The 72089-nt window shown below is 38.2% G+C and overlaps 3 protein-coding genes and 2 pseudogenes across 5 annotated transcripts; 3 read left to right on the top strand and 2 right to left on the bottom strand.

Moving 5' to 3' along the window:
* Nucleotides 1–10237: 10237 nt before the first annotated feature.
* On the bottom strand, nt 10238–11167 carry LOC308429043 (olfactory receptor 5W2-like; the record flags this gene model as incomplete). The annotated part of the gene is made up of 1 exon (XM_080927689.1): nt 10238–11167. One exon carries the CDS (start codon nt 11165–11167, stop codon nt 10238–10240), a length of 930 nt encoding a protein of 309 aa, XP_080783815.1.
* Nucleotides 11168–20706: 9539 nt separating this feature from the next.
* LOC308429237 (olfactory receptor 5W2-like) lies at nt 20707–22147 on the top strand (annotated as a pseudogene). Its single transcript has 2 exons — nt 20707–20724; nt 21327–22147. The product of its transcript is annotated as an olfactory receptor 5W2-like (transcript).
* A 5822-nt stretch (nt 22148–27969) lies between these two features.
* On the top strand, nt 27970–42118 carry LOC308429236 (E2F-associated phosphoprotein-like; annotated as a pseudogene). Its single transcript has 2 exons — nt 27970–28014; nt 41380–42118. The product of its transcript is annotated as an E2F-associated phosphoprotein-like (transcript).
* Nucleotides 42119–45286: 3168 nt separating this feature from the next.
* Nucleotides 45287–47929, bottom strand: LOC308429235 (oogenesin-2-like; the record flags this gene model as incomplete). Its single annotated transcript, XM_080927967.1, has 2 exons — nt 45287–45866; nt 47757–47929. The coding sequence occupies 2 exons, from the start codon at nt 47927–47929 to the stop codon at nt 45287–45289; spliced, it is 753 nt and encodes a 250-aa protein (XP_080784093.1).
* A 12302-nt stretch (nt 47930–60231) lies between these two features.
* Nucleotides 60232–63559, top strand: LOC308429234 (preferentially expressed antigen in melanoma-like protein 7; the record flags this gene model as incomplete). Its single annotated transcript, XM_080927966.1, has 3 exons — nt 60232–60518; nt 61055–61636; nt 62995–63559. 3 exons carry the CDS (start codon nt 60232–60234, stop codon nt 63557–63559), a joined length of 1434 nt encoding a protein of 477 aa, XP_080784092.1.
* Between the last annotated feature and the right edge of the window lie 8530 nt (nt 63560–72089).

Raw genomic sequence — 72089 nt, 5'->3', positions numbered from 1 at the left:
TCTCATCCCAATTTAAGTTTGGTACCTGGTATAATTCTCGAAAATTGTCCATTTCATCTATATTTTCTAGTTTTTTTGAGTATAGGCTTTTGCAGTAGGTACTGATGATTTCTGAAATTTCCTCAGTTCCTGTTATGTCTCCCTTTTAATTTCTGATTTTGTTAATTTGGATACTCTCTGTGTGTACCCTAGTTAATCTGGCTAGGGTTTTATCTTGTTGATATTCTCAAGGAACCAGCTATTGGTTTTGTTGATTCTTTGTATAGTTCTTTTTGTCTCTATTTGGTTGATTTCTTCTGAGTTTGAATATTTCCTGCTATTTCTCTTGGGTGTATCTGCTTCTTAATGTTTTAAAGCTTTCAGTGTGCTGTCAAGCTGTTAGTGCTCTTCCAGTTTTTGTTTTCGTTTTTGTTTTCTTTTTCTTTCTTTTTTTTTTTTTTTTTTTTTGGTTTGTTTGCTTTTTTTCTTTTTGGACATACTCAGAGCTCTAAGTTTTTCTCTTAGCACTGATTTCTTTGTATTCCATAAGTTTGGGTATGCTGTGCTTTCATTTTCATTAAATTTTCAAAAGACTTCGATTTCTTTATTTCTTCCTTGACCAAGCTATCAGTGAGTAGAGTATTACTGGGCTTCTATGTACTAGTGGGCATTTTTTGTTTTTGATGTTATTGAAGACTATCCTTAGTCCACGGTGGTCTGATAGGATGCATGGGATTACTGTTGAGGCCTGTTTTGTGACCAACTATATGGTGCTGTGAGGTGCTGAGAAGAAGATATATTCCTTAGTTTTAGGATAAAATATTCTTTCATTTATTTTTTATTAGATACTCTGTATTTACATTTGAAATGTTATTCTCTTTTTGCTTACCCTATCTCATCTTTCCTCGCTCTCTACTTATCTTCATGAAGTTTCACTTGCTCCCAATCACCCTTTCCACCTCTGTGTCTTGGCATTAATCTTCATTTGGAAAATGTGCTCTCACTGGACCAAAGGCCTCTTTTCACATTGATGACAGACACTGCTATTCTCTGTTACATATGCAATTGGAGCCATGGGCCTCTCAATGCATGCTCAATGGTTTGTGTTCCAGTCCATGGGAGCTATGGAGGATTTGGTTGGTTGACAATGTGTTTCTTCCCATGAGTCCAGAACCCCCTTCAGCTCCTTCATCCCCCCTCCCCAGAAATATTCTATTAATGTCTGTTAAATACATTTGGTCCATAACTTCTTTTAGTTTCACTGTGTATCTGTTTAGTTTTTGCTTTTATGATCTGTCCACTGATAAGAGTGTGGTGTTGGAGTCTCCCACTATTATTATGTGTGGTGCAATATATCCTGTGAGCTTTTGTAGAGTTTCTTTTTATGGATCTGGGTGTCCTTGTATTTGGAGCATAGATATTCAGGATTGAGAGTTCATCTTGATAGTTTATTTTTTCTGTGATGAGCAAAAAGTGTCCTTTTTTGTCTTTTGGGGGGTTTTTTGTTTGTTTGGTTGGTTTGGTTTGTTTTTTTTAGATGCCATGGTTGAAATTCTCTTCTCAATTTTTGTATTCTGTTTGTGATAGTTGCATCTATGACTCCTCATGTCTTTCCTAGGTTTCTCAACTTCAGGGTTGTCTCCTTTTATGATTTCTTCATTGTTTCTATTTATTTCTTAATTTGTTCCCAGGCAGCACTTATACCTGGGTCCTGAGAAATTTTTGAGACCCAGATATCATCAGTACCTACTACAAAAGCCTATACTCAAAAAAATGAATGAATAAAATTTTCTGAGATAATCAGTGGAGAGGACTTGATGAAACATTTTAAAAATTATATTTTTATTTTTAATTTAATTAAATATCTAAAGAAAACTTCAGTCTTTTGTAAAAACACAAAATCTACCTTGATATATTAATTTTATGTTTTCTGATTTTAATAATTCTCTCCTTTCATTTTTTATTAGTTAATATTTATTTTACCTTACATAAATATCTGAAAACTCTTCTTTGAATTATCCTTCAAAATATTATAAAAATAAGAGCCTTAAATTCAGTTGTCCTTTTACATGCCAGAGGCATTAGCTTTGATTGGATTCTTAAGGTACTTAACTACACCTGGGCCCCTGAAGAAATGCTTCATAAAGAGATGGCACTCTATTATGTTAGCACATTTAGAAAACATTTAAAGAGTATTTTACTCACGAATGCTGAATTTCTGTCGATATTAAATTTTACACTTTTGAACTTACCTTACTAAAAACAAAGGCAGAACCTTTCCTTTTGGGGAATAGCAGATAGATCTAGTATTTATTGTTACAGTCTTAGAGACAGGAACCCTAGAGACTAAGATAATCCCTCAACACAACTATCACTGGCTTCTTTGTCAAAATTCAAGACTACATGGTTGAGGTATATTTACTTTTTGGTCTTTGATTCTAGTCCATTTATCAACCTAACTGTTTTTATGCCAACATATTATAGTTTTTATTATTACTGCTCTGTAGTGTAGCTTAAATCATGGATGAGATATTTCTAGGAGTTCTATAATTGTTTATGATTATCTGGGAGTTTTTTGATTTTATATGAAGTTGAGTATTGATTTTTCTTTCAAGATCTGTAAAAATTGTGTTAGAATTTTGATGGAATTTCATTGAATCTCATAGCTTCCTTTTGGTAATGTGGTTTCTTTTATTAGGTTCAGCCTACCAAACTATGGAGATGGGAAATATTTCCATCTTCTGATATCTTCTTTAATCAATTTTTCTTTAAAGACTTAAACTTTTCACAGCGATCTTTTTTTTTAATGTACAGATTTTAAGCATTGTTTGCATAAAATTATACAATACATTTTTGTCAGTACTTTTTTTCAGATTTTAAAATAATTTTTACATAAAACTGTATGAATATATTTTTTAGTCAGTACTTGATTTTTTTTAAAGGTTTGATAGTATGCATTGAAAACTTAATAGTTACAATGAGCATAAAGTACATGTAAAACAAAATGTAACATGAAAATAGTCAAAGTTTTCTTGTTGTATAGAGATTTTTTTTGTTTTGTTTTGTTTAGTTTTCTTTATTTCTTGGACTTCATACAGTCTGTGAGTTGTTTCTGGGGCAGTGTGAGCCTCTGGGGTTAGCATCCCATTATCAGTGAACGCATATTATGTCTGTTCTTTTGTGACTGGGTTATCTCACTCAGAATGATATTCTCTAGATGCAGCCATTTTCTTGAGAATTTGGTTAAGTCATTGTTTCTGGTGGTTGAATAGTATTCCATTGTGTAAATGTACCACAATTTTTGTATCCATTCATCTTCTGAAGGACATCTGGGTTCTTTCCAGCTTCTAAATATTATAAATAGAGCTGCTATGAACATTGTGGTGCATATGTCTTTGTTGTGTACTAAGGTATCTCTGGGGTATATGCCCAGAAGTGGAATAGCTGGGTCTTCAGGTAGTATTATGTCCAATTTTCTGAGGTATCACCATACTGATTTCCAGAGTGGTTGTATTAGTTTGCAACCCCACCAACAGTGGAGAAGGTTTCCTCTTTCTCCGCAACCTCGCCAGCATCTGTTGTCATCTGAGTTTTGGATCTTGGCCAATTTGACTGGTGTGAGGTGGAATCTGAGGGTTATTTTAATTTGCATTTCACTGATGACTAAAGATGTTGAGCACTTCCTCAGATGTTTCTCAGCAATTCGATATTCCTCAACTGAGAAAGTTTTGTTTAGCTCTGTACCCCATTTTTTAATAGGGTTATTTGATTCTCTGGTATCTAGCTTTTTGAGTTCTTTGTATACCTTAGATATTAGGCCTCTATCTGATGTGGAGTTGGTAAAAATCTTTTCCCATTCTGTTGGCTGCAGTTTTGTTTTCTTGACAATGTCCTTAGCCCTACAGAAACATTGCAATCTCATTAAGTCTCATTTGTTAATCTTTGACCTTAGAGCTTGAGCCATTGGTGTTTTTTCAGAAAATTTTCTCCTGTTTCTATATGTTCTAAAGTTTTCCTTACTTTCTCATCTAATAGTTTCAGTGTATCTGGTTTAATGTGGATATCTTTGATCCATTTACACTTGAGCTTTGTACAAGGAGATAAGAAAGGGTCTATTTTCATTCTTTTGCATGCTGAGTGCCAGTTGGACCAGCACCATTTGTTGAATAGGCTGTCCTTTTTCCATTGAATGTTTACAGCTCCTTTGTCAAAAATCAGGTGACCATATATGTGAGGGCTCATTTCTGGATCTTCTATTCTATTCCATTGATCCACATGCCTATTTCTGTACCAGTACCATGCAGTTTTCAGCACATTTGCCTTGTAATATAGCTTGAGGTCAGGGAAAATGAATCCTGCAGATGTTTTCTTGTTGTTGAGGATGGATTTCGCTATTCTAGGTCTTTCGTTGTTCCATTTGAAATTGCACATTGATCTTTCCAATTTTATGAAGAACTGTGTTGGAATTTTAATGGGGATTGCGTTTAATCTGTAGATTGCTTTTGGTAGGATGGCCATTTTTCAAATGTTGATCTTTCCAATCCATGAGCATGGGAGATCTTTCCATTTTCTGAGATCTTCCTCAATTTCCTTCTTTAGAGGATTGAAGTTCTTGTCGTACAGGTCCTTCACTTTAACAGCAATCTTTTATTTCTTTTGTTAGAGTTACACCAGAATATTTAATATTATTTGTAGATATTGTCAAGGGTATTCTTTTCACCAGACTGTTTATCATTTGTGTATCTTAGGGCTACTGATTTGTGTGTGTGTGTGTGTGTGTGTTATTTGTATCCAGTCACCTTTTTGAAGGTGTTCATCTGCTGTGGATTTCTGTGTTTGAATTTCATGGGTTAATTATGAATGCTATATTATCAGATGCAAAAAATAAGACTTTGATTTCTTTTCGTTTAGTGTTTTTTTTTTTTTTTTTTTTTTTTTTTTTTTTTTTTTTTTTTTTTTGTCTAGCTAAAACTAGTAATGTTCTTTATTGAGTAGATATGTAAACAGTGAAAAGTTTGTATCTTCTTATTTCTAATTTTAATGCTTTGAATTTCTCTTTATTTATTTTGATGTTGTCTATAAGTTTATTGTATACTGCTTTATTATGTTTATATACATGCCTTGTATCACCAGTTGATATCTCCAAGAATTTTATCATGAAAGGGTGTAAATTTTGTCAAAGGGTGTGTTAAGCATCAAATGAGATGTTTGTGTGATTTTTTTATCTCATCTCTTTATATTTTAGATGATAGTTATAGATTACTTTTTGTATTTTTAATCATTACTGAATCACAGAGATGAAGCCTCTTTGATCATAGTCATCTGGTTTTGGGGGCTATTGCACATTTCAATTCTGATTTCTGAGTTTAACTTTAAATTTTTGCATGATTTTTCCCCTAATTTTGTATTTCTTTTCCTGGCTTCTGGCCTGAGTGGCCTGAGTTTCTGACAGTCATCAAGACTTTAGAACCAATAGGGTATCTCTCCTGTGGTTTTTGTAAACCCTATAACATATCAGGTTTTGGTTAGAAAGATTGCCTCTCAGGTTCCTAGAATCGGGATAGCATGTAGTCCCAGGTGTCAGCATGGCTTTCAGGAAGACCAAGATGAGGGCTAGAATGTAGAGCCTAGGAAATTGTGTGTGTTTTACAGTTGTTGGGTTTGCTTTACAGTAAATTGGCAGTCATAGACAAATATCTTATCTAGGCTCCCTAATTCCTTTCTGGCATCTGGGAAAGAAGGCAGGGTAATGGTCCAGAATATGGAGCTCAAGAGATGGAGTTTAGCTGAGAGATTTTGGATGTGCTTTAAAGGAATATGACAGGCATAAGTCATATGTAGGTGTCTTACATGTGCTTTCTGATGGAGGTTTGTCCTCAGGAAGTACAGACTGAGTTGGGTTTTGGACTATGGATCCCATGGGATGGGTTCTCATACTTACATTATAATAACATTTATTTTCTTTAATATAATCACTTGGAGTTGAACTTTGTGTAAGGTGAGAAATATGGATCTATTTTTATTTTTCTACATACAGACTGACACTTTGTTTAGACCATTTATTGAAGACACCTTTTTTTCCCTATTGTATATTTTCAGCTTCTTTGTCAAAGATCAAGTGTTCATGCATATGTGGTTTTATTCCTGGGTCTTCAAGTTCATTCCATTTATAAACATGTCTGTCTCTGTACCAATACCACGTAGTTTTTATTATTCTTCTTCTGTAGTATAGCTTGAAGTCAGAGACAGTGATCACCCCAGCTATTTTTTTATTGTTAAGATGTTGTTGTTGTGTTTTTTTTTTTTTTTTTGTTCCAACTATACTTGGATTTTTGACTTTTCAGATGAATTTGAGAAGTGCTTGTTTCCTGCCTTTGAAGAATTGTGTTGGGATTTTGATGGGGTTTGTGTTGAATCTGTAGATTTCCTTTGGTAGATTGTCCATTTTTACTATGTTAACTATGCCAATCAACAAGTATGGAATATCTTTCCAGATTGTGAAATCTTCTTTGATTCCTTTCTTGAGAGACTTAAAATTGTTGCCATATAGATCTTTCACTTGTTTGGTTAGAGTTACCCCAAGAAACTTTATATTATTTGTGGCTATTTTGAAGGGAGTTCTTTTTCTAATTTCTTTCTCAGCCTGTTTGTCATTGGTATAAAGAAAGACTACTGATGTATTTGAGTTAATTGTACATCCAGGCACTTTCCTAAGGTTGTTTATCAGCTCTAGAAGTTCTCTGGTATAATTTTACAGGGATTTATGTATACTATTGTATCATCTGCAAATACTGATACTTTTACTTCTTCTTTGCCAATTTGTAAATTTTTGATCTTGATTTGTCTTATTGTTCTAGTTGGAATTTAAAGTACTATATTGAATAGATATGGGGATAGTGGTCATCCTTCTCTTGTCTCTGATTTTACTGAGATTGTTTCAGGTATTTCTCCAACTAATTTAATATTGGCTATTGGTTTTATGTAAACTGTTTTCATTATGTTTTCATATGGGCTTCTAATTTCTGATCCTTCCAGTGCTTTTAAAATGAAGAGGTGTTATATTTTGTCATGTGATTTTTCAGCATCTAAGGAGATGATCATGTGATTACTTTGAGTTTGTTTATACAGTGTTTTATCTTAATTATTTTTACACATTGAACCAAAATTTCCTTCTTAGAATGAAGCCTACTTGATCATAGTGAATGGATTCAGTTTGCAAGAATTTAATTGAGTATTTCTGCTTTGATATTCATAAATTAAATTGATTTGAAGGGTTTTTTTTTTTTTTTTTTTGGTTTCTAATGTGGTTTAGGTATCACAGCAATTGTGGTTTCATAATTTTTTTTTCTTTTTTTTTTTTGGTTCAGGGGTTTTTAATGACATCTACTATTTCCTTAGGTTATACAGACCTGTTTAGAAAGTTTACCTGCTCTAGCTGTATGGAAATCCATTCATTTCATCTATATATTCCAGTTTTGTTGAATATAGGCTTTTGTAGTAGAAGCTGATGATTTTTTGAATTTCCTCCACCTCTGTTGTTCTGCCTCCTTCTTCAAATCTGATTTTGTTGGTTTGAATCCTGCCTCTGGGCCCTCTGGGTAATTTGGCTATAGGTTTATCTATCTTGTCGATTCAGTTTGTTTATGTTTGGTTGTTATTGGCCCTGAGTTGATGATTTTCTCCCATTTACTCCCCTTGGATGTATTTTCTTTCTAATTGCTTTAGATGTCTCAGGTGAGCTGTCAAGTAGCTAGTGTATGATCTCTCCAATTTCTTTACCTGGGAACATAGTGATAATATCAATTTATCAGTGAGTTCATACTATCTGTCTTGTTTTGTAACTGGGTTACTTCACTCAGGACGATATTTTCTAATTCCACCTATTCTCCTAAGAGTTCCATAAAGTCGTTGTTTGTAATAGCTGAGTAGTGCACCATTGTATAAATTTACCACATTTTCTATATTCATTCTTTTGTTTCAGGACATCTGGGTTCTTTTGTAACACTGGACAGGTAATAAAAAGCCATACATATATTTTGTACAAATTGGATAATCACTCTGTTTCTGTTCTATGAAACTTGTATATATAAAGAATCACCTGATTGCTAGTTAGTCAGAGCTGCTAACTTCTTTTTATCACATGACTCCCTTTCTCCCCTTGACTACTCCTTACCTTCTCTAAGGTCTACCATGTCAACAAGGAACCTAAGATTCTCAGCCTAGGAAGGCCTGAAGGAAAACCCCACCCCCAGCATTCATTTTTTTCTGACATGTGCTATCCAAGATGATCTTGCTAATAAAACCCTTGTGTAATGCAAAAATACTGAAATCTTCATCTTTCACTTTGCTTTATGACTATTGCTAAGCAAGTAGCATCTTAACAATGATTCCATGCAAGTTTTCATATTTATGTCTGCATTGCCACCCAAATAACATCAATAAAATATAAAAAGCAATTAAAGAACATTACTAAAACATAATTCATTATTATTATCAATTTATTTTTGTTTCACATAGTTGGATTTCAAGAGAATCTTTAAGCAGTTCAGGAGTTATAAATAAGCACTTGCAATTTAACAGCTGCAGGTATTACAAGTGTGAATCATTAGTTTGTTTATATAATTAAATAGGCATAATAATTACTTTATGATATAATTAATATTTTCTTTCCACATTCCATGTAAAATATGCAATGTACTCATTTATAATATGAATTGCACAATTGGTCTTTAAGCAATGGATATCAACTTCCTCAAGTTGAAAAAAATATCTGAAACAAATTTTGTTACAGTTAACAAAACATTTGTAAAATGATTGTTTATTACTTAACAAATGGACCATTTCACTCTGACAATGGAAGAGGCAGGAAAAGGAAGAGAAGTTACTGAGAAACTTGATATCCATTATAGTCTGGATAACCATGGATGACCTTTATAAGGACTCTTTACTTGGTTCTTAAACTACATTGAAGATCTTCACATCCAAAAAGAAATCAATAAAGAGCACATAGGACTTTTGTGATTTCCAGATACTATGCTTAAAATTGTTCCTTTCTTCTAATATTAGTGTCTGCCCTTACTTTCCTGGTCAACATCATCTGATATGGGGACAGCATTGAAAACAGGACAGTTGGGGGATCCACAGAAAAACATAAGCTGAGACAATATTGTTGAGAGCAATCAGACATTTTTTATAACTTTATCTGAAACAGTATAGTAGAAATTGACAGGATCAATATAGGTGTAGTTGCCAAGATCCAGTAATATTTGCAAGCTGTTCATAGCATTCAAGATTAGCAGCAAAGGCCAGTTTTCCTATCAAACTTTTATGCTTCCTTGATTTCCAACTACCATACAGAGAAACACAAAGTACCCTGAATGTTCCACTGCCTGAGGGAGTATGTCAATCTCTCAGGAAGGTACATTATTCCTAAGAAGTTATAGACTCTACTTGATTCTTGCCAAGTTATCTAGCCTAAGCCAGCTACATGGTTCCCTACAGACAAGCCTATCTTTATATATGTGGATCTTTGTAAATATTAGTTGTTTTATTTTGAAACTGTACTTATATATTAGCTCAAGTAATATTCTGCACAGACCTTATTTTATGACAGTTTTGAAGCTGAATAAGAGCTATTAGTTTGATCTTGTAGTTTTATCCATGACTTACAATAGATGATTACCCTTATGACAATAGGCAAAAAATGATTCATCATGAAAGAAAGACACCAAATACATTAAAGTATCTAATCTAATCTAATATAATATAATATAAAAATATAATATCATGTTCATAGTTTTTATCCAGTGTCCTGATGTGAGTCCATTGCTTTTGCTGATGAAAATTTTTTCAGTGAGACATTCAATAAAATATGTCAAAATGAGGAGACTAAAAATAAATAATTGTATAAATCTATTACATTCAATATAATAAATTAAAGATAAATAGATGCAGAAGACTGATGTAAGGATTCAGTTTCAAAGTCAGATTATAAAACAAAGTGAATAGTTACAATTTTTTTGTGAATAAAGAAATGTAGTAGGCTGGAGAGATGGCTCAGTGGTTAAGAGCACTGACTGCTCTTCCAGAGGTTCTGAGTTCAAATCCCAGCAACGACATGGTGGCTCATAACCATCTGTAACGAGATCTGATGCCCTCTTCTGGTGTGTCTGAAGAAAGCTACGGTGTATATAATAAATAAGTAAATCTTTAAAAAATAAAAGAAAAAGAAATGTGGTATGTAATCTGAATAAATATTTTAAAACCAACTTTTGTTTTTCATTCTTTCCAAGGCCTCTTTCACATCCTTGTTTCTCAAGCTGTAGATTAGGGGGTTAAGCATAGGAATCACAAGGGTGTAAAATAGAGATGTCATTTTATCTTGATCAAGGGAATAAGAAGAGCTTGGTCGAAAATATGTGAAAAGCAGAGTTCCCTGAAAAATAGCAACTGCAGTCAAGTGAGAGGTGCAAGTGGAGAAAGCTTTGAACCTCCCTTCAGCTGAATGGATTTTTAAGACTGATGAGATGATGTAACAATAAGAAACAAGCACTCCTGAGATGGTGCTCAGTTCAAGGAAACCGTAAATAGTGAATAGTGCCAGGTAATTTACTTGAGTATCTGAGCAGGAAAGATGGTAAAGTGGAGGTAGGTCACAGAAGAAGTGGTTGATCTCATTAGACCCACAGAAACATAAGCGGAATGCCAAAGTTGTATGTATCAAAGCATCTGATGTTCCAACCAGGTAAACTCCAGCCATGAGCATAGAACACACCCTGCTGGACATGTTTGCTGTGTAGAGCAAGGGGTTGCTAATGGCCTGGTATCTATCAAAAGCCATCACTGCCAGCAGCACACACTCAGAATCTGCAAAGGTACAGGAAATGAAGAACTGCAGAGCACAGCCCCAGAAGGGAATTGACTTGTTTTTGCCAAACATATCTACCAGCATCTTGGGACCAATTGCTGTGGAGTAGCAGAGATCACAGAAAGAGAGGTGGCTCAGGAAAAAGTACATGGGTGTGTGGAGCTGGGGATTCGTTCTGATCAAAATGATCATACCAATATTCCCCAGAAGATTGATGACATAGACAAGTAGAAATATGGTAAACAGTGTCCCTTTCATCTCTGGGTTATTGGTAACTCCCACAAAAATGAATTCATTCAGGGAACAGTTTCCTATATCCATTCTTTCTTCTATTCTATAAATAAAAATATTAAAAATTCATTTTTATCACTAGTTATCAACAGTGTACTTATAAGGTAACATTTAATTATTTCATCTCTAATCTGATTCATACTATAAAAGTTTCTGTGACATGTTTCTTTTATGCAACATTTTCTTAACCTATTTTTCAAAATCAAAATGACCAATTTCTGACACAAACAGTCAAAAAACTGAAACTATCCACTACTCGTGGCACAGGACTTTATATCTATTCTCTAATGTACATGAGGTCTAAGTTAGTTATTACATTAGATAAATTTCAATATACTCATTCTCATTTGCTCTTTGAGCAATATGAAATAAATATAAGTGTTAAACTCAGGCTATAGTTTTAGGGGATATTAGTTTTATTCTTTAATATATTAATTATTCAAATCACTTTAGTTATTTTATTCTTGAAAGAATACATGATGTTAAACTCATTTTATTGCCTTACAGTGATTGATAACTATTATCATTAAATTTGTTTGATTATGAAAATATAGAATACAAATATTTACTGCTAACAAATAAGATGGTTAGTCATTTTCATTTTATATTATATTTTAAAATGTCATTAACTGAAATAAACTTATAGCACTTCTCCCTCCTTTTCCTAACTAAACCTGTTCTGTTGCATCAACCAAGTTTCATGCCCTCCCTCACAAATTAACAGTAACACTTCATTGTATAGCATATGTGATATATATATATATATATATATATATATATATATATATATCATATTCATATTTTATCTGTGTATACACAAATAAACCTAAATATACTATCTTCTGCCTGTTTTGGCTGTTTGTATCTCTATGGTCACAAAAATGGCCAATTTACTTAATATATGTTTTATTGCTGTACCATTTGCTGAGCCATAAGATAAAACTTATTTGTTCTTTGATTCTAAAAAGTATTATGTCTTATACTAGTACCTTTTACCTAGCAATGGTAGTGGTTCAGTATCAGTGAAAAATGCTATTGATGAGTTAGATGTCTAAAATCGGCAGTACCTAAAGAATTTATCACATACAGTTAGATTTTAGTATTCAAATTTTCATCACAATGAAATCAAGCAATTTTAATGAAGTATAATAAATGTTTTAAACTGCATCAACTGCTTAGTACATGCAAATATGTACATTTCTATGTGTATGTGAATCAGATGCATATATTTGTGTATACATGTGTTCAGATGGATAGTAAAAAGGAAATGATAGGCCTTTGCCTCTTTAGATTATGAAAATAATATGGAATGTATTTCACAATTCACTGACATACCATTCATTATTTGTGACACATTAAGCCAACTGTTTATATTTCATATTTAAATCTATATCTAATTTTATATCTATATCTATATGGATACAAAATAAAAAGAAGTAGAGTTTTCTTATCTAAGAATACTAAATTAAAGTAATCAAAATGCTATGTTGCTGATATGAAGCTATTTGAGACTCATGAATTTGTTCAAAAATTATTTTCATAAATTAGACCTGGTAATTTTTTAAATTGAGCAAGCAGAAGGATCATCACTGAAACATCTGTTTATAAAGAAGTAAATTAATTTTTTTTTGCTTTACCCTGTTTCTAAAGATGCAGAGATATAGGAACCCACCTTAGGAGAGTAGCTCTTAGGTAACTGAACACTGTGATGGTGATATTTTATTGTTCCAATTGCCATTTGGGAATGAAGGTTATGAAATCATTTCCCTCAGGATTTGTTATGAATGTTTAGTTTATTCTATATTTTTCTCTACAAATCAATCACTATCTTTAGCAAATATATAGTATAAGGTATTTGCTTCTTTTATTAATTATTCAATTTCAATATGGATACTATAACATAACACAAAATTATGATATATTAGATAACTAAATTTTCCCCAAAGTCAAAATCCATTGACTCAAACTTTAAACCGCCATAATTAACCATTCTCAATTCTCTTGTTCATTTCTTATTCAGCATTAAACTATTTGCTTTATTATCTCACTTTGATAAAACACTGTATATACAAAACAAAATGTTTTCTTATTTTTATTTTCTGTGTCTTAGTATTTTTCCCTGAATGAGTTTATGTATCCTACATGACTGTTTAATGCCAACAGATGCCAGAAGAGAGTATTTGATCCCTTAAATCCACAGTTACAAGAGGTTGTCAGCTGTCCTATGAGAGCTAGCACACAAAGCCAGTTACCTTTTTTGCACTTGCAAGATATACAAACAACATCTATCCCACCCTATAATACCTATGCTTTAAAAATTACATTTTAAATCCACATGTCTTTTTAGAATGCCTACAAGCTCATCCATATTGCCTATATAAAAGGCAGCTAGACTATAGAAAGAGAAAAAAGAGTTTAACTCAAAGAAATGTCAACCTGCTCATATATCCTTTTATGAGCCTCATTGTTGTTATTTGTATTATTATTGTTGTTGCTGTTGTTGTAATTCATTCAACTGTAGCCTTTTCTCAGAGCCAGGGTAGATAGAGGTTAATTTGTACTGTTATGTCTAAAGTACTAAAAATAACTTGGTAAAATGCTGACTAGCCTCTCAGCCCAAGCTATTTCTGCTTAGACAGCCCATTCAGTGTCTGTTTATGATCTTGTTATGTTTTATTTACTTTATATAAATTGGCCTTGAACACTGATCATGGTCATAATTTTTAACTCCACAATATGTGAGCCGTGGTCCTGATCAATCAGTCTTGGGGTGTGTGTTCAATAAGCTATTACAGTCTGACTGAGGTTGGTGCTCTTATCGTTTTTGGAGCAACTCCTGAACACAAACACTTTATTTGCAACTTCTGTAATTTTTAATGTAACTCATTCTTATCATCCATTTGTTTAATTACTTGTGTCTTATATAAATTCAACCTAGATCAAGATGAAGCTAGCTTTAATGAACAATTTAATAACATTTGCTAATATTTAATCACAAAATTTTTGAAGCTATATTAATGGAAAACAGTAATCTATATGTTTTTTCCAAAAAAAATAATTATTGGAAATTCTCTGTTGTGGTATATTATGTACAAGTGGTTATATCCTAAGTGGCTGTAATTGCATTCAAGCTGTCAAAAATAACCATTGCATCAACACCTTTTGTCAACCTATCAGTATTGAGATAACTTTACATCACTTGTTTCTATAGTCTTGTAACAATCCCACAATGTAAAATGCATTCACACAAACATTAAAAAGCTCCACATTTATTAATTCTTCATCACATTCTGGGTTTCAATTTTTTAACTGTGAATTTCTTTTTTATTCAACCTTATTTTAAAAAAATAACAGTGATACATGTACAGATTTTAAAGCATTTTTGCATAAAACCATATAAATATATCTTTGTCAGTACTTGATTTTTTAAAAAAGTTTGATAGTATGCATAGAAATCTTACTAGTTACAGTGTGTAACTCTGAATTTCTATGTAGACCAATAATCATCAACAGCAAAATCAAGTTATATATTTTCAACTCATTGCCAAAGACTAAATATTTATAGTCCAAATTAGAGCAATTGGAGCCATATCAAACATGATTGAAAAAAGAAAAAAAGAGAAGAAAAAATAAACAAACAAACAAAAAAAACACATCAATGTCAAAATCCAATAGGCAAGCACCAAACATTGCAGCTACATGTCTAGTACATGGGACTCATCACACATTTCTCTTGATGACAAAAGCTCCTTCATCTTTCCTACTGAGTTCTTCATATATCTTTTTAGATATAAGTCTCTTGAGTTAAACAAAAGGAAGTTCAAAACTTGTGTCAGCAAATTTGTTCTATGTTGTATATATGCACTCTATCTGAAAGCAACAGGTAGAACTGGAAGGCTTTTTTTAACCTTATATTTCAAGGTCATAGTCTATATATAATCAAAGCAACTCAAAGCAGAAACCCAAATATAAACTGTAGCAGAAACCACAGAAGCATACTACTTACTAATTCAGTCAGTCTCATGATCAGCTAGCTTATTTATCCATCCTGGACCCATTCAAGAGATGGTACTTATCAATCTCATATTATTCAATACAGTTTCTCATAGACACAGTAATCCAACTAGAAAATTGTTTAATTGATGGACTAGTTTCTTCAGTGATTTGTTTTATTTTGTGACACATTTATCTCTCTCTCACACACACACACACACACAGAGAGAGAGAGAGAGAGAGAGAGAGAGAGAGAGAGAGAGAAATTGAGAGAAAGAGAGAGAGATTGAGAGAGAGAGAGAAATTGAGAGAGATTGAGAGAGAGACAGACAGAGAGAGAGATTAAGAGAGAGAGAGAGATTGAGAGAGAGATTGAGAGAGAGACAGAGAGAGAGAGAAATTGAGAGAGAGAGATAGAGATAGAGAGATTGAGAGAGATTGAGAGAGAGAGACAGACAAACAGAGAGAGAGAGAGAGAGAGAGAGAGAGAGAGAGAGAGAGAGAGAGAAAGAGAGAGATTTTGTATTCTCACCAAGCCAAAGTTTTCCTAGCCTTGGAAACATTACATGACTACCTAAATGTGTTGCTTACTATTGCTTGCCTTCTTTCAAAAACATGTTTAATATATTTTCCAAAATAAGTTTAGTTTAAATTTTTATCTCGACATACCAAGTTAATAATTACAGTAAGAAAGTATAGTTCCATCTCTAATGCAGAATGCCATGTACTCACAGGAGAGTAAAGAGCCATGAGTAAAAGTAATAATATGTTTTTATAACAATGAATCCTAAGGGGAAGGCCTGCAGGGATATAATTCCCAAGTGGTACATAATAAAATAAAATGTTGCCTTTGCATTTCTGCTAAGGAAAATCAACTCACCTCAGGTAAACTCCGGAAATTCCTAACCCAATAAAATAAGGTTAAAAATTATATTTTCAAAAAAGCTCTAAGTAATTTTAGATTTAATAAATACTTGAATTCTACTTGAGTCAGTATGTCTAAAATCTATTGAAAATATGTCGCACGCCCCATGTCCCATCGGCAGGAATAGGCGTGCAACAACAGGATTCTTCTGTGAATAACCTTTATTGTACAGCACTCTGAGCAGGGGACCTCCTGAGCAGGGGACTTCTCCATGAGGGACTCTTTCTGGGAAGGGAACTCTCATTAGCAGGGGACCTCTCTGTGCAGGGGACTCTCCTGGTGCTTGCCTGGTGGGATCTCCCTCAACAGGCGATCACTCACGTGCTTGCATATGTAAGGGTCTTTTCTTGAACAGGCGATTTCTCTGGTCAGGGCATCTCCCCTACAGGGTCTCCTGTACAGGCGATCTCCCTGGTCAGGGCATCTCCCTTACCGGGTCTCCTGTACAGGCGATCTCCCACGTGGGAGAAAAATGCACTACTTATATATACCTAAAAGACTTGTGTTGCTACCTGATTGGTGCCTCCTCCAGTAGCTCATTAGTGGCTATGATGTATGTGGTTTTTCCACTCTAAGTCTCTTGGCTGGGCAACAGCTGTTTGCTGAGTCTTGGCGGGAAGCTGGCGCCATCTATTGGCGCCAACAGCTTCCTACATTTCTCTCTTTTCTCTTAAATAAAAAACATAAAACATGGCCGATCAACCATCAGGCTCTTGTTGGACCTTTAGGGTTCAAGACCATGATCAGCAATAATTTTGGGTAAGGCACCTTCTTGCGTGCAATGGGAACAAGCCCTGCAGGGTGCAAAGGCTGCCTATGTGTAGGACACCTGTTCCTGGTGCAATGCCTCGAAGGCTCAGGGTGCAGGGGCTATCCAGACACAGACCCAACATTTTTCTTAAAGCATATTAAGCCAAACAGAGGGAGAGGTGCCCATTTTGAGTGCAGCAAGAGCTTGTGCTATGACCACTTTGTCACGTTATTGTTGAGTACGGAGTTTGCACACCATCTAGAGCAGAAACACAGTCTCTCTGCACAAAAGCATGCCAAAAATTACTTGATAAGGCAAGAGTTTTATAATTCCCATAACCCTGCTATCTCCGTGTCTAAGGGCAAGTACAGTACATCAAAGGTTTCAATGGTGTCAAACAAACAAGAAAATAGTTATGCATTAAGGCATATGGACATCGGTTTTGGGAACACCGACAGAATCTTCCAACTCAGTTCCACTTGAATCGTCATGCAGGACAGGCTCATCTGAAGCAGGTGGAACAGCTTCTTGTTCTGGTAGCACTCGACGTGTTAGACGTTCTGGGATCCAAATTCGACTTTCTTCTCCCTGTGGAAAAACACAAATAGCTCCCCTGGATCGTATTAAAATAGGATCCAGGCCTTTCCAATTACCAGTGAAGACATCTTTCCACTTCACTAGCTCTTTAGGTGGCACAGGCCATTGTCCATGGCGATCGGCAGCTGAATGGCCATGAGCATCCAAATTTAAAAAATTTAAGGTAAGAAGTATAGTAGAAATGGCCATTTTAGGCATAGGGGGTACCTCTTCAATTCCCCCTTTTTGTTTGTTTAAATAAGCCTTTAGGGTTCGATGAGCACGTTCAATGATGCCTTGACCCTGAGGATTATAAGGCAATCCTGTCAGGAGTGAAACTCCCATGTGTTGGCAAAATTGCTTGAATTTTGCTGAGGTATATGCAGGACCATTGTCCGTTTTTAACACTTTAGGAATGCCCCATGCACTCCATGCTTTAAGACAATGAGTAATAACATGAGAAGCCTTTTCTCCTGATAAAGGAGAAGCAAAAATAACTCCTGGGCAAGTGTCAATGGACATATGTACATATTTTAATTTTCCAAAGGAGGGAACATGGGTGACATCCATTTGCCATATTTGGAGAGGCTGAATGCCTCGTGGGTTTACCCCTATATGTGGGGTGGTGACAAAGACGCTGCAGATTCCACAGCGGAGAACTATGTCTCTGGCGTCTTTTCTGGTGATGGAGAAACGCCTACGTAAGGTTTCAGCTGTCACATGAAACAGAGAATGGAACCAGGTGGCGGCCTCTACAGGGGTCAGGACTACAAATGCAGTAGCTCGGGTGGCAAGATCTGCTAAATTATTACCTTGTGACATTGGGCCAGGTAGGCTTGAGTGGGCACGAATGTGCGTGATGTAGCAAGGAGAACGTCTGGATAACAGCTCTTGCTGAATTTGCATAAATATGGAAGCAACAGGGCTCCCAGTTTGAATTAGACCAGCTACCTCTAGGGAGTTAACTGCATTAACTACATAAGAGGAGTCTGAGACTATATTAAGTAGACCTGGGAAAGCACGTAAAACTTCTAGAACAATTTGACATTTAACAAGCTGAGGGGAATTTTGAGCAAATTGTTTGGTTACTACTTTGCCTTCATGCACATATGCACCTAGTCCTGTTTTAGAGCCATCAGTATATACTATGTCACCTTTTGTAAGAGGGACTGCGCTTGTCACACGAGGAAACACGAGAGGCTGACAGCGTGCAAAGGTCAAAATTGGGTTTTTAGGGTAATGATTGTCAAATGTCCCAGAAAAGGAACATACAAGTATGGCCCAATCATCATTAACAGCAGCCAAAGTCTGTAACTGTTCTGCAGTATATGGAATAACTATTTTTTCTGGATAGGTACCAGAATGAATAACAGCAGCCTTTAATCCTCGCAAGGCAAGTTTGGCTACGGCCGAGAAGTACCATTCAATAGTTTTGGCTGGAGAAGCCTGTGGATGAATCCACAGCAAAGGACCTTTCTGCCATAATACTGCAGTAGGCAGCTTCTCAGTCTGTAAGAGACATAGCTCAAAAGGTTCACCAGGGTGTATTCTGACTAGTTGAGCTTCAGTCAAGGCTTTTTCTACCTTTTGTAAGGCTGCCACAGCCTCTGGGGTCAGAGCCGGTGGGGATGTTAACTGTGGATCTCCTTCAAGAATATCAAACAAGGGTTTTAGTTCAGCAGTAGAAATCTTTTAAAAAGGCCTTAGCCAATTAATGTCTCCTAGGAGCTTATGGAAATAATTTAATGTCTGTAAATTATCTCTCCTGATTTCTATTTTTTGAGGTACAACAAATTCTGGGTGAATGACAGCACCTAAGAACGTTCCCACTTGTGATCGCTGAACTTTTTCTGAAGCTATTGTTAACCCAAAGTGTTGTAAGGACTTAACTAAATCATCAAAGGCTATTTCTAAGTCTTGAACATTAGGGCCACATAAAATGACGTCATCCATAAAATGAAAAATAGATAATGACGAGTATTGCCTTCTAATAGGGGTTAAAGCTTGTTGTACATACAGCTGGCACATAGTAGGACTGTTTGCTATTCCTTGTGGGAGAACTTTCCATTAGTATCTATTATCATGTTCTCCATGGTTTATGGCAGGCAGAGTAAAGGCAAACCTCTCTTTATCTCTGGGATGTAGCGGTATAGAGAAAAAACAGTCTTTAATATCTATAATAATTATCTCCCACAGCTTGGGTAAAGCTGACAGAAGCGGGAGACCACGTTGAACAGACCCAAACAGTTGCATTTGTGCATTAATAGCTCTGAGGTCATGTAAGAGTCTCCATTTGCCTGATTTCCTTTTTATGACAAAAATTGGAGTATTCTAAGGGGAGATAGAAGGCTCCAAATGTCTTAACTGTAATTGCTCTCTTACCAATTGATGAGCAGCCTCTAGTTTTTCAGAGGAAAGAGGCCATTGAGGAACCCACACTGCCTCCTCTGAAAGCCAATGTATGGGCATAGTCCCCTCAACGGCCCCTAAGAAAAACCCAAAGCACTTCGATCAAATTTTATGGTGGGCTGTATGGGGTCTGTAGGACCTTGATGATATTTGCCAATGCCTATTTTCAAAAAATCTCTATGTAATTTTAGATTTCATAAATACTTGAATTCTACTTGGGTCAGTATGTCTAAAATCTATTGAAAATACAATTTTATATTTAGCAATGAAGGATGACTGTCTTATTAGCACCTATTAAAATATATTTTAATAATTTTAATACATTATTTGAAACTATTCTCTATTCATTTCAATTTACATATATGTTTGAATTCAAAGACTGTGTTTTGTTTATCTGCATTTTTAATAATTTTTTCTAGAATTTTATTAAGATAAAGATCATGAAAATATATCAAAATAATAAATTGTGAATTTCAACTCTCAGAACAATACATATAAGTGAGAAAATTCTTCTATAAACATACATGTCAACATTCTAATTTTCAAATATTTTATAAATCACACACACATTTGGAAAATTATAAAAATTCACATAATTGCACGTAAACAGAAGGCCATATGTCTTGTTATTCTTCATTTTGCCTCATATTGTTTCAGTGTTTCTAATGTGAAATACACAATATCTTCAGCTGTGCATATATATGTGTGATTTGATGTTAATTACATCAAATTTTAGCCTTATACATTGAATGACTATAAGATTTGTCCTTTGGTTCCAAATGCTACCACCTTCTTCCCCAAATACTATACAAGTATGGTGGCTAGCCACAACACTTGGAAACAAAAGTATTAGCAAATTATTTGTTGCTTGTTGTAGACTAATTAACAAAAATTTTGCTGAGAAACAGTGGAAAAATGCAAGCTGTTCTTTTAGTAAGGAATTGGGGTCTTTTAAAACTCAAAAGTTTTCTATAAACTCTTGCTGTTTGGAAAATAAGTACACACACACACACATACACACACACACACACACACACACACACACACACACACACACATATATATATATATATATATATATTTGAAACATTGATATGTTGTCCCTTATTCTCACTAACTTACAAAGTGAATATATATTATTTTTAAGATTATAAGAATATATAATTATGAATATATTATCCCTCTTGAGAAAAGCAAATTTTGGAAAACTAATGAATAGAAGGTAGCATTTGAAAAGAACAATTTCTATATTATAGTTTATTAATTGTTATGTGAGAGAGGTTATAAAATTAAATGAGTCTATTACATATTAAGATTGAAATAAATTTATATCTATCTTGAGGATAAAATACAGTAAAAATAAAATAATTATTTCCATAATAAATGTATGTTGAATGTATGAGTTTTAATTTTTAAAGTTTATCCAAGACAAATGGACTAGAGAAATTGCTCTTCTCTGGATGAATTCATTTTCTTGGGAATTACCAAGAAGTAAAATGAAAGTGGCCCTCTTTACCACATTACTACTTGTATAGCTCATCAATTTATTGACCAATCTTGAGATGATAATCTTAATTAGAGTGAACACACAGCTGTACACACCCATTTACTTTTTTCTCAGCCACCCCTTTTCCTCTGACCTTTTTTATTCCACTGCAATTGGACCCAAAATGCTGGTGGATCTTTTAGTTGAGGAAAATTCAATTTCCACAGTTGGATGTGCACTGCAGTTCTTCACTCTCTGGGCCTTTGTAGATTCCAGTGTCTATTACTGGCAGTGATGGCCTATGACAGATACCAGGCCATCAGTAACCCATTGCTCTACACAGTAAACATGTCCAGCAGGCTGTGCTCCCTCCTGATGGCTGGGATTTACGTGGTAGGAATAACAGATGCTTTGATACATACAACCCTGGCCTTCAGTTTGTATTTCTGTTGGTCCATGAGATCAACCACTTTTTTTTGTGATGTTGCTCCTCTTCCATTAATTTATTGCTCAGATACAGAGGCGAATGTGTCAGCTATATTCACAATTTTTAGGATTACTGAACTAAGTACAATTTCTGGGTTTCTTGTCTCTTACTCCTACATCATCTCATCAGTCTTAAAGATCTCCTGTGATGATCAAAGGTCCAAAGCTTTCTCTACCTGTGCCCCTCACCTGACTGCATTTGCAATTTTTCAGGGAACTCTACCCTTTATGTACTTTCATCCGAGTTCTTCCTACTCTCTAGATCAAGACAAAATGACACCATTGTTTAACAGCCTGGTGATTCCAATGTTGAATCCTCTGATTTACAGTCTGAGGAACCAGGATGTGAAAAAGACACTTAAAGAGTTAAAGACAAAAAGGTGACTTTATATCAACTTCAGATGTAACTGTACAGGTTTACTTTTAATTTATTCTCCATCACAAAAAAATGCATCATGTACTAATTTATAACAATATATCGACAAGCTTATCATCTAATGTTAGAAAATATTGCTTCTATTTATACTTAGTTTTCAACAAACATCATGATATATTCCCTCATTGTAGAAATTTAACTACCAATCTCCATTATGCTCAAATTGCATGTATCTATCCTTTACTCAATGTCAAATTTAATATGATGTAGTGTATTATTCATTGATTTGGGGAGATTTAGATTTTTTAAGCTACCTATGCAGCTTACTTGCTTATGTGGCATTGATATACATATGTAAACATATATATATATATATATATATATATATATATATATATATATATATATGTGTGTGTGTGTGTGTGTGTGTGTGTGTGTGTGTGTGTGTGTGTGTGTGTTTGTGTGTGTGTGTGTGTGTGTGTGTAAATACATATATATTTAATGTATACTATCATAGTTACATACATTTGAAAGAAGTCTATATGCATAAATTTATTGACTTAGCACCACAGCAAACCCTCTAATCCAATTTTAGGATAGCTTCTTTTTAAGAGGTAGATACTCTGTCTCTTCAGAAAGAAAAAAGATACTTGTCGGGTATGGGAAATAGTCTGTGTCATGATTTTTATGGCTGATTCTCTGCTATGGTAACAGGTATGTTTTAAAATCAATTATGTTTGATTAACACAAGTATCAGTCTTGGTAATAAATCTGTGTGTGCTAGAAGTATCATCTGTCATGTCCACCACTGGCTCCTTATTTATTCTTTTGTTTTCTCCCTCAGTCCTAAGCGTTCATTGATTTGCAACCATTTCTTAAATTTCTACATAAAATGAAAAAATATGAATTTTCACTTGCTGAAACACTGAATGACCCTAATTATGAAAATATCAAAATCATAGCTACAAAACAACAGGAAAAACAAATAGCAAAATATAACTCCACATAATTTGAAATTTAGGGAATTCCCATTTCCCATTGTCATAAAAATTTTACAAAGAAGAATGGTGTATTATATGTTCATAAATATACACTTTAGGGCTTGAAGAAAGTACCAAATAAAGTTGTGGATGCAAATCTAAAATAATTCTAGATAATTATGTTGCTGAGTGATTAACCTTTTTGTAACATATTCTGGATATTTAGTACCTAGCATAAAATAAATTGAGGCTTAAAGTGATTCATTTTGTTTACATAAAGAAAAATACTTTACTATCTTGTCTTTTATTTTGAATATTCAGAAACCTATGAATTAATATATTCTCAGTAATTTATATATAATTTTTCTGGCATTTGTTTTTATCTAGAACAAGTTTCAGAAATGATTTTTTTTACTGAATAAAGGAATGTACTGGTATACCTTTCTCATAGAGTTTTGAATTAGATTTCTTGTGGTTGAAGCTCTAAAAATTCTTTGTGAAAAATTTTTGTTGTAGATGTAAGTTTAAAGTATACTGATGATTTTCTCTTTTTTCAGTCACATTACAAGTTCTAAAGTTTTCTAGTATCATTCAGTTTTACCAGTATCAGTAGCCAATGAACTTGTTTCAGAATTGAAGACCTAGTGTTGCTCTGTTTCATGATGTGGCACATTATGGTATATCAGCAAATGCAATTCATGTGATTCCATTCAGGTCCAGGTGTTTGAGCTGATGGATATTTGGATACTAAGATTGATAATCATCTGATTCTGACAGTGTTCATCAAGTGATTACAAGAAATTCTAAGGGACTCTCTAAACATGGAGTTGGGAGGAGCAAAGAGTTCATCTCAGAAAGTTAAAGATAATGGTAGAGAGAAGGCTTTAACTTTCAGGTATAAGATGGGTGTTAGGCTCAGCATCATTCTGAACACATGTCAAGACCAGCGGAAACACTTAGATCTACTCCTATACTGTGCACACTTTGAGCTCAATGAGCCCCATCTTCCTAGCACAGCCTCTGTTCTGTTCATAAGGCTTCACTGTGCTGCAGTGTGATGTCCGCCAAAAGCCTGCCCATGTGTCAGTGTCATAAGAGATGTCAGAGAACAGCTAACTAGAAACTAATTTTACCAGAAAAAAATCGGTCAATATATACTAAAAATAATCCATCATCCTTCACACATGGAAATCTGGAGAATGTAGAACTTAGTTGACCAGTCCCACATCAGAAATCAAGATGTAAATTCGAACACTGCTGAAATTGTTAAAAGGTATAAAGCATATAAAATGGCTAGCTTAGGTGCCAATGAGAAAAACCCTGATAATCAATACGGGAGTACCAAGCCTGGACACTACTAAAAAATGAACTTCATGGAGGTCAAACCAAAGAAAATTCAGATACAAATAGTTCCTAATATTTATAGATACTTTTTTCAGGATGGAGTGAAAATTTCCCACCTAAGCATGAGACTGTGCAAATGACAACAAAGAATTCTTCAGGGGTATGATTTTTTTAAATTAATGGGGTCAAAAAAAGGACCTATATTTGTGTCCCAGGTAAGAAGATAGAGATTAGCTAATATTCTTGGGACTGAGTGGAGACTTCATTGTACTTATAGACCCCATAGTACAGGATTGGTACATTAGATAAAGAGAACCCTAAAACAAACTGTAGATACTGACAGTGACTGGATGACTCTTATTTCCTTCATTCTTTATAGAGAACAAGACTCCAGAAACCAGATGAGACTTACCCCTTTTAAAGTTATGTTTGTTTGTTTTTTTAACTTTATTTTAAAAAACAAAGATAAAAGAAAAAAATTAAACATTTTTGCATAAATGTATACAAATACAATTGTGTCAGTACTTGGCTTTTTTTTTTTCTTTCTTTTTTTAAGGTATGATACTCTGCATTAAGGTCTTACTAGTTACAATGAGCAAAAAGTACATGTAAAACAGGATGTAACCCGGAATTAGTCAACGTTTTCTTGGTGTGTAAGGATTGTAAGGATTGAACATGACTATATTTTTTGTTTTGTTTTCATTATTTCTTGGACTTCACACAGTCTGTGAGTTGTTTCTGGGGCAGTGTGAGCCTCTGGGGTTAGCATCCCACTATCAGTGACTGCATATTATGTCTCTTCTTTTGTGACTGGGTTATCTCACCCAGGATGATATTCTCTAGGTGAAACCATTTTCTTAAGAATTTGGTTAAGTCATTGTTTCTGATGGCTGAGTAGTACTCCATTGTGTAAATGTACCACAATTCTTGTATTCATTCATCTACTGAAGGACATCTGGGTTCTTTACAGCTTCTGGCTATTATAAATAGAGCCGCTATGAACATTGTGTAGCATGTACCTTTGTGGTATATTGGAGTGACTATGGGGTATATGTTGGGATTCTGTAAACCCCACCCCTCAGTTACTTAGCAACAGCCAGGTATACCCCACCTCTCAATTACCCAGCAGTGGCCAGGTATGCTCCGCCCCAGTGACCTGACACTATAAAAGAGCTGCTTGACCCCTCCTCTCTCTCTTGGCCTCTCTTGCCCTTGTGCTCTCTTGCTCTTCCTTTTCCCTCCCCCCCTCAGTCCCACGTGCTCATGGCCGGCCTCTACTCCTCTACTCCTCTACTTCTCTCTCTCTCTCTGCCTCTACCACCCTCTTAACTCTCCCATGACCTAAATAAACTCTATTCTGTACTAAACTGTTGTGTGGCTGGTCCCTCAGGGAAGGGATTCCCAACATGGACCTCCCAGAGGCATCTCCCTTGCCCTCAGACCTTGCCGCACCCCCATGGGCTATATGCCCCCCACTCTCTTCATCCTTCCCCTAACATTGGTGCCGTGACTCGGATCATCATCCTTTCACAACATTGGTACCCTGTGACTTTTCCTTACATTGGTGCCCCGTGTGAGGAGGTTAGATTTCCTCACAACCAGATAATCTCTTTCCTTTCCGAGACTTTTAACAACCTTGGATTGGTGCCAGCATGACTCAAGAAAATGCAGGTTCTCATCCTGATGCTCACTAGCACAAGACCCGGTAAGCTCCCTCCCCACATCGGTCAGAGTAAGCATTCAAGAGGTCCCAGGGAAGTGTTCCTGAACTACCCCTGAGGACAGATGCTTTTACTGACCTTCATTCTAGGACTTTTTCCCTTGAGACACCCCTCCTCTTTTTACTAGACCCAGGCCAGGCCTGGATCTCCTTCTGGAGCACCGCCTCCAAGGAGCGCTGCCTCTGCTTTAACCCCACTGCAGCCTCTCACCCAGAGGCCGCCTCTGTGGAGCACAGCCTCCAAGTTTTGCGCCCCCATGGCAGCTATACCTACCCTCACCCATGGGATTGTTTTCGCCGCCTTTGTCCCTATTTCCTGGGATGCTTTAGCTTAATTTACAGTGATCAGAAACCAATAAACTGCACTCCCTTCCTAGCAATCTGTTCTGTGTGAAGGTCTGTCCCTGCTCCTAGCCTCTGCTTGAGACTGTTTGCTAGACCTAGCTGTTCCCAGACCACATGGTCTTTCTCCGTCCTTGTCTCTGTCCCAGACTCTTTGTCCGCTGGGACCCAGTGGGCAGGCATCTGGTTCTGCAGAAGGCTCAGCCTTGGTTGCTTGGGCCTGCGGCAGGAATCCAGAGCTAGTAGAGCCTGCTGAAGGTGGGCTTCCTGAAAGGAGCAGCAGCCTGGGACACACCTCCCGCAGGAGCTTCAGAGCAGGCTGATGTGCCATAGGCCTAGTGCCCCAGGCTCCGGCCGCTCCCTAGGGGCAGTGAACAGAAGGGTGGCGATTGGGTTTCTGCAGGGACCCTGGCCCTGCTGGCAGTCCCTAGGGAAACCATGAAAGCAGGCCTCCTAGTAAGCAGCCGCCTGCCTAGCAGATCACACATGTGGTCCCCTGCCATGGCAGCAGCACAGGTACTGCCTGCCTGCCGAGGGGCGGGGTGGCCCGCCCCCTTGCCGGAACACCTAGCCTTGCCCTGCTGCCACAGTACCAAATCCCCTCCCTGTATGTGAGTGCCTCCAGTGCCCCAACTGCACTTTCTCACCTGTGTGCAATAGTGCCTGTCTTGTGCATGTTTTGTTTCCCTTTATTACTTTCAATCGTATTCTGCCTGCTAGATTAAAAGTTTTATTTATTCTAAGCCAGATTTCTGACTGCATTGACAGCTAAGGTAACTGCAGTTTAACTATATATAAAAAAAAAAAAAAAAAAAAAAAAAAAAAAAAAAAAAAAAAAAAAAAAAAAAAAACAGATTTCTATTTTCTAACAAGTAGCTCAGATATATGGTTACTTTCTTATGTAAGCTCTGGTTCCATTAATGCTTCATGTTTCCTCTTGCTAAACTTCCTTTTCCACTACATACAATTCTTGCTCCTTCTGCTCCATAAAGGCTCATCTTAAAAATGTTTATGTTGTTAACTCATGTTGTTATCTCTTATAAGCTACAATCAGATCTACCTCCAATAGACCAAATAAGACTCCACCCAGATAAGTACATCTGCCTAAAGCTCACTACCTATTCTAAAAGGTGGGATTCCTCTAGATTTCAAATGTATATCTAAAATGTTTCTTTCTTTACTGAGGTAGTTAAACCAAACCTGCACAAGGACCTAGATTTTCTCGCGACCGGTCCTTGCCGGCCACCCTGGCCCACCTCATCGGGCTTGGCATAGCCTCGGCTGCATGGCTGGCGCTGCGGTTGCCTATTCCTCTTAACCGACGCCACTGCCTCGAGTTCCCGTACTGTTTCTCGTTCCGCTGACCGCCGCTGTCTCCTTGCCGCCACCGCTGCTGCTACCGCTGCCGCTGTCATGTGCCACAGCTGCCTCTCCGTCTGCCGCCATGGCTGACTTGCCAACAGCTGCCCAACTCACAGACTTCCAACACGTGAGTTGTCGCCATTACTGAAGCTCTAGACACTTGCTGGCCACTGCTCCACCATGTGTGCCAATAGCTCCCACCACATGGGCCGCTGAGATAGATCAGCCACACACCACACGGTTTCACTTTTCTTGATACCAGATTGTGGCTAAAGCTCCCGCACAAACACTGGCAAATTGGTAGAGACTGTCACTCCAGTTGGCAGAGAGAATCCCCGATTTCCCAAAAAGGCCTGGCCAGCCTTTGCGGGCAAAGAGGGTTACTTCTCTATAGCCACAGTTTTGAGACAGACATTGACCATTGAGAAGGTCCCGTCGGGAGTGCCCTTCACTCTTTATCCCTTCCCCCAGGGCTCTAAGCAGCTGGTTCACTCAGCCGAAGTTTAGTCCTGGCGAGGGCACTCTCTGCCAGATCCAGGATCTTGCGAAGCCACCAGGAGTCCGAGTGACGACTCGTGACCCCTGCGCATAGGCGAAACTTTTCTACCGAGTTTCATCCACTGGGACGCTGGATTGGATGGCTCCATAGCCCCCTCCCTGTACCTTCCCAATGGAAAACTCAATGTCTCAAAACGGGTCACCAGGCTCCCCACTGGGATGTCTCCTGGAAAATTCCAAATCTCTAACACTGATACCTCAGCTAAAGACATCTAAATTGGTACACCTCTACAACAATGTTTGGACTCAGTATCTGCTAGATAATGACTCAAAATGGCCAAAAAATGGCACCCTAGACTCATTAATTTTATGAGACCTTCACTCATACTGCCGAAGATCTGGTAAATGGAAAGAGGTTCCCTGTGTACAGGCATTTGTCTATCTCCGCTCTAGTTCTTCTCTGTGTTCTTGTAACCCCACTCACCTCCTTTTAGCAATGAGGCAATAAGGCAGATGACACCACAGCTCTCGATCCAGCCAACAACGAGCCATCGCCGCAAAATCCAAACCTCTACCTCAGCTTCTACTCATGTTATTCTAAGCTTTTCAAACTCCCCTCCACAGCCAGACTCACATGTAGATGTGGACACGCCATCCAGCCTCAAGCACCACTGCCGGTGCCCCTTTCCTCCTTTCTGTCCTCTTCTGCGCCACAATCTTATAGTCTGATGTTCCATGCTTTACTATGAGTCTCACTAATAATTTACTTCCTGGGGAAAGCCAGCGAGTTTGGGAGCAGAAAAAGTGCATGCAGACGAGATCCATCAAACAGATAGACACTAACTTAGATACTAAAAATCCAAAAGGTAAACAACTTCTAATGACCTATTTCTTTTCCCAGAGCTACCCCGACATAAGAGACTAGCCTAAAAGCTTGAGGGGGAACCCCTAACTCCACAGACAGAAGTCTTGGTGCTGGCCTTTAAAGTGTACCATGGAAAACGTAAAAAGGCTCACAAATACCATATATTGGCAAAGGCTTCCCGACCAGCCCCAGCCACTGCTACACCACCAGGCCCCTTCTACAGATGTGGTTAATAGGTCATTGGGTGAAAGCTTGCTCCAGCCCTCACAAGCCAAGAGGCCATGTCCTAAGTATGATCCAGAGGAACATTGGGCTGTTGATTGCCCTGTGTCACGCAAGACAGAGGGACATCATGCCCAAATAATCCTCCAGCCTTCTAGGCTTGGCTATGGACAACTAAAGAGGCCCAGGCTCCCTTGACCTGACCACTGCCATCACGAACAGGGAGCCACGGGTAGCTATCATGGTATGTGAGCAGCCCATCTCCTTCCCCTTGGACACTGGGGCCACTTATTTGGTTCTGACGGAGTTTTGGGGACCTACATCTCCCTCTCATTTTCCTATTGTTGGGTAAGACACCTTACCTTCCTCACCAGATTCCAGCACTCACTTACATTTTTAGGGGTGTACCTCTCAGTCATTCCTTTTGGTAGTTTAGTGCCAACATGTCCTGTCCCTTTATTGGAGAAGAGATCTAGCTAAGTTGGGAGCCTCTATTTCTTTTGCTCCCCCCCCATTTGCCTGAACCCAAGCTCGCTAGCAACCCCTCTGCTTCTTCTATCCAGTCAACCTACTAACACAAACATGTTTCCTTTACCAGTGTCTCAGGTAGATCCCCGAGTCTGTTACTAAACACTCTTCTGTTGTCATCCAATTACTAGACCCTACCAGGACCCTTTTAAGGTGATTCTTGAGACACCTGCAGCTCTTTTACCACATCCAAGACCCATGAGATCCCAGGTGGGAGACAGAAGTTGTTGGTAAGCTCTACTGTAAAAAACCAGCCAGAGTCCCCCCTGTAAGTACTATCAACATCCAGCTGCCCTTATTCTGACGTTGCCATGACTCCACACCTTTCCCCTATCCCTCTTCATGGCATGGCAAGTCGTTTTAAAATATTCAGGACACATTATAGTAATTTGCTCTGAACCTTATCAATCTTCTGTCTACTTCAACGACAAACAAAAAATTTCTAATCAAACTAATAATTAGTTCCTGTTACAGGATTACCAGCCACTGTCCATAGAGGAGCCTGATGTGAACATCTGCCAAGTGGATCCCGATGGTGAAAGCCAGCTGCACCCCCTTACGACGCTCCAAGACAGCAGGAAGTAGCCAATGAGACTCGATGCCCCATTCCCCTTTCACCATCGGCCTCTCGCTCCCTTTTGTCTCCTTTTTATAATAAGAAAAGGGGAGGATTGGCGGCATTAGGACTGCTCCTGAAAAATCTTTCTTTCTTCCAAACCAAATGCACTTAATCTCTACCTATAATGTATACACATGTGTGTGTTCCAGCATCTTGTCAAGTCCAGGTGTTTATTACATCTAGAACAGCTCCAGAGAAGCAACCTACAGATGCTTCAGCCTTCTCTCTCAGACACAGACGCTTCCACTGGACCTGTTACTTCTGACCTATCCTCAGATGGTTCCACAGACCATGGACAACAAGGAAACAGCCAACTCTTAAGACTAGACAAACATCCCTACCCCCACTTTTCTGGACTCTCAAAAAACATCGCCCCAAACAAGCATAAAGCAGTCAAGAGATCACAACGACCCTGTTCCTGGTCCACCATCGCCTCTAATTTATCTTTTTTAATTAAAAAAAATGGGGGAATGTTGGGATTCTGTAAACCCCACCCCTCAGTTACTTAGCAACAGCCAGGTATACCCCACCTCTCAATTACCCAGCAGGTATGCTCCGCCCCAGTGACCTGACACTATAAAAGAGCTGCTTGACCTCTCCTCTCTCTCTTGGCCTCTCTTGCCCTTGTGCTCTTGCAGACTTGCTCTCCCTTCTCCCTCCCCCGCCTCTGTCCCACGTGCTCATGGCCGGCCTCTACTCCTCTACTCCTCTACTTCTCTCTCTCTCTCTGCCTCTACCACCCTCTTAACTCTCCCATGACCTGAATAAACTCTATTCCGTACTAAACTGTTGTGTGGCTAGTCCCTCAGGGAAGGGATTCCCAACATGGACCTCCCAGAGGCATCTCCCTTGCCCTCAGACCTTGCCGCACCCCCATGGGCCATATGCCCCCCCACTCTCTTCATCCTTCCCCTAACATTGGTGCCGTGACTCGGATCGTCATCCTTTCACAACATTGGTGCCCTGTGACTTTTCCTTACAGTATATGCTCAGAAGTGGAATAGCTGGATCTTCAGGTAGTACTATGTCCAATTTTCTGAGGTATCGCCAGACTGATTTCCAGGGTGGTTGTATTAGTTTACAACCCCACCAACAGTGGAGAAGTGTTCCTCTTTCTCCACAACCTCGCCAGCATCTGCTGTCATCTGAGCTTTGGATCTTGGCCAATCTGACTGTTGTGAGGTGGAATCTCAGGGTTGTTTTGATTTGCATTTCCCTGATGGCTAAGGATGTCGAGCACTTCCTTAGATGTTTCTCAGCCATTCGATATTCCTCAATTGAGAACGTTTTGTTTAGCTCTGTACCCTGTTTTTTAATAGGGTTGTTTGATTCTCTGGTGTCTAGCTTTTTGAGTTTTTGTATACCTTGGATATTAGGCCTCTATCTGATGTGGAGTTGCTAAAGATCTTTTCCCATTCTGTTGGCTGCCATTTTGGTTTCTTGACCAAGTCCTTAGCCTTACAGAAACTTTGCAATCTCATTAAGTCCCATTTGTTAATCTTTGACCTTAGAGCTTGAGCCATTGTTGTTTTGTTCAGGAGATTGTCTCCTGTGCCTATGTGTTTTAATGTTTTCCCTACTTTCTCATCTAATAGTTTCAGTGTATCTGGTTTAATGTGGAGATCTTTGATCCATTTACACTTGACCTTTGTACAAGGAGATAAGAAAGGGTCTATTTTCATTCTTTTGCATGCTGAGTGCCAGTAAAGTTATGTTTGGTTCTTCTACTGGCAGAAGTTATTGCGATCTTGAGCAATCCAAGAGTGCACAAAAATGTTTGTCTTCTTGCTTTCTACAAACCAGATCCACCACTGAAACTCTACCAACTTTAACCCAAATATTGTTTTGTATGCAAAAGACACAGCCAGAGATCTCTAGAGCTTTGCTGAAAGGGTTCCTGTGCTACAGAGATACAGTATTGATTCACTGCATATCCAATTGCAGTTGAAGAATTCCCTGGTCAACAGGAGTAGTATACAGCCTCAAGACTGCCTTTGTCTGCCACATATGGGCCCCTACACATGCCCCAGGGACACTTCAAAGACATAGCCTTGTTACTATGTTCATAAAACTTTAGGAAGGCCCATAACTGGGCCTTCTAGTAACAAAAAACAAATGAGGGATGAGAGGGCAAATCTTTTAAGTTCAGGATCCATTTTAAAGGACCTGACCTGAGTTTGAACTCAGGTAAACAAGCAGGGTGGCTTCTAGCTTTAGTTTCTAAGGTACCCAACAAAACCTGAGACTAGATTCCATTTCTAGGATAATCTGCAACAAGACCAGTGTCTCAAAGTTACACCCTCAATGAGAAGAGTGTCTTCAGGTTATTCCCCCATCAAACTTTCACATCCAGATTACAAGGCCACCCTCTGACTAAAAACCACAAATACAGATAAAAGCAGAAATTATAATGACAAATGGGATTTAATGAGATTGCAAAGTTTCTGTAACTCTAAAGACACTGTAAGAAAACAAAATGGCAGCTAACAGAGTGGGAAAAGATTTTTACCAACCCCACATCGGATAGAGGCCTAATATCCAAGTTATACAAAGAACTCAAGAAGCTAGACAACCCTATTAAAAATGGGGTACAGAGCTAAACAAAAAGTTCTCAATTGAGGAATATTGAATGGCCGAGAAGCATCTAAAGAAATGCTCTACATCATTAGCTATCAGGGAAATGAAAATAAAAACAACCCTGAGATTCCACCTCACACCAGTCATAATGGCTAAGATCAAAAATTCGGATGACAGAAGATGCTGGCAAGGATGTGGAAAAAAAGGAACACTTCTCCACTTTTGGTGGGGTTGTAAACTGGTACAACCACTCTGTAAATCAGTTTGGCAATTCTTCAGAAAATTGGACATAGTCCAACCTGAAGACCCAGTTATTCCACTTCTGGGCATATACCCCAGAGAATCTCCAACATACAACAAAGACACATGCACCACACTGTTCATAGCAGCCCTATTTATAATAGCCAGAAGCTGGAAAGAACCCAGATGTCCTTCAGTAGATGAATGGATACAAAAATTGTGATACATTTACAGAGTGGAATACTACTCAGCTATCAAAAACAATGACTTTATGAAATTCTTAAGAAAATTGATGCATCTAGAGAATATCATCCTGAGTGAGATAACCCAGTCACAAAAGAACAGACATAATATGCAGTCACTGATAATTGGATACTAACCCCAGAAACCTCTGAACACCCCAGAATCAACTCACAGACTATATGAAGTTCAAGGGAAAATAAAATAAAATAAAATGAAAAACCATTATGCTTATCTTTACACACCAAGAAAACTTTGACTAATTCCAGGTTACATCTTGTTGTACATGTACTTTATGCTCATTGAAACTAGTAAGTTCTTAATGCACACTATCAAACCTTAAAAAAAAAAAAAAAAAAAAAAAAGCACTGACAAAAATGTATTCTTATACTTTTATGCAAAAATGTTTAAAATCTTCATTTATCTTTGTTCTTTAAAATAAAGTTATTCAATAAAAAAAGAAAATAAGGATAATATATGAAATTTATAAATAAACAATTTAAAATAAAAAAAAATTATGATATGACTCCTAGCACAAGGCAATTCTGTTAAAGAAAACAGTAGTTTCTCAATTACATAATTGCACACTTACCACATAACCCCACATTGTTACTTACTATAAAACTTTGCCCCAATTGATATAAATATTCAGGACTCACCCATTAGTAAAATAGTTCTCCTTGGTGATAGTATACTGGGAAGGGGAAGTGAGGGTGTCCCAAGATAGCTGGAATAAAGACAATGATATAAATTACATTATATCACCCTTTCTCTACTTTACTTTTTTTTGGGGGGAGGGGTCTGGATCACTAACATCTCCTGGCACTACAATTCCACCCACATAGAGCTGTGTGCATTATTATTTATAGGGTTTGGTTTTTGAGAAACAAACCAAAAAAAAAAAAAAAAAAAAGATAAGTTAAAAAAAAAAAAAAAAAAAAAAACAATATAATGGTCTCCCCAAGAACTTAGGGATTGCCAGCACAAACATGATAAACTTGATTCTGCAGCTGTGATCAACCTTAAGATCATCCATTCTCATGCATAATTTTTGGGTTTTGAATGCTAAATATAAGAAAGAAAATTTAAAAGGGTGCTGTCTGTTCTCTGGAACTTGAATAGCAGCTATGAAGAGCTTCCCCCTTGTGAAGTGAATTTAAAATTAGAAACACACTAAAAATATTAAGTCCTAAGCATTGGAATGAAAAGGCAAGAAAGAAATTGAAGACCTCATAAGATAGAAAGATCTCTCATGGTCATGGATTGGCAGGATTATGTAGTAAAAATGGCCATTCAGCCAAAAGCAAACTACATATTGAATGCAATCCCCATTAAAATGCTAACTCAATACTTCATAGAGTTGGAAAGAGCAATTTGCAAATTCATTTGGAATAACAAAAAGCCCAGTATAGCAAAAAACTTTTCTCAACAATAAAAGAATTTCTGGGAAAATAATCATCCCTGAACTCAAGCAGTATTACAGAGCAATAGTGATTAAAAAAAAAAATGTAGGTTATTGGTACAGAAAAAGAAAGATAAATCAGTGGAATAGAATTAAAGTTATAAAAATGAACCCACATATAGTAACTTGATCTTTGAGAAAGGAGCTAAAACCATCCACTGGGGGGGGGGGGGAGCAGGTAGTCATTTCCAACAAATGGTACTGGGTCATCAATGGTCAGCATGTAGAAGAATGCAAATAGATCCATACTTATGGCCCTGTACAAAGCTCAAGTCCAAGTGGATCAAGGACCTCCACATAAAATCAGATACAATCAACCTAATAGAAAAGAAAGTGAGGAAGAGCGTCGAACACATGGGCACTGGGGAAATGTTTTTGAACAGAATACCAGTGGCTTTCCCTCAAAGATCAAGAATAGAAAATGGGACCTCATAAAATTGCAAAGCTTCTGTAAGGCAAAGGACACTGTCATTAGGATAAAGTGGTAACCAACAGAATGGGAAAAGATCTTTGCCAATCATACATCTGGTAGAAAAATAATATCTAATATATAAAAACAACTCAAGAAGTTATACTCTAGAGAATCAAATAGCCTTATTAAAAATTGGGCACAGAAAAAAATCTCAACTTAAGAATATTGAATGGCAAGGGGCACCTAAAAAATGTTCAAGATCCTCAGACATCAGGAAAATGCCAATCAAAACCAGCCTGAGATTCTACCTCACACCGATCAGAATGGCTAATGTAAAACATTCAGGTAATAGCAGATGCTGCCAAGAATGTTAAGGGGAACATTTCGCCATTGTTGGTGGGAATACAAACTGGTACAACTACTATGGAAATCAGTATGGGAGGTCCTAAGATAATTGGACATAATTCTACCTGAGGACCCAGCTGTAATACTCCTTAGCATACATTCAAAAGGTGTTTCAGCATATAACAAAAACACATGCTCTACTATATTCATAGCAGCGTTCTTTATCATAGCCAGAATCAGGAATGAAACCAAATGACCTTCCACAGAGCATTGTATATAGAAAATGTAGTACATTTACACAATTACATACTACTCAGCTATTAAAACAATGACTACATGAAATTCTTATGAAAATCGATGGAACTAGAAAATATCATCCTGAGTGAGGTAACCCAGTCACAAAAGAATACACATTGTATGCATCACTCATTGATAAGTGGATATTAGCATCCAAGCCCAGAATTCTCATGATACAATAACAAGAACATAAGGAGCATAGAAAGAAGACCAGCAAATTGATACTTCAGTCCTTCATTGAAGAGGGAACAGGATGATTGTGGGAGGTGGAGGGAAAGGGTGACCAGTAAAGGAAAAAGGACTGGGAAAAAACAAAGGTGCCACCATCAGGATCTAGAAGAGGTGTGAGAAAGGAAATGAGGGTTAAGAAATCAAACAAAATTATGAAGCAGGGAGAATGAGGAACTAGAAATAGCCACCAGAGGGTCCCAGACTCAAGGGAAACTTGAGGCTCCCAGGAGCCGGCAGAGATGACTTTAGCAGAAATGTAGAGAAAAGGGGGATGTAGATATTACAGAGACCTCTTCCAACAGATAGGCACAGCTTTTGATTGAGGGATGGAGACACCCACCCATCTCAAAGTTATTTTTTTCTTTTGTTTTATTATTTATTCAATTTTCTAAATTTACATTTCAAATGTCAGCTTCTTTCCAGGTTTCCCCTCCAGAAATCCCTTACTTCAAAATTTTTGAGCCAGAGATGTTCCTGTCCAAAGGAAGAACAGGGACAAAAAATGGTAAAAAGACTGAAGGAAGGATCTACTAGGGATCAATCCACCACGTCTGCAGACACCAAACCCAATATTGGCATGGTCAAGAGTTGCCTGCCAACATGAATCTAGTACTTCGGTTCCTGAGGAAGTCTGACCAACATCTCTCCAATGCATATATGGATTCTTGGAGCCAACCATCAAATAGATCCTTGGAGCTGGTGGTTTTTCTGGAAGAGCAGAGAAGTGTTGTGATCCCTTTGGAAGAATATAGTCTGGTCTGACCAACCAGTTCTCCCAAATTCAAGACCAATCAAGGAGTGAGCCTGGATGGATCCATGTAGCAGAGGATGGACTTGCCTGATAGAAACAAGATGGAAGGCCCTTGGTCTTGGGGATGCTTGAGGCCCCACTGAATGGGGATGGTGGATGTGTGGGGAGGAGTGTGTGAGTGTGAGGGAGCCCTTTTATAGTTGCTTTAAAAGAGAGGGAGAAGGGCAGATGTGGGATGGGTGGGGTTGGTGATGATATAAAAAAAAAATTAGGGGCTCTGAGACTTTTCCAGAACTCATTTTTGAAAAAGTAGACAAAGACAGAATTTACTAGAATGTGAGACACTAAAGACACAGAAATGGCTGAAGTCAGACTCAGAGACTTTCCAGTCATCCCAAGGCTATGAGATCCCGCCTGTGCCGGACAAATAAAAACAATGGCCCAGAGTAAGTCTCAGAAAAACCACATAATATACTGAATGATAGCATCTGGCTCTCTAGAAAGGCCTAGATAGGATTCCTGACACATGTCATAATTAGCTTATGCTCTAATCACCCAATTCTGAGAAACAAAACGAGAACAAAACTTCTCAAAGTTTTGCAATATATAAACAAGGTTCTGAAAATGTAAAAACTAAGTTATAGTGAACAGGTCAAGCTATACTGACCAAGCTGAGTTAAGACAAAACAAAAATGACAGCTTTAGAAAAGGCTCCCCTACCCCTCTCTGTAATGAATTTCAAGGAGAATGCAAATTGTCAGCAACCTTACTGCCAAAGTTCCTCCCCCTTTTCTCCCCCTTTTCTCTACTCTTTCTAAAAATTATACTATTAACTAATGACTAATGGTAAAGTAGTAGTTCACTCCCCTCACAATAAAAGTATAAAAGATGTGTGCTTTTTGAATTTGGGGTTGAATCTCCCTGCGAGGATGAACAACCTCATGTACATGGAATAAAAACCTCTTGTTATTATAGCAGTCTATTGTCTAATTATGTTCCGTGGGTCTTGATCCTGAGCTAAGACTCCTTGGATCTTACAACAGTAGAGAGGTAATCTGGAAGTGGGATAAAATGTGATGGGAGATTGGGTGAGAGTTTAATTGGGAACTGAGATATAAGGTGTAAACAAATGGAATGATTAATAATAAGAAAATCTTACTAAAAATCCTGTTTCCAATCTACCCTGGAGAGCTGCCGGCCAGGTGCCAGGAATTTAGCCCTCAACCACACCCTGCAAAAATCACTTCTTATCTGACAAAGTTTGCATTACAAATTTAGTTTTATTCTACTATTATCAGTCCCATGAGAATTTCTGGGGACTTCAGGGTCACAAAAGATTTACTGAAGATTTTCCCTTGGAAAAGTTTGTTAAAAAGGCAGGGTGGTGGTTGGTTAAGAGCACAAATACTGCTTTCACAGAACCTGTGTTCCATCCCCAAAACCCATAGGTGGCTCACAAATGTCCATAATTCCAGCTCCTATGTCTTCTGTGCTCCACAGATTCCAGCTATATATGTGGTAAAAACAAGCAAGCAAAACTCATGTTTGATCCTTTAATCTTAGCACTCTGGAGGTAGAGGGAAGAGGATCTCTGTGGGACCATCCTGGTTTACAGTTCTAGGATAGAAAGAAAGAAAGAAAGAAAGAAAGAAAGAAAGAAAGAAAGAAAGAAAGAAAGAAAGAAAGAAAGAAAGAAAGAAAAAGAAAGAGAGAGGGAGAGAGAGAGAGAGAGAGAGAGAGAGAGAGAGAGAGAGAGAGAGAGAAGGAAAGAAAGAAAAAAAGAAAGAAAGACACAAAGAAAGAAAGAAAGAAAAACACAAAGAAACAAAGAAAGAAGCAAAGAAAGGAAGAAAGGAAGAAACAAAGATAGATAGATACCAATAGACAGTTGACAAACATAGATCATGGTGAAATAAAAACCATCACTAACTGAGGGATAACTAGTGGTACTTAAGTACACTCTGGGCATTGGTGACACACACCTTTAATACCAGTACCAGGGCAAGCAGGTCTCTGAATACAGATAGGTCTATAGAATGAGTTTCAGGAAAGCCAAAATTATACAGTGAAACCCTGTCTTGAAACACTAAAAGAAAAAAATGTAAAATTATGTTTGCATTTTTGATAATACTATCCAGAAGTTATCTTGTAGGAAATTTTGAATTTATTACCATTTTTTGTAACTCCACCTGAGCCAGATTAAGTTAATTTTAGAGTTTTTCATTTTGTTGTACAAAAATTTAAATATGTAAAACAATGGAGTTCTAGAAATGGAAGAATAAGATTCTTGTTTTGCTAATGCCATTGTCCAACTGATAATGTTAAAGTTAAATTGAATCAGGAAGCATAACCCAAGCCTCATAGTAAGCCTTTTAAACATTTTAAGTGCCACATGTAGCAGATTTCATATCTCATTTTAAAAATTCTACTTGCTTTTAGTTACTTTATTTAGAGTTAACCTTGAATATATATAAAGGAAGCAAAAGCTTGGCCTTGTAAATGAATTAAACTTTTACTTAGTACAAAAAGAATTTGGTTATTTATAAGGTGATTGACCATTAACTTGCATGTCTTAATTATCCTTGAACAGTTTTGAACAAGTTAGTGACTTGCATGTATAAAATTACTATTTTGCTGTTTTAGGCACAACACTAATTTAATTTTTGTCATGCTGAGTATACCTGTTTAACTTTAGAAAGATCATCATATGCAAATCCTTCACATTTTGATGTTTCCTGGAGGTTTGCTGCTGCCTCCTTTGTCTCAAATGAAACTATAAAAAGAAGGTTCATTGACAAAGAAATTTTATAGGTGTTCCCTTTTAGCAATAAAAGCCACAGATGTTCCTTGCTTTCCTCCCAGACATGTTTTTCCTACTAGCATTTTCTCTCCCCCCCCCCCTTTTTATTGGAAATTTTCCCCAAATTCCATTCTCCCTGCCATTGCCTCCATGAAGGTGCTCTTTGTCCCAACCACCCTCTCCCACCTCAGCACCTTGGCATTCCCTTACACTGGGAAAATGAGCTTTTGCTGGAACAAAGGCCACTGATGTCAGAAAATGCTATCATTTGCTGCATGTGTACCTCGGGCCATGGGTCTTTCCGTGCGAACTCATTGGTTGGTGTTTTATTCCCTGGAAGCTGGGGTGGGTTTGGATAGTTGATAATTTTGTTCTTCCCATGAGGTTGCAGACCCATTCAGCTCCTTCAGACCTTTCTCTAGCTACTTCATTGTGGTCCTCATGTTCCATCTGACAGCTGCAAGTATCCTGCTCTTCATTAGTATGGCTCTGATAGAGCCTCTGAGGAGTCATCCAAAAAGCACTACTTGGCATCAGCAATAGTGCTTGGGTTTATTGAGCGCATATGGGATATATCCCCAGGTGAGGAAGTCTCTGGATGATCTTTTCTCCTATCCCTGCTCCTCTATTTGTCCCTGTATTTCCTCCCATGAGGCCAGAAAGTGGATGCCTCAGCCTACTAGCATTTTCTAGACACAGACCTGCAAACAGTTTAGCATTACTGCTGTTACATTGAAATTGGATTCCTTGTTTGTTAAATAAACAGAGCTGTGGGATTATATTAAGCCTTTTTGTCTCATTTTCATCACTATCTCCAAAGGCTTCCAGTCCCTTCCATTCCAACTTTCCTTTAACTAAATTCCATTCCCACATCCCTCATTCCCAAAACTTCCTTCCACTATACTCTTTCTACATTCACAATCCATCTGCATCATTCTTTTCTCAAGTTAGGTTTCTTGCAATGCTCAGTCCATTTCTACCCTTCATATAATTTATATATGAGATCAGTTAATATTGAGCACTAATCTTCCTAAGCTATATCCATTTTTGATGAGGATGTAAAAACTGGGGCTCCAAAGTTATTCATTATGACTCTAATACTGAATCTTTTTAGTCCCTAAAGTAAACTACCATCCCAATTTAAATAAATGAGTCAGGTAAAATATTTAGTGAATAAGAACATGTAATAAAAGCTGACTGGTTGGGTTATCAGCTGAACTCTTTAGAGCAGGTACAATTGTGGAATAAATGGAATTTTTGTGTAAACATAATCTTTGTCCATTTTAAGAATCATCTATAAAATCACTAACAGCAACTTCTGTAGGACATTAAAACATAATTTTTGAGGCTCTAGGGAACATACTGATGGAGTACACAGATACCCGGACTGTGTAGGCATCCTTAGGCTGCTGTGAACCGACTTCAGGATGACTGTGATCCTTACGCGGTAGAAGAGTCGAGCGACGAGGAGCCGGCTCTGAGCAGTTCTGAAGATGAAATGGATGTGCTTTTACATGGAACCCCAGACCAAAAACAAAAACTCATCCGGGAATGTCTTACTGGAGAAAGCGAATCATCAAGTGAAGATGAGTTTGAAAAAGAAATGGAAGCTGAACTAAACTCCACAATGAAGACAATGGAGGACAAGTTATCCTCGATGGGAACACGGTCTTCCTCAGGACTTGCCAAAGCGGGAGGAGTTACAACCAAGTACTATGATGAGATTTATTTTGATTCTGATTCTGAAGATTTTGACAAAGCAGTTACCACGCTCTTGGATTTCAAAGAGCACATCAGAAACAACAGCCTGTTCCAAACAGTGATGCTGTTTTGAATTGTCCAGCCTGTATGACTACCTTGTGCCTTGATTGCCAGAGGCATGAATCCTACAAGACTCAGTACAGGGCAATGTTTGTGATGAATTGTTCTATCAACAGAGAAGAGGTTCTAAGATATAAGAATCCAGAAAACAGGAAGAATAGGAGGAATGCTAAGAAGATGAAGTCTAATCTTGAAGATTCCACAGAGAAAAGAAGTGGAGGAAATCTATCACCTTGTCATGTGCACAGTGTTCAACTGAAGTGGCAGTCTATGACAAGGATGAAGTCTTTCATTTTTTCAATGTTTTAGCAAGCCATTCTTGAAAAGTGTAACAGGTAACTGCCCTGCTCAGTGTATAAGGCAAATATAGACTCATATTTCCCTTTTCCTAGTCATATCATTCAGTGACATTGTTATTAAAGCAGTATTTCATTTATCTGAAAAGGAATGGTTATCAACCACTATCTCTTCTCCCTCTTTTCTTTTTAGTTTTCACATGAGTAATGAGAGGACTGATTACTCATTCCATTTCTGGTGCATATTTGGAGGCTTTGGGGCTTCTTATTTATTAAATGAGCTTCCTAGAATCAAACAGTTTTGGAATAAGTATTTGTTTCTTAGCATTTGGTTCATTTTTTATTGCTGTAACAAAATACTTCAGGATGGGTGTTTTACGAAGAAATGAGTTTTAGTGGTTAGGAAGATGACTCTGCACTTGACATGCAAGCCCGATAACCTGAGTTCAATCTCTGGAATCTGCAGTGGAAGGAGAGAATCAACTCTTGAAAGTTTTTTATTTCCTAAACATAGGCCCTTGCATGTACACCTGCAAGCCTTTTCTGCACTCCTCCCTTCCCCAATCCCCTGAAGGGGCCTTGAGTATGCCCTGAGAGGAACTATTTTCTGTCTCTAATTACCTTCTGGGCTTTCTTCAAGCTACAAGTCAGGAGAGCTGGGCCAGGGAATGTTGGAATGGAACTGAGACAGCAGGTGATGATTCTTTTTGTCTTCTGTGGCTGGGGTGTGGCAGTGGTGGAATACATGCTTGACTTGGATAGCCAGCACCACATACAAGCACTGTGATGGTTTGCATATGCTCTTCTCAGGGAGTGGTACTATTAGAAGGTGTAGTCTTGTTAGAGAAAGTGTGTCATCATGTGGGAGGGCTTGGAGATCTTCTTCCTAGCTGCCTGAGCATGCTCAGTCTGTTTCTGGCTTTCTTTGGATGAAGATGTAGAACTCTCAGATCCACCTGCACCATGCCTGCCTGGACGCTGCCATGCTTCCCACCTTGATGATATGGACTGAACCCCTAAACCTGTAAGCCAGACCCAATTAAATGTCATTTAAAAAAGAAAAAAAACATAATTTTAGGCAAAACTTATTAAGTATTTTTATGAAGTCTTAAAAAATAACCTTTTTCTTATAGATCCCAATAAACATGTTAGTGTGACTTGCCAACAATTAAAGGGTGGAAGAATTTATGAGCATCATATTTGGTGGAAAAATTATGTTTGAAGGTTCTTCCAGTATCAGATTATTCCTTTGAGCTACTTGTTTAGCAGTCATATTATTTAGTAAGTCAATAATTTCTCTGTCACAGATATTAAATTTTTATAGAATTTAACAGTTTTTAAAAAGCAACTTAAACAAGAGCATATCCCATTCCTCATCAGGGATAAACAGATAAAAGAGTAACCAATGGTATAGTTCAAATTTATGAATTTTGCTTTTTAGTTTATTTACTAAAAAAAAGTTAAACAACCATCTAAATGTTACTTAGACTATCAAGAGAACATCCTCCATCTAATAAATGGCAGCCAAGCTAGCTCATAATGCAGAACCCTGTCTCCCCTATCATTCCTCAGGCTTTGCTCTGCTCATTAGCCCTGAAGAGAAAGAGCTTGGAACAAGTTCAGATCCTGAGAAGAGATCTTGTGTCAATGACTCTCTCTCTCTCTCTCTCTCTCTCTCTCTCTCTCTCTCTCTCTCTCTCTCTCTCTCTCTCTCTCTCTCCTCCCCCCCCCACCTGAAACTAGCTCTGTAGACTTAGCTGCCCTTGAACTCTAGAGATCCACTTGCCTCTGCCTCAGGCATATCCTGGATTGTATTTTAGATCTTGACACATATTTGAATAATACTAAATGATTGGTCTCAAAGGACTGAGAAAAAATCCTGTATTTACTTCTACTCTCTCACTTTAAGGTATGACCCCATTTTAGTGAAAGGGCCCCCTAAATCCCTAACTTTATAAAAAAGAAAATGTTGCTTACATTCTCCTAGGTTCATAACACTCACATTTCTGTGCCTGTTGGGGGAGTGGTGTCTCTGCAAATAGATAAAAAAGCCATGCAGATTTACTTAAATTTGGATCAGCCTTCAGAGAGTAATAACGGTTTATTTTCAGGATATTTAAAATACCTTACAACTTAGAAAAAGTTTTCCAGGCAGTAGTCAGTCTAAATCCAAATGTACAATAAATCTTAAGGTATGTTGTGTACATAGAAGCAAATTATTTTACAAAGTGCATGTAGCCATGAAAGTGGGTTCTATAGCTAAAAGGTCTAGATTCTATTGTGGTCTCTAACTGAAAGCAAATAAGTCAACAGGCCATGAAGTATATGTGACATCTTTTAAAGATAGGTAGTGGTCTGTCAAGAGTCTGGAGTAACCAAACTGGGGAATTTGGGTGAGGTCTGAGTCTATAGCCAAAAGTAGGTGAGGTCCATTTCCAAAGATAACAAGGTGGGTGAGGTCTATCTCCATAGATAATAGAAAGGTAACCAGACCTTAAAAAAAAAAATCTACTCTGTTTCCTGGAATAAATTCAGGTGTGTTTTTTTTGTTTGTTTGTTTGTTTGTTTTGTTTTTCTGTTTTTTGGGGGGAGGCTGTGTTTGTTTGTTCTTGTTTCCTGCATTGAGGAAACACCCCATCCTGATAAACATTCCCCTTTCTCTTAGTGCTTCTCTGAGTTCAATGACCTCTGTGCCTTCCTACAGGTTCTCAGTATTCAAGGCTTCCAACTATACTGTTACAGCTATCATTCTAGGAAAACCCTCACTAACTGGAACTTCAGAGAACAATATTGAAAAGCTTCAAGTTGTCTCTCTCATAGTAAATATTCATTTAAAATGCAAAATTGTCTTTTTGATTCTCCCAGTCTTTGGAGCCCTCATTTCATTATTTTACATGTCAATCACAGTCCCTGTGATCTGAACACACTGCACACCAATTTCTTTCCAATGTGAAGCCATGTCTTCTCAGTCTCCCTTAGTATGCCACTTGTACAACTTTAAAATTAACCTCATTAGAGCAATAGAGAAAGAAACAGGTATTGAAAGGGTGACAAGAGGTGAGCTATGATGCCCTGATGGGGATGAAGTAGTAAACCCAAAAGCTCAGCATATTTATTGTAGGCAAACAAGGATATACACATATACAATGTTCAGATCCTCTCACTAGACCTGCATTCTTGGTACCCAAAGCAACCTTATTCAACTTGTGCACAAAGGCAATCTCTAAACACTAGGTTATGATAATAATTACAGGAATGTAAACACTCCCTGCAGGCAGTTGTAGCAAAGGATACTTTCCTGGGCTGCCTTTGGGCTCTAAGTATTTTCAGTAGCTTTGGACAAAGTTGCTTAAATTTGTCTTTATGTATCTCCATACCCTCATAGCATTCTAGAGGGGCAGGGTATATCTCCTGGGTCAGTTGGCTCAGCTTGGCTGTGCAATGTAGAAGCTTCTTTAGGACAAGCAGAGAGATATCATTATGACAGAAGTTAACTTTGAGGAGCTGGGAGCATTTGCTCAGGGCAGGCAAGAGGGCTTTGAAATGAGAGTCCCTCATTCCACACTGCTCTAGTTCCAGAATCTGCAAGGTACTTGTGCTTTTCTCAACGATGAGCCCTGGAAGCTCAGGGCCTGCATCAGATAGAAAGATAGAATTCAGCTTCAGATTCTTGAGCTTAGAAATATTCAGACAATCCAGAAGGTACTCCAAGTCGGACTGTAAGAGCCGAGGGCAGTCAGTGATTGACAAGGTCTCCAAAAAGGTCGGCAGACAGCTAGGTAGAGAATGAGAGATTATTTTTGTAAAATGGTAGCAAGGGGATTGGTGGGCTTGCAAGCATGTCAGTTAACATGAAGAATCCTAGGGGCTTTTGCCAGCCTTACACCCACTCCCCTAAGTCAAGGCTAGGCCAAGTTCCATTCTCCACCCACAGTTCTTGGGTTGAAGAACATTCTGGAAAAACTGCAGAATGTACTGAATGATAGTCACCTGACCCTCTGGTCCCATGGCCTCTCATATGCTCACTAACCAATAGGTGTTTAAAGGCCAATAAGTTTAGCCAATGAATTTAAATTATAACCTTGGTAATGTAACCTGTACCCCTAAAGAGTATAAAAACTGCTTGTGACATCCTTTCAGGATTATCTCTCCTAAGGATGTAGTTCACCCCAGTGCACTGGACTAAAATCTTTTAGCTTTTGCATTGATCCCCAATCTCTCATCTTATTTATGGGAGCCTCAAATAGATAGGACTCTATTTGTGTCTTATAAAACTTGTCCCAAATTTTATCTGTTCATAATTTGGGTTCAGCTTCATGCTAGGTTTGTTCCTAAGAGGTCCTTGACCCATTCTCTACCACAACTGTGTCTCTGTTCCATTTTCAAGTTCACTGTAATACATTTTCTATTTAGTCAACCCCTTTGTTGACTCAAAGCAACATTTCACAAGTGAGCAATTAGAGGAATTCTAGTGCCTGTTCATACATATTGAGCACATAAGTCATCTGTTCAGATATGCTGTTTCTCTTTTCTAGGTTTACACTGATCAGACTATCATGGTCTTAAAAACTGAAAAGAAAAAGGAGATGCGTTTTCTGTGGTCTGAAGAGTGCTCTCTATTCTTACTTACCTGAGCCACCCTTCAAGGGTTTCTTCTTAAAAGAAGATATCACTCAAATAGAGATGCTGGAGACAGAGAAAATTGGAGAACTGAGACAGAAATGGGCTTTCCCACTCATCTTCCTGATTTTCAGGAGCAATCAAATCAAAGGGCTTCCTAATTCCATCTAGCACAAGGGTGTGAAGATTATTCATCTCCTCCATGTAAGGAACAAGATCTATCAGAAACTCATTCCCCCAATGATTCAGCTATAGCTCCAAGATACAGTTTAAATTCACCGATTTCAAGACATTTATGACAATAGGGACTGATGTGTCCCAACTGTGCCACTTCCTACAGCATAGGTGAATGGAAGATTTTCTCTCCCTGCACCCACTGCAACAAGTATTTGGTCCATTCATCCAAACTGGCCTTGAGTTCAAAATCAGTTACCACTTTAAAAGGTTTCATTCTCCCAGGGTGAGGACAGGTCTCCACTGACTGTTTCTGTGCTATGATCTGTGGTGAGAGGTTATCTTCATGGAGTCCAGCCGGTATGCCCCAGACATCAAGGTGCACATTCTTCCTCAAATCAAGCACTCTGAGTTAGAACCTACTGTTGATGGGAAAGGTAGAATGCTCAGAAGACAAAACACATCTTATAGTCCACTTATTATCCAAACTTTACACTTAAGCTATATATCTCTTCCAAATGAATTTTTTTCCTATGCCTCTTACCAAGTGTTGGGACTCATGTTTAGTTAAAAATGAATTTTTGTAAGAAAAACATCTGCAGCCCAATCTACCATCTTCTAATTCCATGCCAACCTCATTTCACGTAAGCTTGGATCAAAAACGGACCGGCTTATTCCTCAGTAGCTGTGTCCTCTATATTTCCCAACATTTGCCCTGATAGCTAGATGAGGGCCAGCCCAAGATTCTAAAATCCTATAGGCTGTGGTTATTAGAACTTCTGATCCACCATTTGAACAAATACTCCCTGTCTCACCTGTTCATTCTCTGAACACACAGTGCCTTCCTCCACCCTAGCTTGGTCTTGCTTACCTGGAATGAACCTTCTGTGTTAGCAGGACATTCAATCCATCAAATAGTGCTTTCATAGAGTCCTGGTGAAGTTCCTCTATCAGTGCTCTTACAGGAAGGCATGGGAATGGCCAGGCAGACATCATTGCAGTCAGCACCTTTGTATGCCTGTTAGTGAAGGCTCCCTTGAACATCTTTGGGAATAGCTTTGTGGGCAGTTCCTTCAGGGTAGAAATGGCCAAAGCTTCTGTTGGGATTCTGTAAACCCCACCCCTCAGTTACCTAGCAACAGTCAGGTATACCCCACCCCTCAATTACCCAGCAGTGGCCAGGTATGCTCCGCCCCAGTGACCTGATACTATAAAAGGAGCTGCTTGACCCTCCTCTCTCTCTTAGCCTCTCCTGCCCTTATGCTCTTGCAGCCTTGCTCTCCCTCTTCCCTTCCTTTCTCCCCTCTCTCCCATGTGCTCATGGCCTGCCTCTACTCCTCTACTTCTCTCTCTCTGTCTCTACCACCCTCTTAACTCTCCCATGACCTGAATAAACTCTATTCTGTACTATACTGTTGTGTGGCTGGTCCCTCAGGGAAGGGATTCCCAACATGGGCCCCCCAGAGGCATCTCCCTTGCCCTCAGGCCTCGCCGCACCTCCATGGGCCATATGCCCCCCACTCTCTTCATCCCCTAACATTGGTGCCGTGACTCGGATCGTTATCCTTTCACAACAGCTTCTTCCTTCAGTAAAACATGCCTTGCCAAATGAAAGAGTGTGGGTGGCAAGACAAAGCTCATTGTTACTGGTTTACAGAGAAAATGTTCCTGAAAAGTATGAAAGCAAACGAGACATTCAGAAAATTTTGAAAGCCTATATTCCAAACAAAGCTGTGACTGGGCAATGTCACTTATGTGCTGATATAGAGGTTGCAGGATATACATTTTGATCACTGGATGTTAGCTTTAAAACCATAATTCTCTTGTGTGTTTGAAACTTCTCCAATGACTGATCTTTCCCAAATACCCTCATCTGATTCCATCCATAGCTCAGATCCATACACCCCACTGTGGAGTCATCTAGGTAACCCAGAGGGTCTGGAGAGATGTCTCATGGTTAAGAGCATTGACTGTTCTTCCACAGGTCCTGAGTTTAATTCCCCACAACAACATGGTTCAAAATCATCTATATTGAGATCCCTTGCCCTCCTCTGGTGTGGTTGAAGACAGCAACAGTGTACTCATGTGTCGCGTGCCCCACTTCCCGCCGGCAGGAAAAGGCGTGCAACAAAAGAATTCTTCTGCGAACAACCTTTATTGTATAATACTCTGAGCAGGGGACCCACGTGGAAGAAAAATGCACTGCTTATATATGCCCAGGAGACTCGTGTTGCTACCTGATTGGTGTGCCCTCCAGTAACTCATTAGCATGCCCCGAGAGCGGGCTGTGACATCTGTGGCACATGGCCGCTATGTCTCTTGGGCTCTGTTTGCTGAGTCATCGGCGGGAAGCTGGTGCCATGTTAGGGTGTGGCACAAACGGCTCTCTACACTCATGTACATAAAATAAATAAAAACATCTTTAAAAAAAAGAAGCCCACATTTTGATGATAAATAAACAGTTCAACACCCAAGTCTTTTAGAAATAAGTGGAAATGCAAACATTCAGTTCTCAGTCTTCCCAGAGTCCACATCCTCTCAGGTGACACTGGACTGGAATATAGGAAATCTGTGAAATAGGAATCATTAGTTATTGACTTCATTTTTTGGTTATCACATGTACTCGTATTTCAACCAAGGAGGAAAGTGGGCTGCAAGCCTGTCCTCTCCAAGCTGCAGAGAAGTACAAGATGGTAAAGAAACACTGAACAGAGTCTGCAAAACAGTATTAGCCAAGGCCAAGCTCTGTCACTTTATATAAAGCAACTGCACACAGGACTATGAGATGGAGTTGATAATTTACATGTTAAAGTCAGGAAACTTACTAGCTCAGTTTCAAGATAGTTTTCTTCTTCAGTTCTAGAACATCCTATCTGAGCTCTCTAAAAAAGTAGCGGAACACCAAAAAAAAAGTTATTTAAAAATATAAAATGATGATTCACATTTTTAATTTGAGCACTAAGACAAGGGAAGCTGACTGCATCATGCATGTTTGAGGACATCCTCTTCACAAAGAGGCTATGTATCTACAACCAGAAAGAAAGGTTTTTTTTTTTTTTTTTTTTTTTTTTTTGGTATTGTTATAGTGTCTCAGCACTTGCCAACCTGAATCTTGCTTTATAGCTCACTCTGACTCTTGACCAACCATACAAGGCTTAAATTAGCCTACATACCAGCACAGTTTGTGTGTTGTTGGCAGAAGCCTTTAATTCTATTAATCCCATACTAAGGAGGTGATATCTATGAGTTCTAGAAAAGCCTGGTTTACAGAGCCATTAACAGAACAACAAGAGGTACAAGAAACTCTGTCTCAAAACCTTCACCAAACACCTCCAGAAAAGATCAGTACAGCCTAGACACTTGACTACTCACATCGGGATCTCCCCTCAGAATTACCTGAAATTCAACGTCACCCTCATATTCAGAACGGGACTGTCTCAAAAAAAAAAAAAAAAAAAAAAAAAGAAAAAAAAAAAAAAGAAAAGACCTCAGAAACTACAGACTCAAAAAAAATTATGTTATAAGCAACATACACTGATCTGATAGTAAGCTAGCCCTAATGCTGAGGCAGCAGAACCTCTGTGAACTCTGTGCTTAGCAGGTTGTGTTGGTAATCCTTATCTTAAAAAAAAATCAATAAACTAAGCATATATACAAAGGACATATCAGGGTGAACTTAAAGCTAAGCTCTGCTGAGTGAGATCAAGTGCTCCAATGGGGCTAAGAAACTTACTTGATCTGATCGGGTTAAAAATCTGTAGATCCCAGCTGGGGTAAGCAGCGACTGCTTGTGGCTCTAGGCTCCAAAACCCTGAGGGTTTCTGTGGCTACTCTAGCTACTTATACTTTCCTTAGAACCCGGCCATTGTAGCCACACCCTTTCAGTCAAAATCCCAGGCTGATTTAATAGTGAATCACAACACATTTCCTCATTTGGGGATTTAGATGGTGTCAGGGTGGATTGGATAAGATCCCAACTCAAGAAAAGAACATAAACTAAAGCAATAAATAGTTATGAACACATTCAGTGACACAAATAGTGAACCTGAACTTTTTAGTTGCAAATTTATAGACTCAGTTTTGTTTTGTTTTGTTTTTAATTTTTTGAATTGGGGTTTCATGGTTACCCAAGGTTATCTTCAACTTAGTATGCTCCCCATACTAGGCTGCAGGTCTCAAAACCCTCCTGCCTCAGAATTCCCAATGATATGGTATGAGCTGCCTCAACTGTGTGAATATTATTTTTATGTGAATATAGTTCTGAGAGAGTCATCTTAGGGTTTATAAAGCAGAAAATGTCAGTGTTAAAACACCATTGGCATGGTATCCACCATGAGTTTCTTCTGCAGTTTTAGACCTGTGTTAGATGCTAAAGTTTGCAAAGGGCTAGGATGATGTGAGAGCATTCATTTGTGACACTGATGCTAAGGATGCATCTCAGTTGAAATGGAATCTCTAGCATGTACACATATTGATAACAGAGACAGGAAGATAGTCAAAAGCTTGAATTTGGCCTGAGCTATATAATGAAATATATAATGAAACATAGCTAAATGCAAAATACATTTAATTCAGTTTCAAAAGTCCCTATAGTTTATAGCAACATGTTAAAAATCCAAAGTTCAAAGTCTCTTGTGAGATCTATCCAATCAGTTACCTGTAAACCCCAAAACAACATAGTCAACCAACTCAGCAAACTCCATACTTGTCATCTCTTTTTCTGTTATGAATGCAGTCTTCAGATCACGAATTTCTTTTTTATCTTTGTGGACTGTAACAACCTTCTTTCTCTTTGGCTGGTTACATTCCGTGATAACAGGTTTCCTCAGCTAGCATTGTTCTAGCATTTTGAACATCTTTCGGTCTCCAAAGCAATTTTACTGTTACAGCTTCTTGTTTCAGTATCTGGTACCTGGGACGGGGTTATAGCTATGAGTGGAAATTTGGACTTGAAAAGTAGTGGAATGCTTCAAATGGGGCTTAATCAAATATCCCAGAACCTCTGAGACAAATAGTTTCAGGCTAGCCATTGAATCCATCTACAGTGATAAAGGCTGCTGTCATTTGCTTTTAGGTCCATTTGGTGCAAATATGGTCATTTAAGAACCCCCCAAACAATACACCCCATTTTTCTCCAATATCCATGAATGACAGTAGCTTAAGACAGAACATTACTTTTTTTATCTTCAGGTTAAAACTATTAACAATTTGAGTAAGATACAGAAATAAACACAAATGTTGACATTTGGAGGTGAGATTAGCATGGGAGCATGGTTCTTTAGTCTTCTAATATAAAGACCATGGGAGCTAGTATTCAATGCCAGCTAGGGCAGAATAAGGAGAATCAGGGAAGTGTGAATCACATGAAATCCTGTCTTGATGAGAATGGGGTCAAAGAGCAGTATGGCAAATTCTGAAGGAAGACTATGAGAGAATCTTGGTCTTTCAGAACCCATCTGGGAGAGGGCTTCTAAGTGTGAGGGACTGATTGGGGAACATGCACCAAAACCTGGAGGAGAATTTTTGCTTCTTCCCACAGGCAAGAAAAGAGGTTTCAATGTATATTATTATAGAATTTAAAATGCTGAGCAGTAAAAGGCAACTTTGTTGATATCTCTCTGAGGAAGTACCCATTTGTATTTTTGCTTACTTGGCTGGTTTGTTGGTTTTTTGAAAGGCAGGGACTCTGTTTATAGCTATGACTATCCTGGAATTCCTTATGTAGTCAAACAAAGCTTGAATATCTGGAGATCTACCTACTGAACCAGCTGAAAGCTGAGATAAAAGGTGTGTACTGCCACACCTGGATGAGAAGTTATGCCTAGCAAGCTAGAAGCCCTGGATAAATTCCTCAGCACTGTAAAACAGTGATCTAAGAAGGGATGAAAAGAACAATCCCAGGGAGGACTTCAAACTGGTACCTGGGGTATTAAATAGTATCACCTGCATGCTGCTGTCTCCTCTATATTCTGAGAGAACTTTAGGTATAGGACTAGCAGGAGTTGGTAGGAAAAGGTGCATGAGAATATCAAAGTTTAGCAAGCTGGGTTCCAGAAATTCTCCTGCTTCAGATTTTTCAGCAGCCACTGGAAGCTCCTGGCAAACATCTGCCTAAATTATTAACTGGGCAGAATTTCAGATCTACACAATGTGAATTCAAAAGACAAAATAAAACAAAATGATAAATGATTATTGGGTCCTGGAGAGTTTCCAGTGTTTAAGAGCAGTGTCTATTCTTCCAAATGATCCCCATCCACCATATGCATATGGTTACTTGATAACACAGAAGTTGGAATCTCCAGCCCAAGGAACTAGAGATGAAAAACCATCAAACTCATGGAGAAAATAAAAATTAAGCAGTTTTTAAAGGTAAAGCAACATCACCAGTAAAAGTGTCTTCTTTCTTATTTTGTTAAAATTGGTTTTAGTTTTACTTTATGTACTAGTGTTTACTGAATGTACGGGAGTGCATGTGAGTGTGGGTGGCAGCAGAGGCCAGACAAAAAATGATATCAGATTCCCTTGAGACAGAGCTACAGGTTGTTGTGATTTATTCACCTAGGTGTTGAGCACAAAACAGGTGAATACTCTGTAAGAGCAACGACTGTCCTTAACTCCCCTCTAGTCCCATAGTTTTCTTATTAAATGTGTGATGGCATCATATTAAAAATCATGAGTGGTATAGTAATAGTAAGCTCATCTAGTTTACCAAGGTTTAAAAAAAAAAATCCTGGTAGATGTGACAGCTCTCCCCTGTAATACCAGCATTTTGAAAGTGAAAGTTGGGATAATCAGAGTCCCAAGTCAGCTTCAGATGCACAAGGATTCTGAAGACAGCTTGAATACTTGAAATCTTATCACATGAAACAAAGCAAACAAATATTTAGAAGTGTTTGTAGCTCCCTTGTTAGACTTCTTGGGTAGCATTCAGGAAGCCCTGGGTCTGATTTACTGTAAGGTATAGAGTAGGAGTGGTTGCCGTCAGCTGAACTTCCAGGATTTAGGACCCAAAGGCATGAGGAACAGAAATACAAGACCCTCCTTGGCAGCACAGTGAGTTTGAGATCAGTTTAGGAACCTCCAGATACAGGCTCTAGTCAGAAGAACTAGGGAGCCCTAGAGAGAGATGAGTGATTAAGAGTACTGGTAGCTCATGTATGAGACTCAGACTCAGTACCTGCACTCAGACGGAGGCTCATAAGCATCTGTTTCTCCATTCAACTCTGGGTTTACCTGACCCTGTGCTCTGCACTCTTCTGGCTCTATAGTCATGTGGTACAGTGACATACATGTAGGCCAACACCCATACACTTATGGTTGAAATAAATTCTTAAAAGAAGACAATTTGTTTCCTAATACTTTATTTTTAAACATAACAGTATAATTATAAAAGAACAATAATAGATATAATATAATAATTTAACAAAACTATGATGCTACATAATAAAGGAGGAGGTAGCCTTTGTAACCACCATCCAAACTCCCATGTTGTTCTCATTGCTCTATTTCACATTCATTGGCTCGTTTTTTTTTTTTTTTTTTTTTTTTTTTTTTTTACTACTTTCTCTTACATGTTACATGCATAAAAGTATATCCTCTGTTCATATATTATATGTATGATTTTATGGCTGACCATTTTGCATTGATATAAATATTCTGTGTGTTTCTGTCTATGAAAGACTATTTGTCTATTACATGCATATATGTATATGTGTACACATATTTATTTTAACCTATTCTGATATTATAACACATGTATGTTTCCATGGCTGATATTTTCTATTGATGTAACAAAACTGTGTGTCCCCGCCTAGGAAACACTATTTATTTATTTTCTGTATTTCTTAGATTTTTGTCTAGGGTCAGGGTTTGAGTTTTTCTTCTGTCCAGTTTAACATGTGACAGTTCTTCTTCAGCTCATGCTGAGGTAACCATGTTTCTGAGCTTTTAAGGGCATAACTAGTTGCACTCCCAGGAGACAGTCTCACAGTTAACTTCCTGATCTTCTGGCTCTCACAATCTTTCCACCCACCTTCTGCAATGTTTCCAGATCTTTAGATAATATCCTGTTTTATAGACATATCCACAAAGACTCAACTAAACAACTCATCATTTTAAGTAATGAGACATATTTTTTAAAGTCTTTAAAGTACTCACAGCATGCCTTTATGCCCCCTATTCTGATGTGACATAATTATATCAAATGTCAAATAACGTATTCGACAATTTGTTTTTAATTTTGAGACAGAATATCTTTATAATGTGTTGGCTGGGCTATAATTCCCCAAGTAGATTCAGAGATTCTTGTGCTTTGGTTTCAAGTGCTGGGATTAAAGGTGTGCTTCACCACACCTGGTCACCATTTCCTCTTTTTGGCCAGTATGCTGGCAGAACCTTTCTTTAACAACATTACCCTCCATGGCAGCAAAGAAAGTTCCTTTCTCAAAGTCCACTTTTCTTGTTTTGATTTGGATTTCCATAAAATTACAAGAAATAATGTCCATGAACTCAGGCTGTGCTCAGTCTCCTTGTGTAGCTGGAGTTGACTTTGAATGGACCTCCCACCTCAGCCACCTCAAGCTGCCAGAGCTGATGACTTAACCTTGAACTCCAAAACCCATTCTTAGTTGTGCAAATAATAACTTGGGGTTTGTTTGTTCTTAAAGTTTCTCTATTACCAGGCATAGATTAAACCCTGACCTAACTCATATTCACAACAACATCATCACATAGGAATATATATAATTTAGCCAGATGTGCTGATTCAATATAGTAATCCTCTCAAGAGGAAGGATGAGGCAGAAGAATTGCTGAGAGTTCACATCAAGATTAGTTACAGATTAAAACCCTATCACAGAAGTAAATTTCATGCCAAGTAAATTATTAAGGAAAAAAATAAGTCAATTAAAAAAATGAATGGATTTAGTATTGTGATGTTAACTCAACATGATATTCATTCCAGAGATAGGATTCTGTTTCTTCCTTTCTCCTTCTTTCCAGGGGGGTTTGATTTAGTGATTTTTAACCCCCTACCCCCAAAAAAGTCATATGAGATTAAATGGGTGGGGCAAAATTATCCAATCAGATGTCAGAATCTGTTAGGGAAAAAGAAGATAAAGGGATAAAGGTTTATAAAGGTGTCATTGGAGCCAGAGAAGACAGTCAGATCTCTGCAGTCTGTCACCTAGTCCTAATCAGGTAAGTTCTTTGCTAGGCTGTGATACTCTAACTGGTTCAGAGACATTTTAGATATGTCTGCTTAGGGCATGCTTCATTTGGACATTGGTCTCCTTTCAAAATTCAGGTCTGCTTTCACCTCCAATGTCTGCTGTGCTTGTTTGGTTGAATTTCAAGTATTGATGCAGAACCTCACAGTACTGTAGAGTCTCTCACGTGGCCAGGGAGTTGTCATCATGGATTTTGGATCAAGGTCTTTGTTGGAGCACCCTGAGCGTTGGGATGACCTTTGTGTTCTTCCATGTTGTGATTCATATCAAATAATGCTATTGTGTTTGGTTGGCTTTTGAGATAGTCTGTAAACCATGAAACTTTGAATTTTGGGCAGATATTTCGTTTCAACTTTCTAACAAATGAAAGTCCTACTGGGAGATAGTCAACTGTCTTTAATTATGACTTGCTTGGTTATGAATTTTAAAAAAACTTTGTTTTTTTTTTTTTTACTTTTTGACATACACATTGCCTTCATAATACATAAATTTACTAGCTTCACCCACATAAGTGTAAAGATTTAGTTCCTAAATAAATTTTGTAATTTCTCTTTCTGTTTGGACACAAGGTAACAATTTAGAATGCAGAGTCTAGAATGCAAATACAACACAGGATGACTTTAAAGCATCTTCCAGCCTCTGCTACCTGATTATTATGATTATGTAGTAAAATCTGTTCACTTAAATTTTTTTTTTAGAATTTATTTTGTATTGCATATCATTTGGTCATAAACTTTCTAACTTAGGCTGACTTTAATCATCCTCCTTGTACTTCAGGAAAAAAAATTGATTATAGTACAGGGAATATTTAATGTCTTGATGCGGATGAAAGCCAGGGAATCTTGCATTCAAGGCAAGTGCTTTTTAAGTAATTTTTTTATTTTTTAAGCTATATTTTAAAACACAGGAGTTATTATTCTCTGAAAAAATTAGAGTGATGGTCCAGTAGATGAGATATAACATTGCTTGCTCTTCTAGGAGTCCTAGTTTCCTTTACCAGTACCTCGGTCCGGGATCAGTTAGAAATTTAATGCATCTAATGCTCTCTGCTGATCTCGAACACTGCATGCTAGTAGTTCTTATAAATACATGCAGTCCTGATACCCATATACACATAATGAAGAGAATTTTTAAATTTGAAGTAACTTTTCTTCTAGGCCACTTGTAACTATTTTAGGTTTTAATGAGAAATGACTGGTGGACTGTAATTTAAGTTTTAGCTTGTTCAATAGCTTGTGGGGCTTTTGAGGCAGGATTTCATAGAGGCCAGGCTGTTCTTAAACTTCTGGACTTCTAGTCTGTTCCCACTACATTGCTATATTGAACTTCAAGTTATGTCCCATTGTAATATAGCTTGTATCTAATCCCAACAATTACACTTCATGGGTTGATGTCTTTTACTATTTTTGTTTTTATTGGATAGTCTCTATATTTACATTTCAAATGTTATCCCCTTTCCCCTTACTTTTCCCTGATCCCCCATCACTTATTTCAGTGAAGATGCTCCCTCTCCCAACCACCCTCTCTACCTCAAAACCTCGGCCTTCCCCTTCACTGGGAAAATATTCCTTCACTGGACCAAAGGTGTCTTCTCCAACTGATGTTAGACAATGCTCTCCTGTACTACATTCATAACCGGAGCCATGGGTCTCTCTATGGGTGCTTATTTGGTTATTTTAGTCCCTGGGAGTTCTGGAGGGTTTGCTTAGTTGATAATGTTGTTCTTCCCATGTTGCAGACAATTTCTGTTTTCTGTCCTTTCTCTTGCTCCTTCATTAAGGACCCTGTGGTCAGTTCAATGGATAACTGCAAACATCCTTAATTTTATCTGTATGATTCTGGAAGAGCCTCCATATCTGTCTTCTGCATGGGTTGATTTTTTTTTTTTTTTTTTTTTTTTTTTTTTTTTTTTTTTTTGAGATATGGTTTCTTTGTATATCCCTGACTGTCCCTGAAATCACTCTTTCAACAAGGCTGGTTGCCAACTCAGATCATCTACTGTTCCTTCCCAGGGGCTGGGATTAAAGGTGTGTGCACCACACCCAGGTTCTTGATTGTTTTTTTTTTTTTTTTTAACAGTGTCTTATAAACAAGCCTGAGGAAAGTTTTCTTAGCAGGGTCCAAAAGATAGTGATTCTGCAGCCTGTGATTATAGAAATGTAGTTGCTTTAGCCTGGTCAAATGACAAGTTTACTACTCAAAAAAACATAAGTTGCCAGGTAAGCTGCTTCCATACTCTTGGGATCGCAATGCTGGGAATGTAGGGCATCCAATTTCCTGTTCCTGGATATCCTGGGGCACACAAAGTGAGCTTTATATATAAAATGAAAGAAAGGGGTTAATTTGATTGTAACTCTGAAATTAAGTGCTTGTCATGCATGAGTCAGGATCAAAACCCAGAACCAAACAATATTAGCCAAAATTAAAGGGACTATAGGTCTATATTATTGCTTTTTTTTTTGTAGTTTTCAAAAGTTTTTATAATAGGCTGACCTAAAACTCAAAGTAAAGACAAGATAGACTACAAGAAATCCTCCTGTCTTTGGCTCTCATGTAAATTGAAACTTTTAAGTTCTTGTTGACAGCTCAAAAAGACAAGAGGCTGAGTAATAAGGTGGCATCATATTGAATGGAGTTCAATTTTAGGATCTCAGAATGGGTTTGAGTCCAGACTGGACAACATAATCAGCTCTGGGCTAAATAGTAAAACCCTGTCTTAGGAAAAACAAATAAGCTTCTAAAAGGCAGACAGAACCCCTAAACACATCCAGTATTTCTTAGATGGGCTCCCCACACATGGCTCTAAATTTTTAAACTAAAAATTAGCTGCATATGCTAGTGAATTCATTAATTTCCAACACAAAAGGATGTAGAGGCAGTTAGATCTCTGAATTCAAGGGCAGGCTGCATTAAGACGTGAGTTCCAGGACAATTAGTGCTTTTAACCAGATAAACAGAATTGAAAAATGAAGGAAAAAGAATAAAGAGGGCTGGAGAGATTGCTATGAAGTTGAGAACAATGACTGTTCTAGAGAACCTGAGTTCAATTCCCAACAAGATCACGGTAGCTCACAACCATCGTTAATGATATCTAATACCTTCTGATGTATCTGAAGACAGATTCCATATACTTATATAATAGATAAATCTTAAAAAATATAGGGGATAGAGTGGTGGCTCATTTGTTAAGGGCACTAACTGTTCTTTCAGAGGTTCTGAGTTCAAATCCCAGCTAGCACATTGTGGTTCACAACCATCTGTATTAAGATCTGATGCCCTCCTCTGGTGTGTCTGAAAATTGCTAAAGTGTAGTTATACATGATTAATAAAAGGGAAGGATAAAGAAAGAAAATTAGTGGGACCAGGGAGTGAAATATGACAGTTTGCCAAAGCTTGACCCAGGGAGTGGCAATGTTAGATGGTGTGGCCTTAATGGAGAAAGTATGTCACTGTGGGAGTGGGCTTGAGACACTCCTAGGTATCTGAGCATGCCCAGTCTGTTCCTGGCTGTTCCTGGCTTCCTTCAGATGAAGATGTTATAGTCTCCAAACCTGCACCATGCCTGCCTAGATGCTTCCATATTCCCACTTTGATGAAAATGGACTGAACCTCTGATCCTGTAAGCTAGAACAAATTAAATGTTATTTATACACAAAAAGAAAAGAAGTAAGTAGTAAGTTATGACTCATTTCATAGATTCATCTCTATCTTTACCAGGCAGGATCAATTTGTTGAAAGTAGTATATGTATTAGTTTGTTATATATCTTTTTCCATTGTCTCTAATGGAAATGTTGTTTTGGATATAACAAATGGGCTCGGATTTCTTGCTGGATTTCCCCTTCCATAGGACTATGGAATTCAGAATTAACAAAGGTTGGATCTGGATTTGGCCATACTGAAAATAAATGAGGGTGGAAAGCTATACACTCTACCTCTATGGGGAATTTGCTTTTGAGATCAGCACATAGTGAGTGAAATAGAGAAAATTTGAGTATCTATCATGGCAACCCTGATGTTAGATGCTTACTAGGAGGGATTAAAAACCTTATAAGAGAGCCACTGAAATATATTTCCTCCTAAATTCTTCCTCAGGATTATCTCCCTAAAGATACATCAGAATGGACTTTGGTACCCCAAGCACACTCCAGAAGCTGGCTTTACAGCACCTGGTGAGGAATGACTTACTGACCATCTCTGTTCTAAAATATCTACCAAGGCAGTTCTTCCCACCTCTATTGGAGGAGGCTGACACTCAAAGGAAAGAAAATACAATTAAGCACCTGGTGGAATACTGGCCCTACCCTTGCCTTCATGTTGGGTTGCTGATTCATAACCCCAACTTGGAAACCTTCCAGGTTATTTTGGATGGATTAGACACATGGCTGAAAAGGAAATATCGCCCAAGGTAAGCCAACATCTGCACTTAGAAGAATGTGGTGAAAGTTGGTTCGGTGTCCAAAGAGTTACAATGTTGAGTCCTTTTAGTAAATTAAATATGATATAAAGTTTGTTGCATATAGTCCACAGAAGAATGAACTGTTCCCTGTGTCTCTATGTAGGGCTGACATGTAGATCAGTCACCTTTAATCCCAGCACTTGGGACAAAGATGCAGGTGAATCTGAGTTTGAAGTCAGCATAGTATATATAAAGCTACATATTCATGGATACACAGTTAAATCCTGTCCTGAAAAGCTAAAACAAAAATAAATAGGAGCTGACAGAATGTCAAGACAACTGAATGGAGGAAAATAGGACAGGTCCTCCAACAAAGCTCAGGCAAAGTGACCTTGTTGGCAACTCAGTTTGTATTGGAGATCTAGCAGTGAAAACTGTGGGGATATGGAAGGTAGAAGAACAAGGGACAAATAGGATTAGGATGATGAAAAGAAAAATGTTTGGTCTAAATTTCCCTTCTGACACATCTCTTATCTTACCCACAGGTTATGCACGCTTCAAGTGGTTGACTTGAGGAATGAACACCATGCTTCTTCAGATATGCAAGATAGAAGAGATGGTAGAGACACTTTAGTAGAAACTATGCTTAAGGAGCAAGTATTGGAGGGGCACTCAAGATACATGAGAAAGTATCATCTGAGGGTATTCAGTGACCTTTCCTTTATGTCTTCTCTGCATGAAGATAAACACCAAACACACTTGTTGCAGTGGGCAAAGGAGAGAAAGGATTTTGTTCATCTGTGCTGTGAGAAGTTGGAGATTGGAGTGATAGAAGTGTCTGAGTTCAGGAATGTGTTCAACTTTTTACAGCCAGAGTACATCAAAGAGTTGGAAATGAATACAGTGGGAAATCTGTCCAAAGTAGAAAAGTTTGTACCTTGCATTAGTAAGATGAGAAATCTTCAAAAACTCATGCTAGTACGCTTCTTTGGAACAATTACTTACACACCCACAGAGGAGAGGAAAGTCACCAAGATCATTTCTCTGTTCTCCAAACTCAGGTGTCTCCAGCATATTACTATTGATGATGTTTATTTTCTCACAGGCCACATGGATGAGTTTTTCGGGTAAGAAAGATTGAAGAACTATCATTGTTAGCACTTTTACATTAGAGAGAAGTGGGCACTAATATCTGTTTTCCAGTTTATATTTTACGGTGAAGAATGTGTAAGCATGATCTTGTTTCATGTTAAGTGACTCAAATGTTCACATGAGCACTCACAAAACTGAGCAATGAAGTAGTGTAGACTGCATGCAGAGAACTGCCACTTTAGTAGTCCAGCATTGTGATTCAGATCCAGTGAGGTTTCCTGCATAGCAATCCTGTCTAATCTAATGTCAAAAAACAGGGAAAGAGAAGAGGCCACTACATAGACAGGGCTTAGGTCTACACAGTTTCCCAGGTGAGCTCTGTTTCACTTAGATTTAGGAGAACAGGCCCTTCCCTTCCCCTAATTCTTAAACAGTATAAGGTTCTATGCTACATGGATCAGGGAATGCAAAGGCTGAGTTTAAGGGTCAGGAGGAAAGAATGAATAGGTTAAGACACTTGTCAGTAAGTCAGTGGTTTTTCAAAAGGCATTGAATTAAAAAGACAAAATATGCAGCACCCATCTCCTAAAATAACCACTCAATGCAGAGCTGCAAGATCTGTGAGCCAAAAGGCAGCACAGCTATGCATGCTGTCAAGCTGTCAAAAACAAGCTGACCCTGGCTTCCTTTGAAACAACTGGTCTGCTCTTCCCACCATGGCTGCTTAGTACCTGTGTGTTCCATGACCTTCCCAGTGTGCTAATTTCACTCAATTTCTTTTGGCAGTTTGTTACTATTCTTTGTATATACACATCTCAATTCTGCAGCAAGTTTTGTGTGTACCCCCGACTATATATTCTTTTCATCTACATCCAGCCACATTGAACACACCAGGATACTCATAACAAACAATATTTATGTACAGAGAATATTTTCATCTGCCATCATGTTAGCTTCCATCCACTTCCCCTTCTATGTAATCCCCTGGCTGCCTTGATTTCCCTTTGTTCCTTCTTCTTCTAATTCTTTCTCAAATAACTCCCTTAATTTCCCTAAGTTTCTCTCCTTCTCTGCCTTCCTAGATTAATTTCCACCTACCCTTCCTTCTCATCTAGTGATAGGCTGGATCCACGTTGCTGTATAATGACATCATTCTAGAAGGCTTCTTGATATTTTGACATATGGGCTCCAATTTTCCCCTTCTTGTGATCCCTCTTAGCCTAAAATTCAATTCTGAATTTCTGCTTGTCAGAAAAAACCAGGAGCACTGGCTGTGGAATGAGCCAAACAACTCATGTCAATATGGTGTAACTGGAGTAAGCCTACTCCCAACAGGCTACACTGAATGCCAACCTATGTTCACTCTGAACCCAGTCATGTGATCTCTCCCTAGGTTTCTGGAGGCTTCATTGCTGACCCTCAAGATCACCCAGTGCAAGTTTTCTCAGAAAGATGTGAAGTCATTCGCCCAGCATTGGAACTACAATAAGCTTAAGCATCTGTGTTTGAGAGGTTGCACTTTAACCTACTTGAACATCTTTCCTCTGAAGGTTTTTTTAAAGAATGTTGCAAACACACTGCAGATTCTGGATTTAGAAGATTGTAGAATGAAAGATTTTCAAATCAGTATCCTTCTGCCTGCCTTGACCCAATGCACCCAGCTCACTAGCATCAATTTGTATGACAATGACATCTTCATGGATGTTCTGAAAGACTTTCTCCACCACACTACCACCATGAGCCAGCTGACCACAGAAATGTACCCTGCTCCAGTAGAGGTCTATGAGTTGGGTTATGTTGAAGTAGAGACATTTTCTCAGCTTTGTGCTGAACTCATGGGTGAACTCATGGCTGTAAGGCAGCCCAAGTCAGTCTGCTTTGGTTCCTATTCTTGTTATGACTGTGATAGACGTTATATCTATGAAAAGGAAGTCAGACTTTGTGAATGTCATGACTAACAACAGGAATGTTTCTTCTGGGTACTAACAAATTAATTCCTAGGAACTGGCATCTCATCCTGAAGACCCAAAATAAATGGATTTGGACATTTGTCGATATGATGCAAAGAAAATGGTTCAAACTCTTTTCAGGACTGATACTTCATTATCATTCTCCTGTCTTTGAAATTATGGTCAGATCCTGAAAACCTGATGTACTTTCTGTGATAAGTTGCCCAGTTCTTTTGATTTGGGTTTTTTTTTTTTTCTTTTACACTTTTCTTTTTCTATTTATTTATGTTATTCACATGAGTACACTATATCTGACCTCAAAATCATAGTAAGAACAGTTCTTTGAGTGTCCACAGTAATAGGGAGATACTGTCTTGTCTTACCTTGTATCTCATATGACTGTTCATTGTTCTGTGAAGCATTCTGACAATCCCCCTTCTGCATCTGTCAGATGGGTCTTGTGTAAATGCTTCAAAGTAACAATGTATGCAAAGCTATATCTTAAGGGAAGGAGTTTGGTGAATGAGCAGCATATTGCAATCCAGGGTATTCGGGCAAGTAGGAGCTATCCAGGCATCAAAAATAGTTGAAACAGAACAAAACAATGGAAAACAAAGGAATAAAGTCTCAGAAAGCCTTTTTAATCTTTTTTTTTCCAATGATGCATCATAGTGTAGAATGGCTTTGAATGTTTCCACTTCTTTACACTTAGAGACTGAAGAGATTGCTAGCAGATAACCTTAAGGCCTATTTGTAGACCACCTAAATGTGAGACTTTGTTCTTCAGGGTTTCCAGCCTTTGAGTGTCCTACTGCCCATTAATAATTCCAATAGTCATTCTCTTCTCTAAAATAAATTCCAGTCCCTAGGAACAACATAATTAATGTGTCTGAATCTTGCCATTGTGTTCCCTTGTGTCTATGTAACCAGGTATAAATAATGTGCCAAAACTTCTTGTCTTTTTGGTTTTCTTTGTTAGGCTCGTTTAAAAATTAAATAGTTATCCAAGAGTGCTCAATGGTCAAAGGATACTAAGGACCAAGCTTGAATATTTGGAATAGTAATGGAAGGAGAAGAAATATAATACAATTACGTATTGTCCCTTCAATTTCTTAAAAGCAGTTTAATATGCCCCTCCTAGTCTCTGTTCAAAATGGCCTTTTTTTTTCTTAAAAATTTAAAGATTGATATATGTACAATTTAAAAATTTTGGCAATTCTTTTAGAGGCTTGAAAGCATGCACTGAAATCCAACTAGGTACCTTAAGCACAAAGTACATGTAGAACAGAACGTAACATGGAAAAAGTTTTCTTTGTGTGTATAGATTAAACTTAATCTTTGAATACCAAAAATTACCACAAGGCTGGGCTTCTTAAAAGGTACATATATGTATATATACATATTACAAGTATATTTATATTTTATTCTATCTGTATAGTGTCAATTAAATATATTATTTCAAGGGAACATAATATATTCTGGAAAAAAGTGAATGTTTAACTGAAAGAGGAGTGGAGAGACATCTCTGAGGTTCAAAAGCACTTGTAGTTGCAGCAGGCCAGTAGCCTTGCAGTGGTTCACAACCTGTGTACCTCTAGTTTCAAGGGACCAGGCACCTTTTATCTCCAAAGGCAATGCCTACACTTGTTAAATACAAAAACACTAAAACAAGTACTCAAATTATATAGACAGAATAAGCTTAGAAAATTTGGACTTTGGTTTAGTTTCTAGAATCCAGGTCAGGAACTTCAGAAATACCCGTATATCCAGTTCCCCTTCATATGATACTTCTCCTGCAGTCCCTTCCTCTGCCCCTACAGACAGCACATGTAAAGAGAAGGGCAGGTCCTGACTCTCCTGATTCTCATAACTTCAATGAAGCTTTCCCACTCAAGCCCTTACTGTCCAGAGGTTCAACTCTAGTAGGGCCTTACCCCTCCAGGCTATAAGACCACCAGAAGCTCAAGGGAGTAAGTTTCATATGTCATTTGCTGTCAGGGTCTACCTCGACCAGAAAGGAAGACACAACACTCCGGATTCTTCTCAACAGCCTTTATTCAGGAACACCTCAATGCTGATACGGGGAACCCCCGAGCGTGGAGCGCGCTCGCCTTATATTCCCTCTGGCTGGGGAGGGATGATCTTTCCTCCAGGGATTGGTGTAGTGCTACTCACCTGATTAGCATAACGCCACCTGGCACTAGGAACTTGTATGCACATGTGCAGTATATGATTACCAAAAAGCAAGCCGGATGTCGGCGCCAACTTGGCAGGTGTGGTCGGGGGCTGCTCCCTACAATTTGCCAATAATGATCTTTACAATTGGATCATTATAATTTATAGCAGTCCCTATTTTGAAAATGACCATCAGCTCTCACAGGTCTTCTAGATTCAATCATGCTGATTCACCTGCTCAGCTGGGATAACGGTCAGCATCTGTTTCAGGTGGTCTTCATGATAGAACCATAGGAGCCACACACACACACACAAGATTCCAAAAGGAACTGGAATACCCTCACAAGTTCAGGTTGATACCAATGCAGCCCTTCTTTTGACTCCACCCAAGTGGGACTTTAATACAGCTGAAGCTAAGGAGAGGTTCTCGGTCTATTCCCAGATTTTGATGGCAGGCCTTGTGGTATAGATCATTCACTTGCTTAGTTAGGGTCACACCAAGGTATTTTATATTCTTTGTGGCTATTATGAAGGGTGTAGATTCTCTAATTTCTTTCTCAGCCTGTTTGTTCTTTGAGTAGAGAAAGGCTACTGAAATGTTTGAGTTAATTTTATATCCATCCACTTTGCTGAAGGTGTTTTGCAGCTGTAAATGTTCCCTGGTGAAATTTTTAGGGTCACTTAGATATACTGTGATGGTTTACATATTCTTGGGCTAGAGAGTGACACTATTAGAAAGTGTTGCCTTGTTGGAGAAAGTGTGTCATTCTGGGGGTGATCTTGGAGACACCCCTCCTAGCTGCCTGAGGATATTCAGTCTCTTCCTGGCTTCCTTTGGATGAAGGTGTAGAATTCTCAGCTCCTCATGCACCATGCCTGCCCTGGATGCTGCCATGCTCTCACCTTTATGATAACAGATTGAACCACTGAATTGTAAGCCAGCCCTAATTAATTGTTATACTTTATAAGACTTGTCTTGGTCTTGGTGTCTGTTAACAGTAGTAAATCCCAAACTAAGATATATACTATCATATCATCTGCAAATGGTGATATTTTGACTTCTTTCTTTTAAATTTGTATTCCAATTTCTTTTGACCTCTTTTTGTTATCTTATTGCTTTGGCTAGTACTTCAAGTATTATGTTGAATAGGGAGAGAGAGAGTAGACAGCTTTGTCTAGTCCCTGATTTTAGTGGGATTGCTTCAAGTTTCTCCCCGTTTACTTTGAAACTGGCTACTAGTTTGCTGCATATTGCTTTTACTAGGTTTAAGTGTGTGCATTGAATACCTGACCTTTCAAAGATTTTAACATTTAGGGGTATTGAATTTTATCCTTGTCCTTTTTGATGACTCTTGTTTGAAAATCTATATTATTCGATATTAGGATGGCTACTCCAGCTTGTTTCTTTGGAGCATTTGCTTGGAAAGTTTTTTCCCAACCTTTTACTCTGAGGTAGTGTCTGTCTTTGTTGCTGAGATGAGTTTCCTGTATGCAGCAAAATGATGGATCCTGTTTGTGTATCCAGTTTGACAGTCTATGTCTTTTTATTGGGGAATTGTGTCCACTGATGTTAAGAGATATTAAGGAATAGTGATTGTTTTTTTCTGCTATTTTTGTTGTTAGAGGTAGAGCTACGTTTGTGTGCTTTTCTTCTTTGGTGTTTGTTGCAAGATGATTAGTTTCTTGATTTTCCTAGGGTGAAGGTTCCCTCTTTTTGGCAGTGTTTTTTTATTTATTATCTTTTGTAGGGCTGCATTTGTAGACAGATATTGTGTAAATTTGTTTTTGTCCTTGAACATTTTGGTTTCTTCATCCATCTATGGTGACTGAGAGTTTTGCTGAATATAGTAACCTGGGCTGGAACTTGCTTTTTCTTTGGGTCTGCAAGATGTCATTCTAGGATCTTCTAGCTTTCATAGTCTCAGTTGAAAAATATGGTGTACTTCTAATTGGTCTGCCTTTATATGTTACCTACCCTTTTTGTATTTCTGCTTTTATTATTCTTTGTTTCTTTGAGAATTTGTTGTTTTGACTATTATGTGTTGGGAAGAATTTCTTTCCTGGTCTAGAATATTTGGGGTTCTGTAGGCTCCTTAAATGTTTGTGGTCAATCTTTTCTTTTAGGTTAGGGAAGTTTTCTTCTATGATTTTGTTGAAGCCTTTGCTGTGCCTTTCAGTTAATATTCTTCTCCCTCTTCTACACATATTACCCTTATGTTTGGTCTTTTCATTGTGTCTTGGATTTCCTAAATGTTTTGGGTTAGAATCTTTTTTTATTTTTGCATTTTCTCTGTTTTGTCAATTATTTCTGTGTTATCTTCTGCTCCTGAGTTTCTTTCCTCCATCGCTTGTATTCAGTTGATGATGCTATTATCTGTGACTCCTGATGCCTTTCTTAGGTTTCGCAACTTCAGGTTTGTCTCCGTTAGTTTTTTCTTCATTGTTTCCGCTTCCAGTTCTTTCACCTGGTTGTTTGTGTTTTTCTTTAGCTCTTTAAGTGATGTTTGTGTTTCCTCTTTAAGGGCTTCAACTTGCTTTTGTGTATTCTCCTGGTTTTCTTGTACTTCTTCAAGTGTGTTATTTATGTGCTTCTCAAAGATCTGCATCATCACTGTGAAGTATGATTTTAAGTCTAAATCTTGTTTTTCTGTTGAGTTGGGATATCCACTATTAGTGGTGGTGGGAGAACTGGGTTTTGATGTTGCCAGGTTGTCTTGGTTTCCATTTCTTAGAGTCTTGCGCTTACCTCTAGACATCTTGTTATAGGTGATGCTAGGTGATCTTATTTTCTCTTAGTGGAGCTTGTCTCTTTTGTGGGTCTGTGGATTCATGGTCTCCAGATGAAGATTTTTTTCTGGGTGTTTGTCTCTCAGGGTAGGTAGTGAATTCCTATGGCAGACCCCAGTCCTGATGTACATAAGCCAGGTCTGGTCTTGTACTGGAAGTATGCATTCCAAGGCAGTACCTCTGCCTGTTTCTGGAGAGTTCTGGGCAGCCTCTTTTGGGGTAGAATGTGGGCATTACATGACTCACCTTTCCATTTAGAATGAAAAGCACTCCTGCAGCTCTTCTGAGCTTCCATGAGCCTGTGGGTGGGTAGGCCTCCATTTCTAATGAAACTGAGTGATGTTAATACTTAACAACTATGAGTCTTTTGACACTTGTAGGCAATATAATGCATCAGTGATATCCAAAAATCTGCCCATGTCTCAGTGTCATAAGAGATGACAGAAAACAAATTGTACCACAGAAAATGTGTCTACACATATTAAAAAAGACCCATTTTCCTTCTCACATGGGAATCCAGAGAATGCAGGACTTTATTGACCAGTCCCACATTAGAATTAGAGATACCAATGCAAAAACTGCTAAAATTGTTAAAAGGTGTAAAGCCTCTAAGATGACTAAATGAGTTGGGTATCAATGAGAATAACCCCTGTACTCAGTTCTGGAGTACCAAGCCTGGAGTCTATTAGGAAATAGACATCATGGAGGTCAAACCAAAGAAAATTCAGATACAAATATTTCCTAATATTAAGAGATAACTTTTCAGGATAGAGTGAGACTTTCCCACCTAAGCATGAAACTGTGTAAACAGCAATAAAGAAATTACTAAAAGAAATTCTTCAAGATGATGATTTTTCTAAGTTAATAGAATCAGACAATGGACCTACATTTCTCTCTAAGGTAAGTTAGAGATTAGCTAATATGCTAGGGACTGGTTGGAAACTTCATTGTGCTTATAGGCCCCATATTTCAAAATGAATACGATATATAAATAGAATCATAAAATAGACAGTAGAGACTGCCAGGGAGTGTATGACTCTTCTTCCCTTCATCCTTTATAGAATACAAAATTCCGCATACCATATGGGACTCACCCCTTTTAAAGTTATGCTTGGGTCACATACTGGCAGAAGTTATTGCAATCTCAAGCAATCCAAGAGTACACAAACATGTTTGTCTTCCTGCTTTCTATAAAACAGATCCACCTCTGAAACTCCACCATCTTTAGCCCAGAAATTGTGTCTTACTCAAGATATATGGCCTGGGATCACTAGAGCTTCATTGAAAGGATCCCTGTGCTAACTTCAGTACTGACTAGTTGCAGTAGAAAAATACCATGGGCAGCAGAAGGAGAATACAGCAAGCTTTGTCATGTCAACTTTCTAGCCATCAGAGACCTCAAAAAGAATAGCATAAACCACAAAGCACAAAGAAATTGTCCACTTAAAAATAGATCTTGTTCTCTAGATGCATCTATTTTCCTAGGAATTTCATAAAGTCACTGTTTCTAATAGCTGAGTTGTGTACTAATAATCCATTGTTTAAATATACCACAATTTTTGTATCCATTCATCTACTGAAGGACATCTGGGTTCTTTCCAGCTTCTGGCTATTATAAATAGGGCTTCTATGAACACTTTAGTGCATGTTTCCTTATTGTATGTTAAAGCATCTTTGGGATATATGCTCAAGGATAACAAAGGCCAAATAGTGAAAGCCTCAGTCCTTCTAAGGAAAATATAATAAGTGTATAGCACCTTCTCAGAGTGTGGTACACCTAGACCTTAAATCATTAATAATCGAAGAGCTAGGAATATAGCCTTGTGGCAATTTTTGGTATCCAAAGACCATTATGTTTAATCTATACACACCAAGAAAACTCTTACTTTCCATGTTTTATTCTGATCTACATGTACTTTAAGTTTTTGGTAACTAGTGGGATTTCAATGCATGCTATCTAACCTCTAAATGAATTGCCAAAATCTTTTAAAATTCTGTACATGTATCTGTCTTCTTTAAATAAAGTTGTAAGAAAAAAATAGGAGTTCACCGTGGACCAATTAAAAAAAGATTCCCATCTTTCTCCCTCATAGGGGCCCCTACACATTCCACAGGGGAGACCCCAAAGAAATAACCCTGTTACTATTTATGAAACTTTAGATAGTCCCAATATTGGACTTTCTAGTCACAAGAAAAAAATAAAAATAAAAAAAAACAAAAAACAAAAAAAGAAAAACAAGGGATGACAGGCCAAATCTTTTAAATTCAGAATCCATTTTAAAGGACCTGACCTGAGTTTGAACTCAGATAAACAAGCAGGATGGCTTCTAGCATTAGTTTCTAAGGTGCCCAACGATACCTGAGACTACATTAAGTTTCTAGGCTAATCTCCAACAAGATCAGTGTCTCCAGGTTACTCCCCTAATGAGAACAGTGTCTTCAGGTTATTCCCCAACCATCTTTCACATCCATATTACAAGGCCACCCTCTGACTAAAGACCACAAATGCAGATAAAAGCAAAAATTAAGTTTATGATAGGAGTTTCAGTACAAGCTAATTATGTTAAAGACCACAATAACTTTTCAGTTAGATACTTGCATACTTACCACACAACCCCCATTGTTGCTAACTATAAACCTTTGACACAATAATTATCCAGGGCTCTTCCATTAACAAAAGTCCTGATTGGTGGCAGTGTACTGGGCAGGAGGGTGTCCCAAGATATCTGGAATAAAGACACTGATTTAAATTTCATTAGATCAACTTTTGTCTTTTTTTTTTTTTTTTTTTTTTTGAGAGCAGATCATTAACATTTCCTGGCACTACAATTCCACACAGAGAGAGCTGGATGCATTAGTAATTATTGGATTTGCTTTTGGGAAATCAAAAGGCAGTCTCACAGCACCTTGGAGATGTCCCAGGTATAAAAAGACAATGTCCTACATATAGCTACTATTCTACCATCCACATTCTCTAGCATACACTTGAAAGACCCTCGTCCAGAGGACCTTTATCTGAGGGGACCCCAGGACCCAAGAATCAGCAGAGACCACTGGCGGCAATCAGCATGAGGGTTTATTTGATCAAAGTACACAGGTACCTGTGGGCACACAGTCTCTCAGAGGACTTGCGCACCGGACAAAAAGGCAGTCCTCTTTTTATAGGGCTTGGGAGGCAGAAGCAAGGTACAGAAGCAGAAGCATAGCAACAGGGTTCTAATTGGTTAGTTTAAATGTGGCCAGGGAGTGAGCCCAAGGACATGGCTCCAAGGAAACAGCTCCTGGTACCAGCTGGGGCTGCGGCTCCCAAGAATAGTTGCCTTGGGCTTATCTAAGTGTGGGAACTGTGGCAGAAATATGGCTCCAAGGACACAACTCCTGATACCAGTCGGGGGCTGCAGCTTATCTGAAAGCTGGGCTTGTCTGAGTGTCTCCCTTTCTTTGTCTATTGCAACCTGGCCGCCCACCAGTATCTTGCTTGGCCACATGAGACCCTGACCTAGCCTGCCCCGTGTGTGCACAGCCTTACAGACATGGCATTTACTGTTGCTAAGCGGGGGTCTTTCAGACTGAGAGC

This window comes from Micromys minutus, assembly GCF_963924665.1.
Source record: "Micromys minutus genome assembly, chromosome: 13".
Lineage (NCBI taxonomy): Eukaryota > Metazoa > Chordata > Mammalia > Rodentia > Muridae > Micromys > Micromys minutus.
This window is presented reverse-complemented; position numbering and strand designations above follow the sequence as displayed.